Raw genomic sequence first — 69,566 nt, 5'->3', positions numbered from 1 at the left:
TTTGCACTTCAGCATGCCAGCTCTCTGTAACAACTCCAAGGAGTACTTCTTCTGCGTAAGGACAAGACCAGTAGCACGAGAAGTGACCTCAACTCCAAGAAAGTAGTGAAGCTTCCCAAGATCTTTGACCGCAAAATCAGCACCAAGAGAGCAGACAAGAGCATCAGCAGCATACTGAGAAGAGCTGACAAGGATAATATCATCGACATATACCAAAAGATACATAGTGACTTCTGGCTTCTGTAGAAGAAATAACGAAGTGTCAGCAGTAGACGGCACAAACCCATGAGCACGAAGGGCAGAGGCAAGGCGGGCATGCCAGGCACGAGGAGCTTGCTTCAAACCATATAGTGCTTTGGAAAGACGACAGATATAGTCAGGACGATCAGGATCAGAGAAACCAGGCGGCTGTTTCATATAAACCTCTTCCTCCAAAAATCCATGTAGAAAAGCATTCTGCACATCAAGTTGACGAAGTGACCAACCACGAGAAACAGCAATGGAGAGAAGAAGCCGAATAGTGGTAGGCTTGACGACAGGACTGAAGGTGTCCTCATAGTCAAGACCATGACGCTGCCGAAAACCGCGAGCAACAAGTCGCGCTTTGTAACGCTCAATAGATCCATCTGAATGCTTCTTCACTTTGAATACCCATTTTGAGTCAATAACATTTACCCGTGGTGGTGGAGGAACGAGAGTCCATGTCTTGTTACGAAGAAGAGCATGAAACTCCTGCTCCATAGCCTCTCGCCAATGTGGAATGCGCAGGGCAGCCTGATATGAGCGAGGCTCAGAAGATGGATCCGCAACAGCAGCAGCCAAACAAGCAGCCAACCAAGCAACCGTACCATCCTTACGTTCCTTAGGTTTGAAAATGCCACTGCGACTGCGTGTATGTGGTCGGGACACAGGAACCACCGAGGTCGACGGAGCAGCCTGCAACGGGCTGGAGGACGGCGACGTTGACGAGTCAGCCGGTGACGAGGAGCCAGTCACGGTAGCCTCGGACTCGGTTGGCGAAGAAGGCCGACCCACCGGCGAAACCGGCAGAGCAGACGAAGCAGCTGGCGACTCCGGCATCACAGACCGGGCCGATGGCGAGCTCGGCATAGTGGGCCGTGGCGCGGCCGGTGTCGCGGGCCGATCCGCTGATGAAGGCGACGTGAGGACCCGAGCCGCGGGCGAAGACGGCGTGACGGGCCGAGCCGCAGGCGAAGACGGCGTGACGGGCCGAGCCGCGGGCGACTCGGCGGCCGCTGGCGAAACGGACCGAGCAGTGGAGATGCTCGGCGCGACGGGCTCGTCGGGTGACCATGCATGGGCACGCGAATCGATGCCATGCAACATAGGGCGATCGACGTGCCCACCAGAAGACGACGATGATGATGGTGAATCCTCCAACAGCTCCAAACGAGCTCCACGTCCGGTTCCTGCACCATGGTTAGGTAACAGCAAAGGAGAGTATGCAACATCATCAAATTGGTCAGAAGCAACAGAGGATGAATGCAGGGATGGTGGTTCGACAGTGGACACAGGAAGGTTGGCAAAGGGAAAAACATGCTCATCAAACACGACGTCCCGAGATATATAGACACGATTAGTGGGAACATGAAGACATTTGTAACCTTTATGAAGAGAGCTATAGCCAAGAAAAACACACTTCTTAGAACGAAACTCAAGCTTGCGCTTGTTATATGGACGAAGATGCGGCCAGCAAGCACACCCAAATACCTTGAGAAAGGTATAATCAGGTTGTTCATTAAGGAGAACCTCAATGGGAGTCTTCATGTTTAAAACACGAGTAGGAGTACGGTTGATGAGAAAGCATGCAGTGGTGAAAGCATCACTCCAAAACCGAAACGGAACAGATGCATGGGCCAAAAGAGTAAGACCAGCTTCAACAATATGACGATGCTTACGTTCGACTGAACCATTCTGCTGATGTGTATGTGGACATGCTAAACGATGAGCTATCCCAAGCGACTGAAAGAAAGAGTTGAGGTTGCGATACTCGCCCCCCCCAGTCTGACTGGACATGAACAATTTTGTGCTTGAGAAGACGTTCAACATGTTTTTGAAACTGAACAAAAATATCAAACACATCAGATTTGCGTTTAATAAGGTAAAGCCAGGTAAAGCGACTATAAGCATCAACGAAACTGATATAGTAATTATGACCACTGACAGAAGTCTGAGCAGGACCCCATACATCTGAAAACACAAGTTCTAAAGGATGTTTCACCTCACGACTGGACTCCGAAAAAGGAAGTTGATGACTCTTCCCCTGCTGACAAGCATCACACACTGCTACATCTTTATGACTAGACAAACTAGGAAGCTCATGACGACGCAAAATATGACGGACAATAGGTGTGGCCGGGTGACCAAGACGAGCATGCCACTGTGACGGAGAGACCCGAACTCCACTGAAAACACGAGCGACACCAGGATGCTCCAGACGGTAGAGGCCCTGGCACAACCGCCCACTAAGAAGAATGTCCCTCGTGCCCCGATCCTTAATAAAAAGATCAAAAGGGTGAAATTCACAAAGCACATTATTATCACGTGTGAGTTTAGGAACTGAAAGAAGATTACGGGTCACAGATGGAACTCGAAGAACATTGCGAAGCTGAAGACTCCTATTGGCATGTCTAGTGAGAAGAGATGCTTGACCAATATGAGAGATGTGCATACCTGCTCCATTGGCGGTGTGGATCTTGTCGGAGCCATGATAGGGTTCACGAGTGTGAAGCTTCCCCATCTCGCTGGTTAGATGCTCTGTCGCCCCAGAGTCCATGTACCAGTGTGGATCGATGGAGTAGGACTGAGTGTGTCCCTGTTGCTTCTGCGGCGCGGGACGATCAGCCATGGCGACCTGACGGGCATTGTTGCGTGTATCTTTGCCGTCATTGCCAAGACCAAGGAAGCTTCGCTGGAAGCGCTTATGACACTTGGAGGCCCAGTGCCCATCGCGGCCACAAAGCTGACACACACGTGGACCGCCAGCCCCCGGTAAGGTCGCAGTAGGTGGGGGGGCCGAGGCGGGCGACGGTGGCAGCCCCAAGGGAGACCGGGGTGATGAAGAAGAGCGGCCACCCTTGGTGGCGGCGTTGGCCGAGAGGGAGCCAGTGCCCCTGGTGCGGCGAGTCTCGACCCGTTGCTCAGTGAGAAGGAGCCGAGAGAAAACCTCGTGTGCCAGCATGGGTGTCGAGTTGCCCCGCTCGTTGATGATCTCGACTAAGGCATCATACTCCTCATCAAGACCATTGACAATAAACGAGTTGAACTCGGAGTCGGTGAGGGGCTGTCCAATGGAGGCCAATGTGTCGGCGAGGCCCTTGACCTTGTTGTAGAACTCAGTGGCAGTGGAGTCAAGCTTCTGACACTCTCCAAGCTGACGACGGAGTGCAGAGACACGAGCCTGGGACTGCGCTGCAAAGGTGCGCTCAAGGATGGTCCAGGCCTCATGAGACGTCTTCGCGAAGACAACAAGGCCGGCAACTGCCGGCGAGAGCGACCCCTGGATGGAGGAGAGGTTCGCCTGGTCCTGCCCCGTCCAGACGCGATGGGCCGGATTGTAGACCGGACCGTGCACGCTGTCTACCAGCGCGGGTGGGCAGGGAAGCGATCCGTCGACGTAGCCTAGCAGGTAGTGACTCCCCAAGAGCGGGAGAACCTGCGCACGCCAGAAGATGTAGTTGTCGGCGGAGAGCTTGATGGTGATGAGATGACCGAAGTGAAACGGCGGCGGCGAAGACAATCCCATCGAGGAGGCTGCCTGGGGTGCAAACACCATGGAGGCAGCCGGAGGCACCGAAGCCGATGCGGGAGGAGGCGGGACCGCAGCCAGGGCGGGCGCCGCAAAGCTCGCGGCCGGTGCGGACGCCGCAAGGCCCGCGGCCGGGGCGGACGCCGCCAACCCCGCCAGCGGGGCAGTGTGATCCGCTTGCGGCAGGAGCGGCGGGACGACGCCTGCGGAGTCCGCAGCGGACGGCGGCGCCGCGGTGTGGACCACGAGGTCACGCCCAAGCGAGGGCGCCGGCGGCGTGGAGAAGACGGAGCCGATGCTCCTTGTCCCGATCGGAGCCGGAACAGAGACGGCATCGAGCGGGAGGTTGAGCAGAGCCGCAAGAGAGGCCGGGAGGAAGCCCGCAGCAGTGGAACCGGTGGTGGCGGCGCTCGACATGGCGGCGGCGCGATCGGTGGCGCGGCGGCGGCGGTGAAGGCGGCGGCGGCTGCGGCGGCGGTGCGGGTATTAGGGTTTAGAAGCGGAAGCGATCGTAACCTAGCGTGATACCATGTAAGACAATAAGTTTTGGGGAACCAGCACAACCCTCTAGGGGTGGCTTATCTCATTATATATAATGGTTGTGTTACAATATGTACCATATACGTACATAGGTACAGAAGCTATACATAGTCTAACAATTGTCAACACGGATCCTAATCAGCACTCCAAACTACTAGTAATACTTTAATACTGCTACCACTTGAGATGAACCCGCAAACACTATCATCATGCAGTCCAACACTTTCTTCCAGGGATCACTAGCCGCATGCAGAACATCAGCACAAGTTTTTGTCCTCTCGTCACATCACACATGACGGCGCAGAGGAGTTGGCGTCGTCGTCGAACATGTCGGTAAGCTGGTCGTCCTGCCTGCTGACTTGGCCAGACACGTTGCCGTAGCCAGGCTCCTGGCTGCTGACGTAGCCGGCCGGGGCCCGCTTGTCGTAGGTGCCGGCGACGTAGGGCTGGCTGACCTGGCTGTAGGGCACGTAGGGCCATATCTCGGCCTTTTTGCCCGTGGACTGACTCGGCCGGACTGAGAGCTCCTCCCCAGCGCCTTATGCGCCCGTTGACGCAACTGGCGCCCACTGCACCATGCTAGTGGCCGGCCCATGAGAATGCAAGGCAGTGCAAAAAATGTATTAATGCGCAGAAAAACTACCGGAGAAACTAAATCTTGATAGATCCTGCGCCAGTTAGCTCCAAAGCTTGGTGGCCAACCAATAGACCTATTAAGCTCTTGTTGATAGATTGCAACACGAAACCTCTAAGAACTAACTTTATACGCACTTTTTAGAAAAACGGGATTTCTTTTGAAAAGAAATATGAACAAATTTTGAATGTCCACATATTTAAAAAAATCACGAATTAGAAAAAAAATCATGTATTAAAAAACATTCACAGATTCAAAATTTCATAAAACTGAAAAAGTTCATCGGTTTTCAAAAAAATTTCATCGATTTTCAAAAAAAGTTCATCGACGCTGAAAAACTTTCACCGATTTTCAAAAAAAGTTCAACGATTTTCCAAAAAAGTTCATCGACTTTGAAAAAAGTTCACTAATTTTCAAAAAAAGTTCATCAAATTTCATGAAAAGTTCATCGAGATTGAAAAAAGTTCATCAACTTTGAGAAAAAAAGTTCATCAATTTGAAAAAAGGTTCATCACATTTGAAAAAAGTTCATCGAATTTGAGAAAAGTTCATTGAACTTGAAAAAAATTCACCGGTTTTGTGAAAATTTGGTCACCTTTAAAAAAGTTCACTCATTTTAATAAGAAAGAGAAAAGAAACAAAGATAGAAAATGAAACAGGGAAAACAACTGCCTTTTCTGGGTTAATATATAAAGAAAATAAAAAGAACCACCGTAGCACATGTAGTTATCTGGTTCAACTGGTTGTTGTGATGGCTACCTAAATGAACGGGCGTGGTTCGAGTCGCGGCTGGAGCACCTTTTTTGGGGAATTTTTAAGAAACAGGAAAGCAAGATGGGCCGGCCCGCTATAAAACCAAGTGTACAGGGGGGTGTGCGCCCTGTACCAAATGGCCTGTATTTGGCGCTTAAGGCGCCGAATAGGATTTGGCGGCCGGACTTGTGGCGCCTGGATCGAGAATCGAAGGGGAACGGGCCCAGTTGGGCCTCAACTGAGTTTTCCAGGATGGCCGACGCGGGACGTGAAATTCACCGAGCAAATCGCTGCGCAGATTAGTATCGTACCGGGAGATTAATCAAGACCTGACCAGTTTATTAGACCGAATTCCACGGATTGCATCGCCAACACAGGGATATGCACGGCTGTCACAACTGTGAAAGATGCCAAAGTGCACAAATAAAAGAGGCCACTGAGCCTAACCCGTGACCCAGCATCAAAAAGTGCGCACGGACGAAAAGATGGCCTCCGAGCCCAGCCGTGACCCAGCATCGATAAGTGCGCACGGATCAAAAACAAATGCAGTGAAAAGATCCCCTATGAGGGTACAGTCGTAAAAAAAAGCGCAATTGCATACCTTGGGTTGCATGTACTAGACATTAACATCTGGCTTTTTGTTCAAATTCTTTTTTTTAATGTTCTATCCTCCGCTCTGTTGCATGGGCATCGGGGGCGACCTGGCGCTGAGGGTCATGTTCTTGGCGGGCTTCTACGGCCTCCAGGAGAGCAGGTTCGGCGCTGGCCGCGCCATGTTGCCCAAGTGGTTCATGGAGGACATGGTTGTGGAAGCATTAGAGGTGATGAGAGGCGCCCGTAGGATGGTGATTGTGTAGTCTATTTTGATCGAGATCGATGGGGTCCTTTGCAGCATATGGTCACCATCGTTGTCGGAGGGTGACTGTGTGATCTTTTTTAATCGAAATTAAAAGAAGTTGATTATGTGCTCTCTACCGTTGCCGACGTGGTCACCATTGGCGGCTAGCCATAGAGGCGCATAACAAGTGTTCCACGAAATGTTTGAACCTAATACAAGTTTTACTTTGGCTAGGCCTGCCAAAAATCGTTTGGTCGTTCAAGAGATAATAACCAGGGTTCAAAAACCATGAAAGTGATTTTGCTGACGCACTAGAATCCACGGATGAGAAAACCACAGATGTGAATGTTCCCCGTCGTCATTTCACACAAAGAAAGAGGTGAAAAAGTCCTCCGTCCAACGAGAATAATCCAGATGCAAAGGACGCGGTGTAGGAGCGGAGGTAGCAGCCAGCGTCTCGATAGAGACGGGGAAGTTTCTTCGATGGGAGGAGGCGATGGTTTCAACTAGTGTCGGAGGCAGGGGGTGCTGGCAGGGGCCAAGCCCTCCCCCCCCCCCCCCCCCTATCCTCTCACAAACACACCTGTATGTACTCCTAATCTTTCATTTGTCAGATAAAATTAGATAGGTTTAGATGATTTGGTCCCCTCTAACATTATATGACATGTTTTGGCCCCTTCTATATTCAGTTTCTGACTCTGACACTGGTTTTAACCCAAGGAATTGGAGTGCATTGGGGACACGAGTGCCACTCCCAGTTGTCACCAAATGGGCATGCGAGAAAACCAGGCCGAAATAAACTCATGGTTTACTCACTCAGGGAAACGACGGGATTCTCCAGGGATCCCTCGCAATCAAACGAGGCCTAAGTTTTATTTTAATTTTTAGAAGATCGGCTAGAGATGCTTTAATAAACTGAGGCGCGAAGACAGAGGATCAGGCCATTGAGATGTCTTTCTCTCTCTCTCTTTTTGCGAAACATTGAGATGTCTTTCTGCACGACCAAGTTACCCAAACGATCCATGGGTTTCTCGACTCATACCCGTGACAGTCCGAGGGTTGGATCGTCAACACTGATCCTAATCAGCACTCCAAACTACTACTAGTAGTAACATTCATACTTCAGCACTACTACTGCATAGTAGTTTCGCTACTACTACTTGAGATGAACTCACAAACATTGTCCAACACTTCCTTCCAGGGATCACCAGCCGCATGCAGAACATCAGCACAGGTTATTATTTTTTTTCCTCTCATCACATCACATGACGGCGCAGGAGTTGGCGTTGTCGTCGTTGAACATGTCGGTGAGCTGGTCGTCCTGCCTGCTGACCTGGCCGGACACGTTGCCGTAGCCGGGCTCCTGGCTCCTGACGTAGCCGGCGGGGGCCCGCTTGTCGTAGGTGCCGGCGACGTAGGGCTGGCTGACCTGGCTGTAGGGCACGTAGGGCCATATCTCGGCCTTCTTCCCCGTGGACTGCGCCTTCCTCAGCACCTTGCTGGCATCCGCGTACCCCGCCACCGTCACCTTCTGCTGCTTCCTGTTGATGTTCACTGATCGGACCCCTGAAATTACAAACCTCATTGTTATCTCCTCCTGATCAATGAATTTGGCAAGCTTTGCAAACATTCAAAAAAAAATTAAAAAAAATACAAAGCTCATAGTTAATCCAATTGCTAATCCACTAGTCTGAAGTCGACGTTATTGATTTATACGCCTATTAGCTTATGGTTCAGAATCAGATGTGCCGACAAGAACGAAAGTCTTACTCCAGATGATGTTGTAAATGTTTCAGAAAGTAAAGAGGCAAAATTATCGGAGTCCATCTGATGCAGCTTCTGCATGTAGAGACATCATTGATGTGTGTGTGTTTTATGTTCAGTAAACTAAACCCTCCATGTGGAAAATTGATATCATCGTCCTACATGCAGATGTAGTACACTTTTGAATATATTCTTGTGTTCATAGCCGTTTTGGTTTGTGTCACACACACAAAAATCTTCGTCAGAGAACTCCTACTCATACTCGCAAGAAAAATCTCCTACTCATCTGGTAAACAGATGGTCTCTGCAAAAGATGTAGGGAGCAAAACTGTGTTATAGAGCATTTGTGCTTCAAGGAGCATGCTGCTGGATGTGAATAATGAATACAGTTAAATGTGCTGCAGCAAGATTCATCATGTTTCTGTTTTAACTAGCTGTGCAGTCGAGCAGAGGAGCAGAGCAGAGATAGAAGTAGAACCTTTCAAGGAGCTGAAAACGCAGCTCATGACAAATTGAACTTATACTAAAACCTGCATTCGGAAAATCAGCTAGGGATTTATTGGCCTCCATTTTGTTCAGTGAGGGGTTTTAGCAAACTAAAACCTACTGTGCATTCTTGGGTAAACAGCATTCTTGTGAGGACGTGACAACTGCAACTCTAGTAAGGCGCTAATCATATCATACCTGCTTTGTGGGAACCTCTTTCGGATCAAGGCGCGTGTAGAACAACAGATCAAAGCATTTATAGATAGAAGAAGAGTTCTTTGTGGTTTAAACAGTTGATACTTAACGAGGACATGAAACTGTGTTACTGTACGGAGCATGCATGCCTCCTAATGTGAATACTGAACTGAGTGGATAGATTAAAATGTGGATGTGCTGTAACAAGATGCACTATGAAGCGTGCGAACGCCTTGTCTGTTCTTTCTAAGAAGATCTAAGAAGATGAGCAGAGGAGCAGAGGAGCAAAGGAGCAGAGAGAGACAGAGACCGAACCTTTCATGGAGGAGAGCGCGTTCTTGACCTTGCGCTCGCACCCCTCGCAGTCCATGCTGACCTTGAGCTCCACCGTCTGCATCTGCTTCCTCCTCCTCCTGTTGCCGTGGCCGTGGCCATGGCCATGGCCTCCGCCGCCCCCCAGCAGCCCGGACAGGTACTCCAAGGTGCCCCCCACTCCCATCGCAATCCCTCACAACCTCTCAGCAGCAGCAAGAACAAGAGGAAGAAGAAGCTTTCAAGTACCAACCAAGAAGGCTCCTGACCAAAGATGGTTCTCTCAATGTCACTGACCAAAGATGTGAGATATGAATGGGAGGAAGCAAGGCGGTCATTTATACACACGCAGCGCAGTGCAGCTGCGTGTGCTGCGCCTTGCGCAGTGACAGACAGCAGACGACGGGGGAGGAGAGAGGCTTGCAAAAGGACCATGTGAGACCTTTTTCTCTCGCGCGGCAGTGGTTGCGTTGATGTTGATAAGAAGAGATGGAATCAATGGTGCGAGGAAAGGGATAGGACGGGAGCTAGCTGCGTAAATGTCGAAGGGTGGTGAGAGGGTTCTTGGAAGTTGGAAGCCACAGTGGCCTAGGGTGGCTATGCCTCTGTCTATCTATGGCCTGCCTGTCTTGACAGCCATGTGTGCATCAGTGCATGCATGCATGCGCTCTCCTGACCCTGTAGGCCTTTGGAAAAGCGCATAGCCACAGCCAGGACTGGCCCTGCACAAAAGGTAAAGAAGAAGAAGAAGAAAAAGGCTCTCTGGACTTCTGAAAGAGCAGATTCAGAAAGGTTTTCAGAGATGGTAGTAATAAATAAAGATAGAAGGGGAAATAATACAGTAGAACCAAGAAACAAATAATGGCAATGTACTTGGATGATAATGGCAGTGTACTTGGCCCCAAGATATTTCTTGCAAAGCTTCCAAGAGCGTACTACCTGCTCTCTCACCAGCTGTGTTTTGTTCAAGTGCTGATATACGTTTCTTGTGCAGCGACGGGCGGGTCTGGGCGCCGGGCACGCCACCGAGACGTGGAGCTAAAATGGGGAGGCGCGTCGCTGTCGAACCTAGCGTTGCGCGCAGCATGTAGCCGACTGGTTGGTGAATGGTGACGAGACGCCCCATCCCATGTCCTGCTGGCTGGTTCCAGTGGTGGACGGTTGCGTGCTCGGTGCCATGGACACCGCGCCGTCCATGACGACGAGGGAGCGGCACGGCACGGCACGGCGCTGACGCTGCTGCTCCGCCTCTGCTCTTTGCTCCACTCCGGCGCCCCAGCCCGGGTTTCTGATTCTTTTCCGTGGGTTCAAAATGCACGAGAGACAGATACTCTTTTCCCGTGTGCTCAAAAATGCGTGCAAGATACATTCGTGATCTGTGGCCTTTGGCCCCCTCTAGCTTCTAATGGTAGGGCGCTGTCGCGATGGATCCGCCTGCAGTAGGCCGGTTTGTAGTACCAAATGATCGGTCGGTTGTTCGCAACCAATTATTGGCATTTGGCAACAACAATGTCGGGCGTGAACTGAACTGAGAGATTCAGCCGTAGTGCATGGTATTGGTACGTACGTCGATTATTGCAACATCATTGACGCGACGGGGCAAGCGGCCGGGAGAAGCATTGCATCGCCACCTTTGGTCGCACTGCAGGCCAAAAGAGAGAGACACGGACTAAAAAACACAAGGGGGCTTCACGGCCATGTGTCGACATAAAATTCCAAGGAGCGGAGCGCAACAGCGCGCCAGGGATGGTAGATAGGTCTGGGGACGAATTGACTCCGCACCAACCGTGACGCAAATGCGCCCGAAACCGAAACCCACACGGACACGGTACACCACACCACACCACACAACTCGCTCTGCGGTTGCATCGCATGCACCTTTCTGCAAAGGATCAGATCAGATCAGATCGGCGCGGTGCGTCCACGAGGAGACGCAGCGACTGGCGAGATATCACACCGCGTCGCATTTCGATGCGATGCAGCAACTGGTGAGTGAATGCACACACCTAGGATGGACACAGCAATAATATCCGAGGGGCGCCCAACATACCACACCAGTACCAAACGTATGCACGATGACAGAAAGCTGAGAGAGGCAATGGAGAGAGAACAGACAGGTGATGAGGGAAGCGACAGCCTATTTGAACACTATCATCAGCCTAAAAGGGGCAGTAGAGGCTTGAGGCTGTCACGCACTCATGTGCAATGATATCTGTTATTTTATTATATTCTGAATTCCATACAAGTGTTATACTTCAGATGGAGTCCTACTGGACTAGAGCATGCCAACAGTGCTAGACGTAGCATGATTACAACTCTATTTCGTGTCCACCAAAAAGAGAGTTGTTTGCCACTTTATATAGTACCAGCTAGTCATGAATAGATGAGAGAGAGATCTCCACCAGATTAGCACGTAGAGGGTTTGTCCTCTCATGTAATGTAATACTCCTCCCAATTATAGTGATACGCCGCTGTGCGTTTCGTGCTTTTCTCCATCAAGGATTTCCACGTAAAAATCCATGTCTCTGTCTTGTTTATTTCTTTTTAGAGAAGGACTTCGGTACAAACCCCCCCCCCCAATAAACGTATAAGGGGTAATATTGTCCATACTAAATTATGTATTAGTGCACCCGCCGTCCGTCGTAGGGCCGGCCGCCCGTGTACGCCGCGCCCCGTACTCCCGCGTCGTACGCGTGCGGTTCGGTAGTGCGATCGGGAAAGGAAAAAAAAGGTACGCCCCACCCCGACACCACATCTCCGCGTACGAAACCCTAGCGGCATCAACGCCGCCGTGGTCCACCGCCGTCACGACGTCGGGCGGCGTCCGTAGTCACCCACGCGCCGTGAAACCGACACCCCATCCCCGCCTAGGAAACCCTAGCGGCATCAACGCCGCCGTGGTCCACCGCCGTCACGACGTCGACCCCGACGTGCCCGTCTAGTCGCGAGCACCGACGGCGCCCGTAGTCACCCACACGCCGTGTCGCCGGTGAAACGCTCAGCGCTCCCGTGAACGTTCTGTCCTGGTACGTGCCCTCCACGACGTGGGTGGCAGCAACGCATCGGCGTCGACCCCAGGCAAGGACCCCTCGACGGCGCACAGTAGGTTAGGATGGCTCTTTTTGTTCTTTTTTTGATTTGTCCATTGCATTTTTGTGCATTTTTTATGCAAAATGATTCCCTACTTAGGTAAATAAGAGAGGAGAGTAGTGACCTCTTAATGACCTCATAATGATTTTGTATGTTCAAATTTGTATGCATGCCACATAGTCATGTCACTGCTGACGAATTTACTGTATTCGCGATGATGTTTTGTGGAATGTTGGCATTGATCTCACACCTTATTTGTATGTGCATAGATGGAGCAAGTAACCGGATACGCCAGTGATGATTCCGGTAGCGATAATGGATCCTCGTCATTGAATGCGAACCAACCTCTCGGAGACAACTATATGAGTCAGGATGAATCGTACAATGGTAATGTAAGTGCCTTCAATGTTGACCAAAACATATTGAATACAAACTAGTTATTTGACACTAACATGTCCTTTTAAATTTGTACAGCTACATGGCAATGCTGACGATGAGGAATATGATATAGATGAACAATTTTATGCAGATAGTGTGAGCCAGGTATGTTGAAAAAATTGTAGAGAAATGATTGACATTAAAATTGTATGACCACTTATGTTACTTTACATGTGCACAGATAAATGCTAATGGTGACAATGAGCGTAATAATATAGATGATGACAATGCCGAGAGCGAGGTCGATGCATCTCGTAGTGTGAGCGGTAGCCAAGTAAGTTCTTTACATTATTTATGGTTAGTAACAATACAAGAACAGATTGACATGCAAGGTTATATGTCATATTTTGCAGGGAGGTGTTGATGGTCCTAGCGGGAATGATGAGCACAGCGATGATGATCAGTTTGACCTTGACATGTGCTATGATGAATATCAGCAAGAGTCACTTGATAGGCATTGGGCAGTGATGGTAAAGACATTCAGGTCATTAGACGAGGTGTACACGTTCTACAACAAGCACGCGAGAGAACGTGGGTTCAGCATCAGGAAGGACTCGCTAAAATTTTCGAAGGATCGCGCAAGGACTCCGCGCTTGAGGAGGTATCTCTGTTCCGCCGCAGGAAAACGACAGGCCAAGTTCTGTACCATGGAAGGCCGGACCCGCAGGCTTAGACCGGAGAGTCGATTCTTATGCGAAGCCCATTTGACAGTTAAGCTTGATAAAAAGCTCAATCTTTGGTATGTCAGCAGTTTCTCCGATGATCACAGCCACACTCTTGCACGACCGGACGAAGTCCCTTTCCTCCGATCTCATAATCAGATCAAAGCATTTGAGAGAGCTGAGATCTTAGCTATGGCTGGAGCTGGGATAAGAAAACATATCATTTTTGACAACATCGTTAGCAGGTATGGGTCGTATGCAAAGTCACCATTTCAGAGGACAAAGCTGTATAACATGTGCTATAGGGAGAAGATGAAATTGCTTGCACAAGGTGATGCTGATACTGCCGTAGGAATCATGTTGACCAGAAAGGACAGAGATCCAGACTTCTTCTTTGAGCACACGGTTGACGCTGAAGGCAGGCTCCAAAACCTCTTCTGGTGTGATTCGCAGTCACGCCGGGATTATCTAGACTATGGTGATGTTGTTGTGTTCGATAGCACATACAAGATGAACAGGTATGGAATGCCGTTCATCCCTTTTGTGGGTCTGAACAACCACCGTTGCACTACGGTATTCGCCTGCGCCATTGTTTCAGACGAGACTGAGGCTACATATGTTTGGTTGCTTAACACGTTCTTGAAAGCTAACTGTCAGAAGAGGCCCAAATCTGTAATTACAGATGGAGATGCAGCGATGATAAGGGCTATTAGGAAGGTGCTTTCTGACGTGTGGCATCGTCTATGTTCATGGCATATTGAAAAGAATATGCAGAAACACCTCAACCACAAGTCATTGAAGGAGTTTAGGGCATTATTGTACTATGCCACTACACATAAGGTTTTTGAGGAGAGATGGGCCGCGTTTGTGCGCAAATGGCAGACGGAGAAAACGAAAACATGGCTCCATAGGATGTACAGGAAGAGGACGCTTTGGGCTGCATCATATTTGTCTGGTGGGTTTTTCCTTGGTATGCGCAGTAATCAGAGGAGTGAGAGTCTGAACTCCAGCCTGCACCTTCATCTTGACTATGGTATGACGATCGTTGACATGATTGTACACTACGAGAATTGTATTGTTCGCCTCCGTGAGAATGAAGCTTATGATGACTACACGGCCTCACAGACTCTTCCAGTAACAGTGACTGAGTGTCAGGCCATTGAGTCGTATGCTGCGAAAGCATTCACGCAGGCAAACTTTTATATGTTGCAACAAGATATGAAGAAGGTACAGGAGCTTGAGGTAATTGATAGACTGACAGGGACCGATAGTCAGAGATTTGTGGTTGCGTGGAAGAATAACAGGGATCACAGATTTAATGTGGACTATACGCCAGGTAACTCGGCAGAAACTATAAAGTGCAGTTGTCGAAGTATGACTCGCAAAGGGCTTCCTTGCAAGCATATTATTCATGTTTTGAATGCACTGAACTTACCTGTGATACCCAAGTGTTGTGTCCTGCGAAGATTCTCAAAAAAAGCACGAGCTGGACTGCCCGTGAAGCGCACCAGCGATTTGTTTGCGTGGGGTTGGTCGAGTGGTGAGGACAGAGCTAGATATAGTGAGTTGACCATCAAATCTTCAGAAGCATGTCATGTCGCATGCAGTAATCCTTTCTTATTCGACAAGTTGATGGCAGCTCTGGCTGATATTATAGTGAATAAGGACATTCAGGGAAATGAAGATGATATTCAGCGAAGCTTCGTGAACAATAATCCATTTGAGCCTAACCGAGATCATATTCTGGTTCGTGATCCAGTAAAGGTTTCCATCAAGGGCGCACCTAAGCAGAACAGTAGAGGTCACGGTAAGGGTGGCCCAGATGTGACAAAAAATGAGAGGCCTAAAGCATTTGACGAGAAATCTGGACGAAAATATAGCATATGCAGCGGCTCAGGTCATAACAGGAGCACATGCAGCAAAAATAAAGAGTATGTCTATTATTTGCTTATGTCAGTTTTGTTGTTTCATTAACGGTGCATTGATTCTCATATTTTTTTGTATGCAGCAACTGGGCTTGAACACAGAAGGTGAGGACGGTGCATCTGTTTTACTACTTCCATTTGTACGTAATTGTACGTCTTTTTGTTTTGTTTATGTTAGTTCCGTTGATTCATCTACCGTACATTGATTCTCATAATTTTTTATTTATTCTATGCAGTAGCTGGGCTTGAAGACTCAAGTGAAGACGATGCAAGTGTTTTACCTCTTCCATTTATATGAAAAACATTTGTTAAATTTATGTTCGTGTTGAGTATTTTATATGTGTGAAACAAGATTATTGCCTACAGAAGACCGTTGTCATTTGAGACTTGTTATTTTCTGTCCACTACAATAAAATTACTGTGGTGACAATTGTTATGTTGAGACATCATTGTTGTTGATATAAATATTCACTATTCATTGTTTATATTATGAATTCTGCATGTATTTACTACAGTCCCGTCGGCTGTCAAATATATTAAAATAAGAGAAGTACTCTGCGAACTGTTGTTGAAAAAAATTTGAAAAAAATGCCCGCCAGTTTACACAGCGTGTCTTAGTAAGCCCGTCGTTATCAAGCCCAACGGGCGACTACAACAGGCGTTTCGGAGCACGTAGTGGAAACTAGGCCCAACAGGGCAGCATCGACGCGACACATCGACGGGGTAGTAATCAGAGGAGTTCAATGTGCCGACGGGAGCTGAGTATATAAACTGGTCGTCGTCGCCTTCGGCCGGCGAGGTGGGACTAAACTAGTTAGTTTCCCTGGCGCGACGTCTCAGCGGGGGTAACTGGGCTGGCCCACGGCGCGTCGAGCCGTCGAGAAGACCGCGCCGTCCATTGCCTTTTTGGGCCGGCCCACGTCGCGTGTGGCTGTGTCCACGTCGCCCCGCGGCCGACGCAAGTTTAGTCCCACCTCGCCGGCCGAAGGGGACGACGACCAGCTTATATACCCAGCTCCCGTCGGCACATTGAACTCCTCTGATTACTACCCGTCGATGTGCCGCGTGGATGCTGTCCTGTTGGGCCTGGTTTCCACGGCGTGCTCCGAAACGTCTTTCGTAATCGCCCGGTGGGCTTGATAACGACGGGCTTACTAAGACACGCTGTGGACGGGCAGGCAATTTTTTTATGTAAAATATTTTTTACGCTTTTCTAAACTAGACTAACACCCAGTGTGCTGTAAACCAAGTTTTTGCTAACAAAGTAACACGCAGTGTGCTGTCATAGTTTAGTGTACAAAAACTTAACGATGACACGATTACATGATTACATATAACTATTCGGCAACAAAAAAATCATGTAAACAAAAAAAAGACTGATTATATAAAATATTTTTTTATGTAAAATATTCTTTATGCTTTTCTAAACTAGACTAACACCCAGTGTGCTGTAAACCAAGTTTTTGCTAACAAAGTAACACGCAGTGTGCTGCAATAGTTTAGTGTACAAAAACTTAACGACGACACAATTACATGATTACATATAACTATTCGGCAACAAAAAAATCATGTAAACAAAAAAAAGACTGATTATATAATATTTATGAAACAAAATATCATGTGGACATAAAAAACATTTGGAAAAGTGCCGAGTCTATTACATATAACTATTCGGAAGCAGAGTCTATTACATAAAATTTATAAGCAAGTGCGCAAAGCGTTTGGAAAATATAGTCCTCCGGTACCACCCAATCACATGCAAAACTCCTCCGTGCCGCATCTATTTCTTCTTCTTTGATATCCGAATAACTTTGTTTTTCACTTCATCAAGCTTGTTTCTTTTCGAAAAGATAAGTTGCGCAATTATTAACTCTCTCGAATCATCAATTGAGCTCTGAAAAAAAATGGTGTTAGCACAATGTTCATTGTACATCGTAGACCAAACATGACTTGCGTACCTGTGAAAATAAGCCTGTCCATTTGTCACCATCCCAATACTGAAAGCATCGAAGGAGAAATATTCCACACGAATTCCTAGTGCATACAATTTACGAAGATTAAATATCTGTTGTACATACAAGACCGACATTCTGTCAGAGTAAGAACTCACCCATCATGTTGTTTTGGCATGTCATACGTTTTAATAGGCCAATTGGAAACATCCGGATAATTCACAATTCCGGTTGCATTTGCTTCTTGGATATCTTCTGCTAGTTGTTTTCTCTAAAGATATAATAAACATGATGGAAAGAATGTCATTCAGTGTACTAAAGAAAACGAATGTTACCAAATGCACATTTGAAAGTTAAACCTACCAGGTCCTCAACGAGTTCTCTAGACGGCGACGGGTCAGGGGACGGATTGCACCTGAGCGGTTTGACGGATTGCACCCAACTTTTGCCAGCGCGTGTGGGGCCCCACCCGGGCACCCCACGGCCAAAATGAACGAAATCCGACAACGAACGCACGTTGCGTCACGTCCGGGCAGTATTTTCTGGGTTTTCGGCCCGGAAAATCGTAGAAAATCCATACGGACTCGAAACGGGACAAATTTTTGCGTGCATGCCCTGCTAGGGCACAGTAGCACGTGGAAAAAAATTGGGCACGTTTGGCGGATGCGAAGCGGAGACGTGCGACCGAGGGTCCCCTCCGGCCATACCGAAACCACCCCCTTCCACAGCAAGTACCTGAGCGGTTTGACGGATTGCACCCAACTTTTGCCAGCGCATGTGGGGCCCCACCCGGGCACCCCACGGCCAAAATGAACGAAATCCGACAATGAACGCACGTTGCGTCACGTCCGGGCAGTATTTTCTGGGTTTTCGGCCCGGAAAATTGTAGAAAATCCATACGGACTCGAAACGGGACAAATTTTTGCGCGCGTGCCCTGCTAGGGCACAGTAGCACGTGGAAAAAAATTGGGCACATTTGGCAGATGCGAAGCGGAGACGTGCGACCGAGGGTCCCCTCCGCCCATACCGAAACCACCCCCTTCCACAGCAAGTACCTGAGCGGTTTGATGGATTGCATCCAACCTTTGCCAGCGTGCGTGGGGCCCCACCCGGGCACCCCACGGCAAAAATGAACGAAATCTGACAACGAACGCACGTTGCGTCACGTCCGGGCAGTATTTTCTGGGTTTTTGGCCCGGAAAATCGTACAAAATCCATACGGACTCGAAACGGGACAAATTTTTGTGTGCATGCCCTGCTAGGGCACATTAGCACGTGGAAAAAAATTGGGCATGTTTGGCGGATGCGAAGCGGAGACGTGCGACCGAGGGTCCCCTCCGGCCATACTGAAACCACCCCCTTCCACAGCAAGTACCTGAGCGGTTTGACGGATTGCACCCAACTTTTGCCAGCGCGTGTGGGGCCCCACCCGGGCACCCCACGGCCAAAATGAACGAAATCCGACAACGAACGCACGTTGCGTCACGTCCGGGCAGTATTTTCTGGGTTTTCGGCCTGGAAAATCGTAGAAAATCCATACGGACTCGAAACGGGACAAATTTTTGCGTGCGTGCCCTGCTAGGGCACAGTAGCACGTGGAAAAAAATAGGGCACGTTTGGCGGATCCAAAGCGGAGACGTGTGACCGAGGGTCCCATCCGGCCATACCAAAGCCACCCCCTTCCACAACAAGTACCTGACGGTTTGACGGATTGCACCCAACTTTTGCCAGCGCGTGTGGGGCCCCACCCGGGCACCCCACGGCCAAAATGAATGAAATGCGACAACGAACGCACGTTGCGTCACGTCCGGGCAGTATTTTCTGGGTTTTTGGCCTGGAAAATCGTAGAAAATCCATACGGACTCGAAACGGGACAAATTTTTGCGTGCATGCCCTGCTAGGGCACAGTAGCACGTGGAAAAAAATTGGGCACGTTTGGCGGATGCGAAGCGGAGACGTGCGACCGAGGGTCCCCTCCGGCCATACCGAAACCACCCCCTTCCACAGCAAGTACCTGAGCGGTTTGACGGATTGCACCCAACTTTTGCCAGCGCGTGTGGGGCCCCACCCGGGCACCCCACGGCCAAAATGAACGAAATCCGACAACGAACGCATGTTGCGTCACGTCCGGGCAGTATTTTCTGGGTTTTCCGCCCGGAAAATCGTAGAAAATCCATACGGACTCGAAACGGGACAAATTTTTACGCGCGTGCCCTGCTAGGGCACAGTAGCACATGGAAAAAAATTGGGCACGTTTGGCAGATGCGAAGCGGAGATGTGCGACCGAGGGTCCCCTCCGCCCATACCGAAACCACCCCCTTCCACAGCAAGTACCTGAGCGGTTTGACGGATTGCATCCAACTTTTGCCAGCGCGTGTGGGGCCCCACCCGGGCACCCCACGGCAAAAATGAATGAAATCTGACAACGAACGCACGTTGCGTCACGTCCGGGCAGTATTTTCTGGGTTTTCGGCCCGGAAAATCGTAGAAAATCCATACGGACTCGAAACGGGACAAATTTTTGCGTGCGTGCCCTGCTAGGGCACAGTAGCACGTGGAAAAAAATTGAACCTGTTTGGCTAAGTTAAAAAAGAGCCTATTTGATTAAGTTAATAAAATTGGGCACGTTTGGCTAAGTTAAAAAAATTGGTTAAGGTAAAAAATTTTGATACAGTTAAAAAAATGTGCCTATTTTATTTAGTTAAAAAAATGAGGCCCTGCACAAAAAAAACGCCGGCCGTCTCGCTAACCGACGCGCATGCGTGCATGGGGCCGTCCCACTAACAACGACGCCGCAATCAGCGCTCGGGCGACGTCGTTAGCCGACGTGCATGCAAATTTTCCTTCTACGTCAGCCCGTCTCGCCGCCGCCGCGATCTGCACGTGCTGCCAGCGTATGACGCCCGTCGCCCCATACTCCAAAACGGCGCCGGTGCGGCCGCGCCGGCCTGCCCTGACCTGACCCGTCGCCCTCTATACGCTGCCGGTGCCTCTCCCACCGTCGCCCCACCGTACAAACGTCGTCGGTGCGCCCACGCCGGCTTGCGTCCCCTGACCCGTCGCCGTCTAGAGAACTCGTTGAGGACCTGGTAGGTTTAACTTTCAAATGTGCATTTGGTAACATTCGTTTTCTTTAGTACACTGAATGACATTCTTTCCACCATGTTTATTATATCTTTAGACAAAACAACTAGCAGAAGATATCCAAGAAGCAAATGCAACTGGAATTGTGAATTATCCGGATGTTTCCAATTGGCCTATTAAAACGTATGACATGCCAAAACAACATGATGGGTGAATTCTTACTCTGACAGAATGTCGGTCTTGTATGTACAGTAGATATTTAATCTTCGTAAATTGTATGCACTAGGAATTCGTGTGGAATATTTCTCCTTCGATGCTTTCAGTATTGGGATGGTGACAAATGGACAGGCTTATTTTCACAGGTACGCAAGTCATGTTTGGACTACGATGTACAATGAACGTTGTGCTAACACCATTTTTTTTTCAGAGCTCAATTGATGATTCGAGAGAGTTAATGATTGCGCAACTTATCTTTTCGGAAAGAAACAAGCTTGATGAAGTGAAAAACAAAGTTATTCGGATATCAAAGAAGAAGAAATAGATGCGGCACGGAGAAGTTTTGCATGTGATTGGGTGGTACTGGAGGACTATATTTTCCAAACGCTTTGCGCACTTGCTTATAAATTTTATGTAATAGACTCTGCTTCCGAATAGAGTCCGTATGGATTTTCTACGATTTTCCAAGCCGAAAACCCAGAAAATACTGCCCGGACGTGACGCAACGTGCGTTCGTTGTCGTATTTCGTTCATTTTGGCCGTGGGGTGCCCGGGTGGGGCCCCACACGCGCTGGCAAAAGTTGGGTGCAATCCGTCAAACTGCTCAGGTACTTGCTGTGGAAGGGGGTGGTTTCGGTATGGCCGGAGGGGACCCTCGGTCGCACGTCTCCACTTTGCATCCGCCAAACGTGCCCATTTTTTTCCACGTGCTACTGTGCCCTAGCAGGGCACGCACGCAAAAATTTGTCCCGTTTCGAGTTCGTATAGATTTTCTACGATTTTCCAGGCCGAAAACCCAAAAAATACTGCCCGGACGTGACGCAACGTGCGTCCGTTGTCGGATTTCGTTCATTTTGGCCATGGGGTGCCCGGGTGGGGCCCCACACGCGCTGGCAAAAGTTGGATGCAATCCGTCAAACCGCTCAGGTACTTGCTGTGGAAGGGGGTGGTTTCGGTATGGCCGGAGGGGACCCTCGGTCGCACGTCTCCGCTTCGCATCCACCAAACGTGCCCAATTTTTTTCCACGTGCTACTGTGCCCTAGCAGGGTACGCACGCAAAAATTTGTCCCGTTTCGAGTCCGTATGGATTTTCCACGATTTTCTGGGCCGAAAACCCATAAAATACTGCCCGGACGTGACGCAACGTGTGTTCGTTGTCGGATTTCATTCATTTTGGCCGTGGGGTGCCCGGGTGGGGCCCCACACGTGCTGGCAAAAGTTGGATGCAATCCGTCAAACCGCTCAAGTATTTATGAATCTTTTTAATTTAACAAATTCTTGTATTCATATATAACAAATTCATATATGTTAACAAATTCTTGTATTCATATATGTTAATGAATTCTTGTATTTTATTTGTTATATCTCACCTTTTTAATTCTTGTATTTTATTCATATATGTGAAAAAAATAAAAAATAAATTCTTGTATTCATATATTTTAATTTTGTTATTCATATATAAAACAAAAAATATAACAAATTATTGTATTCATATATGTTAATGAATTTAAAAATATTCTCTGATTTATAAATGTTAATGAATTTAATAATATTTTAGAAAATGTTAATGAATTAAAATATCTCACCTTTTTAATTTTTTTGTTTTTTATTTGTTGTATTTTTTATTTCAAAATTTCAATTTTTTCATCCACCGGCTTTACTATATGGACATATTTAAACAAAATCTGAACATTTCTAAAACACTTTATAAACATTTAGATACACTTTTTATTTTTTATTTTATGTGTTTTCATGATTTTTTTTATTCTACAATTTTTCGATAATTGCATACCTTATTCTGTGCTATGTATATTCGATGCAAATTTTTTAAATATATTGTGAACATTTTTATGCATGGGTTGGAAAATTTTCAATTTTTCTCAAAATAAGCGTTCAATATTTAGCTAATTTTGTTAACAAACTTTGAAGACAAATTTAAAGAAGACTCGAACAAACTAGATTGAACATAGAGATATTTTACATAGTCCATTCAACAATACCGAAACCAAATGAGTTTTTTCAACCTAAGCTATACATAGTTCATACTTAGAATATTTAAAAAAAACTACTACTCCTCGTCGCTAGCCAACAGATCGACGACCTCCGTGCCGTCACCGCTGTCACCCCTGCCGTCGTTGTCATCGTCGTCGCTGACCTGGGCTAACCACTCCCAGTCGATGACTTCGTCGTCCGACGACTCCGACGCCTCCGCCTCCGCCTGCGGGACCACTGGCGGAATCGCCGCCGCCGCCTGGATCGCTGCCGCCTGCTCGGCGGCCTCCCTTGCAGCCGCCGCTGTAGCCGCCGACGCGCGCAGGGCGACGAGGTAACCCGGCGTATCGTCGGGATCGCCGTCCTCCTGAAGAACCAACTGCTCCGGCGGCAGTTCCACCTCCGGCGGGGCGGGGGGATCGGCGGGCGCCGGCGCAGGTGGTGGAGGAGCCCGACGGCCGTGCGCTGCTGGACGGGGGCGCGGGACAAGAAGGCGGCGACGGTCGCCGATGAGGTCAGGCGTGACGCCGGACTCCGCCAGCCGGTACGCGCCGATGACGGCGGCGTAGTCTTTGCCGTCCCAGAACGCATGACGGCCGGCGATGTTGTTGCGGCCGCCGGTCCGCTTCTCCTCCGCGGTGGCGCCGGGCCCGCGCGTCGTGTAGCCGTCCTTGTCGAGTTTCCAGTCGTGCGGAAGACGGCAACCCGGCGGCACGAGGATCCCGAATCGGTAAAGCTCCTCCGTCTCCGGCGTGCTCAGGCTCGACGGCCACGCGCTGGGTCCGTCGTCGCCGCCGGTGCCAGAGCTGCTGCCGCCGTGGAACGACATGTCGTCGGCGGCCTTTTGGGAGGTGGAGACGGGAGAGGAGCGGTGTTTGCGGCGACGGGCGGGGAGGAGCGGTGTTTGCGGCGACGGGCGGACGGGGGTGAGATTTATAGGGAGACGGCGGGGCAGCGGGCGGACGGGTGGTTGGGCTATCAATTCGACGGCAGTCGAGGGCGGCGGCGCGGCAGACGAGGGGACGGGGCGGCGGGGCGGCAGACGAGGGGACGGACGGGACGGGGCGGCGGGCCGCAGTTCACGCGCCACGACGCGCTTTCACCGGGCGACGCGCGGTTTGACCACCTACGCGCTTGACCACCGACGCGGTAAAAATAACGTACGTCGCCACAGGAAAAAAAAGCGTACACGTACGTACGTCGACGGGCCGCGCGGGTACGTCGCGGGGGCGGGACTGGGGGAGGGGCAGGGGCAATGACCATCCTACCATTTTTTAAGTTTTCAGACAAAGGGGTATAGAACGATATGGACCGTTGATGTTTCCAGGGATTATACTGAAGAAGAAGTGTTCTTTTTATTATCTAACAAGTGGTATACAGAGTCAAGTTCGTAGACTGAAAAGCGAGAGGATTAGGGTTGCACGTCTGTGCGCCACCGCCAGTCGCCGAGATCGACTGGTTTTTTCGCTGCAGCCTTTGCTTATCCGAGACCGACAGGAGTTCAAGAGGATTCGCTGGCGATCCGTCCGACCACAAGTCCCGCCATGTTGCCGTTGCTGTCAAATCGCAAGTCGCCGAGTTCCAGTGCTGCTCCACGTATTGCATCAGCTCCGAGGCAGCCGCTGTTCCGCTACTGGTGTTCCATCGCGGCCACCTCTTCCTGTCCACGTACGGGATCAAGTCCCGACCAGGTTACGTTGTTGCTGCCGTTGCTTCACATCAATTGATCCAAGCAGTACCATTACTTCTCACGTGAAGACAGGAAGACAAAAGTTAATTTATCTGCGATTTTGTTTTGTCTACTGCTCCACGTCCAAGCCTACGCTGCTACTAGTACATCAACCAAAGTTGCTTTTGCTCACAAAGGTTGCTGTTGCTACTACTCCACGTGGGATCACCAGGCTCAAGTCTTGAGGTGCAAACCTAATTTGATCTAATCTGCTACTTCCTCTGTAAATTAATATAAAAGCGTTTAGATTACTATTTTAGTATTCTAAACACTCTTATATTAGTTTACGGAGGGAGTACTAGTATTACTTTACGTGAGGCTAGTACTGCTAGTTTTGTTCTTCGTTCATCTACTACGTCCACTGTCTAATACTATCAGGTGCTATTTACTCTGATCTTTGCTCCGCAAATTAAATCCTGTCAGGAATTTTTCTTCGGCTTGTACTACTTGTGTTCATCGATTTACTACCCTTTTCGCTGTTGGATCATGACACAAAGTTTACCCTATGACAAGTCGAGATGTGAGCGTTGTTGGCACACGCCGATTATCAAGATGCACTCAGTATTTTTCTTCAAGGTGAAGTTTTGGGGATTATGGTCCGTCGGGATAATGGATGCAATACTGCTGCAGTTATTTGAAGAACACAATTCAGTTATCAAGAAAAAAAAGGGTATGAAGGAGGTAATTATCAAGCCTGTTGGTAGCCATCATATACTCTATTCTCTTCATTGTATTTTGCTGTTATGCATGTGAAGGTTTTATTTGATATTCATGTTCGTGACGAGAATCAGTTGAGGTGCAAGAAGGAGATTGATTTGTTTCTGCTAGATACTACAACATTTAGCACTGTTAAGTTTCAAGTGCAATTCAGTTGTCTTTGCTCTTTCAAGAGGGGTCTATTGCAGAGTTGAAACTCCGTTGTATGTTAAGATGGTTCCTTCATCCAACAGTTGTTCTACAAGGGCAGTTTATGACCATGTCATGGATTTTTCATTAACCACTACAAGTCGGCAGTTTTTGGGTGCACGCGATGTTGTCCGTACCATATGCTCTTGCATGAGTATTGTTTGCCGAGGTGTGTGGTTTCAGTTTTGAAGCACGTTCAAATTCCATGAGATGAGTTCTTCACAATGCGATGTGCATCAAGATGTTGCACTAGCTATGCGCTCGTTCAGGCACCACTGGAGATATGATGACTTATGTCATTTGATGATTGAGCAGTTTCAGTTTTTTGAGGTCAGTGGCACAGAGTCAGACTTTTATTGGGAGACCAAGTTTTGTTAGTCTGTTTTGTTGATAGCTGTGCTATTTTCTGGACGACCTACCGATTGATTTGCTTAATATGACTTCATGAGAAGTTTATTAGTCCTAAATGGACGTTTCCAGGCACAAGGTTTACTTGTGATGACTTTAATTGAGGAGTTGATGCTATCTATGATTATTGTAAGGGATTTCGTCTCAAGGTGGAGTGTTATTTTATTGTGTTCCGAATCCCATACAAGTGTTGTACTACAGATGGAGTCTTACCGGACTATGGCATGCCAACCGTGCTAGACGTAGCATGACTATAACTCTATTTCGTGTCCACCAAGAAGAGAGTTGTTTGCCACTTTATATAGTACCAGCTAGTCATAGAATAGATGAGAGAAAGATCTCCACCAGATTAGCACGTAGAGGGTTTGTCCTCTCATGTAATGTAATACTCCTCCCAATTATCGTGATACGCCGCTGTGCGTTCCATGGTTTTCTCCCGCAAGGGTTTTCACGTAAAAATCCGTGTCTCTGTCTTGTTTATTTCTCTTTATTATCTAACAATATCAAACTACTGAAGCAACAGTACAAGCGACGAAATGAAACGTCTCTGAACTTCAACGCTACTTGGAAACAAAATGTCTTTTATTCCAACAATTGGTTAAGTTAGAATTGCAAAACCTCTCACCAGCAGCCAACAAGATGGCACTCACCAACCGAACGCTAGCATAGTTGCAAATTTAACGATAGAGTACTCAAATGTGGTTCCTCTCCTTCAAAAATTATTACTCACCAGCAACATTGTTTGCCAGCGAAAAGAGTAAACTGCATTTTTGTTTGGTGCCTCGAGCTTTTCCAACTCAGAACAAGAACAATCAGCACTACAACCGTTCTCAGCCAACTTGCTAAAAGGGGGAGCTGATTTTACGAATGTCGTACACATTAGATACACATCACCAAACAAAATGGGGCAAGAAGCAGGGAGACTGGCTGTCAGTATTTAAAACTAGAGAAACAACTTATGGAAAATTGCCTGCATAGTTTGTCGAGCGGTCAGCCTTGGAACATTTAGGTTCTTCCATTCCGAACGGCAACGCACCAGTGGAATGAAGAAAGAGCAAAGTGCTACTCTATATAAGGGCCTTAACACCAAGTTGATGCATCTCACGCAACCGCCAAACTGCGTAGTAGGATTCTTCTTCTGGCAACTCATCGCTGTCCATGAGTTGCATTGCCCATTGATAGTAGACGGTTCGAATTGAATCCTGGCATAATTCAAGACAAAAACGGGTGCATCACTTCATCTATCAACAGAAACGGACTAGGCTGTCGCCACATATTAAGACTTAAGAGAAACTAATAAGAGCACTTCATATGCCTTGAACACTTTGAATTGTTTGAGTGCAGCCCGATCATGTGTGACTTGTGCTAATATAGACTTCCGAGCATCCACATATTAGAATAAATGAAAACTTAAGCCTACCACATACTCAACAAATTGCTTGCGCCTATAAAGCTAGCACTAGCTCGAAAATTGAAAGAAACGTCTATGAAATGAAGTACTAGTCAGGTCCAAGTTCAAGTTATGGAGACATCATGAAACTATTTCACCTAGACAACTCTAGTGACACGATTTGCTCTCTAGCCTTGTTAATAATAGTTAGTTGCACATACTCAGGCATTACAGGAGATATTCAACAAACTGCTAGCGACTATAACATCAAATTCTAATCAGGTCAAAGTTCAAGTTTTGGAGCTAACATGAAGCTATTTCACCTAGACAACTCTAGTTACATGGCATGATTTACTCTGTAAGCTTGACAATAATACTAGTTAAAAAGATTGTACACACTCAGGCATTCCAGGAGATGTTGCCTCTGTCATATACTTAAATGCAATAAAAGGTCGCTAACCACTAACTGAGAAAAAAAAATCCATGCACAAGTAAATTCAATCAAGCATGTTAGTTAGCATAATACGAATGCTAAAGGGCGGCGTCTTCTGAGTTAGCAATGGTGTTACCTTCTATGAGCTTACCACACATAAAAAATACATACAAACAAAGTGCACAGCTACATATGGCCCTAGTAAATAGCCTACCTGTCCTCCTTCTGTTACTTGTCCTTCTTTATCACGAATACAATGAATCTCCTGTGTTCGGAACTGAAATGGAGTTTGGAAACAAGGATACACTGTAAGCAGAACACATAACAAGAATGAAAAAAACAATGAATCAATATGCCACTAGGCACTAACCATCACGAGAATGATGGGTGCTGATCCCAACATCTTTGTTTCCCTTACGTCAGCATCAGATATGTGAAGAATCTGCAAAGGCAGTAGAAATTCAGAAGAAAAAAATGTTATTTTTATTTTACAAAGAGAGGAGCTATTTTGCAGTTTTTTCTTAATATATTCCAGCTTAGGAGCATCAAACTATAGTGTTGTGAAGAACATAGTTTGTACAAGTGAACTAAAATCTACAGAGGGGCTGACAACATTTACAAAGGAATCAAAGAAAAATATAGATAAACGTTGACCTACCTTGTGATCAAAAAACATGCCTTGTGATGCATATCCTTTCCTCTCTCCTTCGCATCGTTCAAGTATTTCCTTGGTGCAGTACTTTTTTAAAGTCTTCAGATCACCCTGAAATTATAACAAGTAACTTTGAGATAATAAAATCGCTATATATTTACCAATGTGCGCATTATTTCGTATGTAAATTAGACAACATGTAATGAATAGTTTGGCACCACTTTCTTCCATGCTTATACACATAATTAAAAAAACAGCTAACATGCTCCATCAATGGTTGGTGGAATCAAAATCTAAACAAGATTGCAAGCAGCAAAAAAGAGGCTTCCGTAGCATTCTCATCAACTCGTTTATGTGATTGGGGTGTGTGGAAAGATATAAATCAAAAGATTTTCCAGAGCAAGGCAAAGAGCACCAAGGGGGTTGCCATGCTCATCCAGGGGAAAACTGGGCATAAATCATTCATTTGTTCAAACATTTGTGAGATTATCGCCATGAGGTAAGACTTGTTCTGGTAAATGTTTGTGACTTTCTTTCCAAGCTATATGAATAACAGAGCACCTAATTCTTTTCTCAAGAAAATGATGAGAGATTGTTTTTCCTTGGCTAGATGAAGGTTACCTTTGAATATGCGGTAAGAACAGGCTTGATCATTTCTTGAACATCACCAATAAAATCGGATAATGAAAAGGATCTGTGGACAAAATGGTGGAATACAGTTCAGCAACATTCTGAAACTTCTCAAAGTAGAGTTGCATGTCTTACGGGTCACGTCGCCGAATTTCCCTGAAAGATGCTGCAGTAGCGGTCTCTTCAAAAATAGTTTCATTAATACTGCATGGAAGGAGCAAAGACAAATCAATCAGATAATCAATAGATGCATTAAATATTACAAATGAAGAGAAAAGATATCAAGTGCTTTGCAACAACAGGAATAGATAATCACATTAGGTTTCAAGCCCTATTTATGCTACAAGTGGAAGCACGGAGTTTAAAAAAAAAGAAATGGGATAAAACAAATAGCATACAGTCAAGGTTGAACAAATAAAAGTTTATAATGGAGTGCAATCATACTCTTGAATTTTCTGAACTACTGGATGGTCACTTGTCTCCCATCGTTCTCGGACATCCTCAGCTACCTGCATTTGTAAGTACACAACATAAAAGTGAATACACATGACCCACAGTTTTAATTAAAAAAAACTGTGGTTTTCTGATGGTACCTCTTGTCCCTTTGTTACGACAGGTTTGGTGTACTCGTTCACCTTTGTTACGACAGGTTTGGTGTACTCGTTCACCCTCTTATAGACTGGATGACCTCGCATCTTTACACAGAGAAAATGTTTTAGATGGAAGACCGGTGTGAAAAAATAAGGAGGCGGAGTCTCCACTTATGATACCTTATTCTTGATTGCTTCCCATTTTTCACCCACCACTGACTTCTTTGTTGGTACAATAACTATATCAGTTCTTGTACTCTTCTCTACAGCTGCAGAATAAGCTTGCCTAATATGGTTTTTCTTTTTTCTGCTAGAGCTAGAGCTTAGTTCATCTTTGACAATTTCATATCCCTGCTTAGCTAAAGTTGAGACTCTTGTGTCCTTCAATTTTGCAAATGCACCAGACACAACTGGTGAAGCTGATGAAAATGTTGACCTTAATTTATCAAACAACATATAGGCACTTGTGGCATCTTGGGACTTGTCATCTGAGTGTGAGGACGCCTCAGTTTTCCCGTGATTTGAAGTTCCATGTGAACCATCTCTGAAGCTTGAAGTTTCTTCCTTTCCTAGTCCAAAGCTTTCCTTCACCTGTAATGATTTCCACTAAATAAATAAAAACTTCTCTGATGGAAAGCAAGATCCATATTGGATTACTGATATTCACTTAACACTACCTCTTCTGTAGCAGCAGACATTTTTTCTTTAACATTTGCAGTAACCTGCAAGAGAACAAAACAAAATTCTGAACATTGAAAAGAGAAAGAAATGAAAACATGTTTTGCAAGATCAAATGATTGTCTTTGAAGGCAATTGTGGCTGACAAGGTGGCAATGGGGATTACCCAGGCGGGTATTGGACTCACATCCCTGTCCCCGCGACAGCCCTCCCATGCCCATTCCCGTCCCCATACCCGCATGCGGGGATGAAAATCTTCCCATCCCCATCACCGTCCGGTTTTTTATCCCCATGGGGAAACCCATACACGCAATCAACAACAACCTTCGCTAGTATTTCAATATAAAAAACAACATTTCAGCATAATAAACAATATGTTGTGGCTAGGTTAGGGATTTCTTAGGGCTTTTGGGGCCAAAGGGACGGGATGGGTGGAAATTTGGGTGGGTAAGGGCGGGAATTACCTTGGGTCTACTAATTTCAGAGCCCGCATATAAGGCCTTCACGGGTAAGGCGGGTAATATCCCATCCCTGTCTTGCGCGCTGGGTAAGGTATTTGACCCACCAGCTTCCCCGTGGGCATTAAAGCTAACACATCCCCGTCCACTAATAGAATAATTAACCACGGGGACGTGGGTAACAGTTAACCATTGCCAGATCCGCTTACCTTTTTGGATGTTGCCTCAGCTTCAGTCATAACATCTTCAACACTCTTGGAAATTGTCTCGGCTGTTTTCTGAGTTCTGCATAGGGCATTTTATAATATGTTCAAAGAAGCCTCTAAAATATATAGAACTTATTACATACAAAGGTTTCAATGAAGTGCTATATGTATACGACTTAAAATGAAAGAAGTGCAGTCTTTTTATCAACTTATACCTTACTTTGAGATCTTCCTTTACCACACCAAGTTTCTCACTGAACTCCTTCATAGATTTCTGGAATTCAGGATTACTGCAGTTGAAACATTGAAGTAATAAAGAAAAATGCAAAGAAAAGAGCAGTGTTGACAAGCATAATGGCTCATCATGGTTGTACATAACCAAAGGCGCAAGTACAGTAAGTACATACCATGCTAGCCACAAGTACAGTATGTGTTAAGCATGCTGCTAAAATAATTAAATTTTCCTTTTAATTTTGGTGGCGGTGAAGACCATAGAGAGTAAAGCATACCTCTTAGCCTCACCCTTCAGCTGCTTTGAGAACTCGTTGAACACACTTAGATTCCGATTATTCAGATGCCTATATCCAGTAACGGCTTGCACATTGGCAGTCGTTGCCTATACCACGTTAAAGAATAGATGGCAGTCAGTTAACCACATGCAATAATATAGAGCGATGAATACAGTATGAAATAGAGTGTGCAGGAAACAGAATCCAGAAACATTCTATATTGACTACATTTCATATTGGAGAACAAAGACACGGAACTATTTTCAGACTTCTACATCAGATTAATTACTTATTCCTTTGCTACCGCACCATAGAAAATACTCTGGTATGAAGCCTTAATCAAATGAGATTCCACACACAGGTACTATTTAACTATGCACATATGAATGTGACATGAACAACAAGAAACAAGGTTCCTCTGTTTCCCTTTTCGTTTTTGTTGAAACCATAAATAAATAATCGTAAGTCTTTTGCCTCCCTGACAACTTTAGTCCGTAGTGGTAACTATAACCCTTGATGATCCTATAGACACATCAGGCTATACTCCATCAGTTCTGAACTAACAATGCCAAGAATCGCAAGCTGGAGGTTGGAAGGACATGTGCTTCATCTAAAAGCAGCATCCTTGTTGATCATCCCAGCGTTCTCTATTCAGCGATCACATAAAGAATATTGCACACAGCTCAACACTACCTTCTGATGTGTACAACATCAACTGAAAGATCACAATCAATTAGAATGAATACTGGCAACAAATATGCACTAAAACCACAACCTCGATCTCATCCAAACACTCTCCCATATATTTCTCCAATACACTGAGGCTACAATTTTTGCCCCACTCCAGCACTCCCCCTCCCATGCCTCCACCACGGACATGCAATTAGAACGGAACAAACCGAGCATATTATGCGAAAAACCTTCGCTAGAACCCCAATCTACTTTCCCCTCGCTCAATCCAATGCCCCTAGGAGAATCGAACTCACCAATCGCAGCGCGGCCACCGACGAGGGCCGCCTCAGAGCACGCAGCAGCGTCGAGGTCGCCATCCCTGAAGCAATCAGCGGGTCACCGCGACGGAGTGGTAGGATCCCGGCGGCCTCTTGGAACGGCGGCGGCGGCGGCTCGCCGGAGGTGGAGGGGGCAGGGAGGGGGGATACGAGGAAGTGGGGCCAGAGGCTGGAGGCGGAGAGGCGCGCCGGGGAGGTGGAGGAGCGGCGCTGCTGGCTGCTGGCCCCGGCCGCCGCCAGTGGCGTAGCTAGCCCAACATGCCAGGGTGGTCCACCAATGCAAAATATTCACATAAATATATTTATTTATTATAAAAATATATTTTCTCTATGCTATATAGATTATGGGGAAATTCCAGGGTGGTCCATGGACCACCCTGTCCACCCCCTAGATACGCCACTGGCCGCCGCGGCTGCTAGGGTCTGGGGAGAGGCGGAAGAGAGAGGGAGAAGGTTTGAAGGAAGGAGAAAAGAAGTCGAGGCTGTGGACCGGATTGTAAATAATGAAAGTTGCGCGTTTCCTCGTAACGCCACGAGGTAAATTGCTCACCGGACGAGAGGGGGTTAATCGTACTAACGGATTGTTAATTAACACGTCGGATTGTATTGCTAGGGAGCAGGATGATATTTTCTTGGGGCAAAAGAAAGCCCTCGTCCACGGCTTTGAATTTACTCTCCTGATATTAGTTGTTTGCTCACGGGAAATAAAATAAGAATAAATGACCCCTCAAAAAAAGAATAAATGACTTGTTCCACAAGTATTTTTTTTTCATTTACAAACATTTATTAAAAGAGGACCCGGCCGAGCAAGTACAAGGGAGTACAAGGAAGAGATGATTACGACATATCACATCAAGAACAACACAAGATCTACAAGGATAGAATGATCATAGGTTGTTATCGCAGATCCCGCTCGCCCAATCAACATGAGGGAGAACTACAACTTTCATGTTCGACTGACCAAGCAAGGCAAGAGTGCTTTGAGCTTGGGTGTCTCATTGCCATCGGACAACACCCCTCAAAGAGGGGGGGGGGGGGGGTGTCGAAAGGCAGGTGGGCAATCAAGATATTGAATGAATCGTGCCATCACATAACAGAAAAAAAGTTGCGACAAAATTGACATGGTGGACACCCTCTGAAGCTTCTAGGAGTCAGTTGGCACTCTTCATTGTGATACTTTGGGAGTTAAAAAGAGTTTAGGTCATGCCACTAATTGAAAAAGATCACCAACAAAGCTTAAGTTGTGGAAAGAAAAGCTTATGAACAAAATTAGAAGACTAGTGCTCATCGATATGGTGCTGACCTTCTCGACAACTTACTTCCTGACTAGTTTGGTCCTCAACGCGTGGGCGGGCGAAAAGGTTGATAGATTCATGTGAGGATTCCTCGAGGCCGGAGATGAAGAAGCTCACGTGAAAAAATGCATGATCAACTCGAGGCGTATGTGTTCATCGAAAACTATGGGACAAGTTAAGATCAAAGATCTGTCATGCTTTGTAAGAGCTTCACGACTAAGGTGGCTCTAGTCTGAATGGAAGACTCAACCAGACCTTGGAGAGGTTCCCCGGTTCCTTGTGATCACACGAGCAGAGTCATGTTTGCTACCTGCACAAGTATCACGATCGGTGATGGTAACAAGGCCGAGTTCTGGCAAGATGATTAGGTGGATGGCCTCTCTCCGGCCTAGGTGGTGTGCTTGCTTTTCAATCTATCAAAGAAGAAACCCATTTTTCTATCAAGGATGCTATGGACAATGGCTTCTGGATGAGGGGTGACAGGGCGAAGGTGTCCCGATCTTTCGATGAGAAGATAACTATTGATTCAGTGGAGTCGACTTTGACGACTTGACTACAAGCGTGCAATGATGTTGCACCTTAGCAATTGCTAAACCAATCTCCTAAAGGTTACTAACGATGCTAGAAGCACGAATAGATTGATCATGAAGGTCAGAGTCTACTTCCATTTGTGACGGATGGCGGACAAACTGCATACGAGGGACTGGCCTACTGGACCCATGTGCAAATTCTGCAATCAACACCACGAGTTGCCGGTCCATCTACTGCTCCTTTGCCTGTTTGCCCCACATTTTGTTTTTTTTTCCCAAGTTCTTGCCATGAGGTGGCAACAATTGGAGCCTCGACCATGACCATAGGGGAGTGGCGGAGAGGACTGCGGCGGCTAACGCCCAAAGCCAAGAGAAAATATCATCTTGTCGATAGTGTGCTATGCTGCATGGCACCCCTAGAAAGAGTGAAACCTAAGAACCTTTGGTAGAAAACCATCCTTGGCGATTACGGTGGTAAAGTTGATTGTAGATGACTTACGCCTCTAGAAGGAGATGAGCGAGATATATACTACCTTGGAGGGCAGGGTCTGCCCTTCCTTATTTATGTTTTCTCCCTTCCTTTTATTTCTATCCCTAGCTATCCTTAGCCATCGTACATTTTTCTCCTACTATCGATGAAGGCTCTTGCCCGCTTTATAAATAAAGCAAACACCACCACAAAACAAATCTCTTTCAGAAAACTAGAAGTTCACAACAACGAATATAAAAGAAAGCACAAAAAGAAAAAGAGCTAGTTCCTACATGACGACGAAACAAAATAAAAGATACCGATTGAGGGTAACAACAACACAAGAAAGACACGTCTCAAAGAGAATAAGTAACCATAAAAAGGCGTGTAATAAGCTCCTTGTGCTTGATCGTCAAGGGCTCCATGGCCGTCCATGCTCACGGGCTTCCATGGCGGAAAAAAGAACCCCACATAATTTGAATATAGCACCAATGGCACCTGTGAGGTGAGTATGCTCCTCCTGGCTACATAAAAAAAAGATAAGATGATACTCCTTTCGTCTCAAAATAAGTGGGACTGGGAGAGAAAGGAAAATTGCTCCACACACGACAGAGTGTGGGCGACCTATGCATGATAAACAATCCAACGGACGTTGCTCGGCTGTGGAGGAGATCCCCAGCTGGAATTTATCGTCGTGCACTGGTCGTCCAATTTACGTCGTCCACATAGCACCGCTCAAGAGAAATATATCCATGTCAAGAAAAGCATGTACGCATTCACCAAAGACAACTATTTTACTTCTAAAACTTTGTCACTTTTGAGTTGGTATCCCGACTAAAAAATCACCCCTAAAAAGTTCTATAATTTTCATAGACAGAATATCCATCCACCATGGCATATAGAAATCAAATTTTATTTCGATCTAAAGCAGTAGCTAGAAACAAAAATAAGATAAATTTAGTGTTCATGGTAGTGTTATGGACCGTATTCCTAGCCCAGTGTGAATTTGGTACTGTTCAATCACAACAAATCTTGTATTCAACTTTTTAAATCTGAAATTTTGTGTCATAATATAACTTTACCCTCATGGTAGAACATTTTTTGCGGATTCTTTTTATAACTACAATGGTATGATTTTTTTGGGTCGTGAGTACTGGGAGCATCCCGGTGACAAGTACAGGCCTAACTGATCACCTACTGGACCGCCTGTTTTCGATGAAATTCCAACATTTCAAACATACTGAAATCTCATACTTACAGTACATTATACAGACCATAATCCATCACCATTTTGTGCTTATTATATCCCATAACAAGTTTGTTTAACAAGGAACGCATGGCATTGGGATGTCAGAATCTTTTGCACTGCGATTTCACAAAGACAACAATACTTGATCATACTTGTAGATGTTCATGCCGTAGATATAAGACAGGTTGCATGCTGTTCCCCTGTTGGCTCCATCAGAGATATTTGATTTTGCAGCCCTGAAATCAGAGATGTTCGATTTTGCAACTCTGAATTTCAGTACGAAGGATACTATCGGATCACTATGTCTCAAAAACACATCTCTGATTCAGTATAGAGAATAGGAGCCGCAGGCAGCACCACGAAAAGAGAAAATCAAGTACAGCAGCACCACGAAAAGAGAAAATCAAGTACAGCAGCACCAACTAAAAAACTAGCCACCTAGAGATTTTTCATTCCAAACTGGCAAAAAAAATCCAACACAGATGAACAGCTACAGGTAGGCAATATTACCTAACATGATAAAAGCACAATGTCTAACCAGTTTCAATAGATTCTCAGTGAAAAGGAGCAAAAGCACAATGCTGCAAAAATAGCTGACCAGTTTTAATAGATTCCCAGTGAAAGGAGACCTCAAACGACGGCAGATTAGCTTGTAAAAGCCGGTGTCATGGATCAAACATAGCTGGCACACACGCTCTCAGGATTAACATAGCAAACCTTTGGGCTTAGCGCCATGCTCACATGATAATGTTGATGCTAAGTGATCTAAGACAAGCAAACTTTTGCTAATTTCCAAGGTTTGACATCCAGAAATTACTTTACATCAACAGATTGGCAGCTCAATTTTTGCTGCCGAGATTATGTAACTTAAAAGTACCCACACACTAGCCCCTACTTAAGCATAAGCAATGATATGCCACTGAGATAATCATTGTAGTAATATAAGAAGTTTGAACAGCAAAAATTCTAATCTCATTAAACGCTCTTAATTTAGAGGTTTCATAAAGCACACTATGAATTTACAAAACATGCCACAAGGCCTAGTTCTCCATGCTGTTCATACAAGTTAGTCGACAGTTGATTCCCATACATATCGACATACAAAAAGTATGTCCGTGTCTATGGAATCAACTGTAACAAAATCACCTTTGAAGATTGAACTAGTGGACGGCTGAATCTACGAATTCTTTTGTTTTGTAAAAAAAAACCTGATAGGCTGTCTAGCTTCTAGACCCAATAGTTATCATCCAGCATCAAAATGATGCAAATACTTAAAATACTCACCTTGTAGCAGAATAATAATACAACTAAAACTCTTACAAGGCCATGTCAATGCTAAGTGGTCTAAAACATGCAATTTTTTTGCTAATTTCCAAGACCATGTAGCTTAAATAATCACCCACCAGGCCCCTACTTTGAGCATAGACATGCCATTGAAATAACCATTCTACCAATAGAACGTTTGAACAGCAGAAGGCCTAATCTCATTCAACATTCTTAATTTCGAGCTTTTATAAAGCACACTATGGGATTTACAAGAAATGGCACAAGGTTTGGTTCTCCATGTTCATACAACTTATTCAAGAAACTTGATTTCCCTAGATAACGACACACAAAAACTATGTTCGTTTCTACGAAACCAACTGTAAGAAAATCAGATTTGAAGGTTCAACTAGTGAATGCTTGAAGGTATCAACTATTTTGCTTTGTATAAGCTCCCTGATATGCTGATACATACACCATGAAATATGGTCCGCATACCAGCTTCTAGACCTGACAGTGTATCATCCTGCACCAAAATGATGCAGATGCTTCAAATACTTGCCTTGTAGCAGAATAAGAACACAACCAAACTCTTACGAAGGAAAACTTCATATATCTACATTCTAGGGAAACATTTTCAGTTAGCCATTACTAACTACTAAATCCCTTGCCTTTCAGGTTAATTCAATAAGACAACGGCTAATGACTTAGCATTCGATCTTTAACTTCTTCCACGCCGATACTCTATAGCGCGTCAACACCTATAAAGTGGCAAACACATATAAAGGGATAAACATTTCAAGATCAAAATAAGTGGTCAACAAGACCTTTATCAATTATATATCATCTTCATGATTACAATCTCTTGCTTTATTGTGTCACAGTAGAACCGTCATATAAGCCATGGGTCTTTGGACTGATTATTCAAACAGTTCACAAATGCTAAATTTCAGATACTGGCCATGGCATCAGATGTCTTAGATTCAAGTGCGCTACTACAAAACTTCGCTACCCATACCTCCATCTCCAATCAAAGCCCATCCGTTAAACAAACAACACATCTCAGTTTCATGGGAAAATAATCATGCAAAGTATATGAACTTCACCTTCACAAACATCAATTTCAAGCAAGTGAGCACATCTTGTCCATCCAGACGAATCTATGCTTCGTCCTCACCAATGTGCTCATGATAATGTTTCATGTACTTCGACATAGAATCGATGCCATCTCATATTGGCATCATTCCAGATCAACAAATAACTGAAACTAGCATATTCTAACCACCAGATACAGTAATGCCAACAAGAATGGCATCCCAGCTACGGTAATGGCAACAAGAATGACATCCCAGTTACAGTAATGCCAACAAGAATGGCATCCCAGCTACAGTAATGCCAGCATCTTTGTATACTTTCACACTAGCCAATGTAGCTATTGAAATGTTTAATCCAGACCAGTAGGATAGAGCACACCACACCAACACCTTATTGCGTGATCCAGGAAGATATATCAGTGATTATGCTTGGAGGCTAGTCATAAGCTACAACAATGCAAGCAAACCCTACATCTTCTTATACCCCTACCTAATTGCTCCAATCCCAACAAACTCCAATTCAAAACAAATTAACGCACACATAAGAGTTGCATCCTCTAGGAACGGTAGGAATCGAAAATGGGGACACCTTACGGCTCTGGATCACTCGAGCGCAACGGCAGCTCCGGCGGCCTTGAGCTTGGCGGCGAGCGCCTCGGCCTCCTCCTTGGGCAGGCCCGCGCGCACGACGACCGGCGCCTTCTCCACCAGCTCCTTGGCCTCCTTGAGCCCCAGGTCCGTCATCGCGCGCACCTCCTTGATGATCTTGATCTTGGCCGCCGCGTCGTACTTCTCGATCTTGACGTCGAACGCCGTCTTCACCGCCGCGGCCTCCTCGGCCCCCGCCGACCCGGAGGCCGCGTCCCCGGCCGTGCCAGGACCTAATCCGGCAGCTGGGTTGGAGGTGAGCGAGAGGCGTAGCTTGAGGCGCATGAGGGCCGAGTAGTCATCCAGCTCGGCCGAGGAGAGCGCCAGGAGCTCGTCCGCGATGCGCGACAGCTTCGGGTCCTCGCCGCCGGCGGTCGCCGCCGCCGTGGAGAGGCGGCGGAGGCGGGGGATCAGCGGTGCGAATTTAGAGGAGAAGAGTGGCATTTCGGTAAATTTCGGGAATCGCGGGGTGGGCGGTAGGGTTTTGCCTCTTCCACGAGAGCATTATAGATAGATCACGAAAACGTAAAGGAAAAGTTCGTCCATTCACAACGAAAGCGTATTTTTGTAAAGGATGTGAGAGGCGTTTTCACCCATTCGCAACCCCACTTGTCAGCGACCATCGAGCATCCGCTGGCCGCTGCTCTTCCCGGATAGCAGCTGACCATATGACCCCACCAACAGCAAGGAGACACTCTGCAGCGCCAACACCATTCTCTTCCGTCTCCTCGCTGGCCGCGGCGCGACGGGGCAAAAGCAAAGCCCTCGTCGAATCGGCGCCGCGGCGGGTAGAATCACGGGTCCCGATCACGCGAAACTCGATTCCTCGCCCCGCCTCCTCCTCCCCCTCCCATGGAGTCGTAGTCTGCTAGATTCTCCCGCCCGCTCCCTTTTGCTGCGGTTTTTTGGGACTTTTTTTGCGAGGTTTTCGGCGCTCCTTTTTTTTGGGTTGTTTCCTTCCGGGGGGCGCGCGGTCTCCGCGGGTCCGCGGCGGCCGGTCCGTGCAGTCGCCGTCCCGTCGCGTGCTCTGCAAAATTCCAGTAGGGTTTTGTGGCTTGGGTTTTTGATCTGGTGCGCCTGCATGCCTGCAGGTTTCTGAATTTCGAGGCTCGCTGAAGGGCGATCTGCGGCCGGCACCGTTTGGGGATCTCGCTGCGCGGCCGTCGCGAGGTGAGCTCACGCGCCCGTCCACGCCTCCTAGGGTTTTGATGCGCCCGTGCGATTTGGACATTGCTCAGATGGTTAGGCATTAGCACGCTGGATTTGAGGGGGGTTTATGAAGGGTTTAGGCGTAGGTCTGTTCGGTGAGAGGAAATTATAGTGGCCATTGTCGTTTTTCGGTTCGGGTGTTTTTTGGGGTTTCGGTATGCTCTGGAGTAAATAAATTCTGTGGTTTCGGTATGCCGGCTGTGTGCATGAATGGCCTATGCAATTTTGTTTTATGGTGCATGAATGACCTATCCAGAATTTTCAGTTTTGAGGACTGCAATTGACAGTTTTTCACACTTATGACTTATCACACAGATGCACAGTGTGAAACCTTTTGTTTCTACATGGAGCACTTCACCTGACTATAATTTTACCCACCAATCGTCTGGTAGCTATATGTCTCTGAAGAATATCTTTGTTTAGCATGTAAACTGCTATTCTATCAGAGTTCCTACTCCCTAAAATGCAAAAACATATGCATTCATGTCTTCTGACAGTTTGCATAATTTGGTAACTGCAACTTAAGAAGGAAGCAGTTTCACTTGATAAATTGAAATTTGTTTACATTTTTGTTTCGTGATGCTGGTAAAAATTCATGTTTAATGGTGTAGCTGATTTCATGAGACTGCAGGATTTTTCCAGCCACAATGACGACGTATCCTGTGCTGAATGACCAGCCAATTGATCAGTGGAACTTTGCAGAACTGAAGGATGAGCTCTCTAGGAGGAACTTACCTACCGATGGCTTGAAGGATGATCTTGTGAAAAGGCTCTTTGAGGAACTTCAGGGTGATATACTTGGTGGAGAAGGGCCAGTTGGTGGATCTCCTCCCGATGATGATCTCAAAGAGGACGAAACCCCTGGTTCGGCTGATGCATCTGTTTGCCAGGCTGCGGTGGAACAAAATGTTGATGAAGGTCCTTCTCAGGTTGCAACCCTGGAAGGATATCCTGTTGGTTCTGTTACAGAGGCTAGTGAGAAAGGTGCCGATGCTACTACAGAGGTTATTCAGGATGCTCTAGTTAGTACCGAAGAAGTTAGTCAGACAACTCTTGTTGCGGAGGTTAGTGAGAAAAGTGCCGATGCTACTACAGAAGTTAGTCAGAATGCTGTAGTTAGTACCGAAGAAGATAGTCAGACAACTCTTGTTGCAGAGGCTAGTGAGAAAAGTGCCGATGCTACTACAGAAGTTAGTCAGGATGCTGTAGTTAGTAACGAAGAAGTTAGTCAGACAACTCTTGTTGCTGCTACTGAAGTTAGTGATGCTCCTCTTGTTGATATGGCAAAAGCTGATGAAATTTCTCCAAGTGACGCAGTGGCAACCAACGGAGATCACCTAGAATCAGCTCCAAGTGGCAGTAATATAGTGAAGGAAGCATCTCCACAAGCTGATCGTCATAGTGAGATTATTGCAGAGAAGGCTCCAGAAGAAGGCACCATCAAGAAAGTGATTGCTAATTATCTACCATGTGATGTTGCCAGTACTGATGTCAAGTTAGATGCAACTTCTGCTAAAGACAAGTTAGATGCTGATATTGTAGAGCAAGATGCAGTATCATCACCTCCAGATGCTAGTGCGTCACATGTTGATCCATTGGATGTTGATGCTGTTGCAGCTGCACCAGGACAAAATGCTGAGACCCTGATTCCTGTGATAGATTTGAGTGATAATGCTTTGATGAATGGCAAGGACCTCGAAGATTCTGGGCGCACAAACAGTACCTGCAAACCAACCGTGGCAGGGACAAATGACCAGGTAACTGAGGTCAATCCTGTTCTAGGTTCTCAAATCAAGTGTGTTCCGATTCCGCATGACAATATATCAACTAATGTAAAAGGTGACCTGAATGCTGACAATTCTGATTTGGAAATAGAGGTTAAGAGGGATATGGTCAAACCACCATGCAACATTCCCTCCGTAGGTGATGATTTGCAGGCATTGGACGATGACAAAGAGTTGTCTAAGAACGGGACCCCATTGCAAGAAATAGAATCTAAATCCAATATGATCTTGGACAAGAAAGAGGACAGTCCTGATGGCGCTTTTCCTGAAAAACTAAATTTAGACAGGAGCTCGATAGAGGAGGATGTGATGGAAAGTAAGCATGTTGATACCATTATCAGATCTGATGATCTTGGAGGAAAGACTGCGGTTACCTCAGACCATGAAGAGGTAAAAGAGGTGATCCTCTTTAATACTGTTGCCAATGATTCATCTGTGGAGACAATGGATATTGTTCATGAAGAGAAGCTAGTAACTTCATCTGAAAAGAGGAAACTTGAAGGTTTGTCTTCACCCCCCTACGCATACAGTGTTGGATCATTTCTTGTATACCTTTCCTATATGAATATCTTGAGCGTTTTTGTTTTCTTCATTAAAGTATATCATTTTCTGTGGCATTTTTTTATGTATCAGTATGTGTGTGCATGTGTAAAGTTCATTGTCCGCATTGCGTAATCTTTGTCATTGTGGATTTTCTGTCTTTGGTAAATCTTGCATGAAACAGTTGTACCTCATATATTCTGCTCTTGTACGGTTTTGGGAAATAGGACAATTTTTTTTTGCAGTCCTTTAGTAAGATTTGTGGCCTTTGTTTTCACATTGTACATTCCTCAAATAAATTTGGTAACAATTTATCAATAGTTTAAATGGAGAAATCATGTCATGTTTTTGTTCTAACTCACTGTTAAATGCAGACCAAGAAGTTGTCGCGGATGAGCCCATCAAACGTCAGCGCCATGTGGATACTCTCAAAATTCCTAAGCAACAAACATCCAAACTAAGTAGCTCTGATTCTCCAAAGGTTGTGGTTCGGCCTGCTCTAAAACATTTTGTTGGCAGGTCTAATTCAACAGCAAGTGGAGGTTCTCACAAAGAGCGGATAGGTGAGGTTTCTCGGCTCTTTTAGTAAAGTAGATTCACTATTGCACTGTACATCATATCTAATTTTTCCCCTTCTGTATTCATTGTTCAGTGCCACTTCCTCAGAAGCCTGCAACAACTTCCTTGAGAGTTGACCGATTTGTGCGCCCATTTACTTTGAAAGCTGTGCAAGAGCTTCTTGGTAGAACTGGATCTGTTTGCAGCTTCTGGATGGATGATATCAAGACCCACTGCTATGTTACAGTATGTCGCTAACTTCATTGTCTTATTTTACCTGTGCGGAATATTGTTAGAGGTGCATTTCAGCATTTGTTTGCGCCTTCTATGACCTTTTCAGGCCTTCCCAAGTTTTGCCTTTCATGTGTTACAGCTAAAATTTGCTAAATGTTAACAACAATAGTTTGTGCTTTAGCCTGTCGTTGCTAACAAATATTCTGGTGCTTTTTTACGTGGCCCTGGTAGGGGTTAATTTTTGTTCTTGGTATTCCTCTGTATGAAGGATGCAAACCTGAGATGTTAGCATTGTCGTGCCTTATTATTGGTTCAAAGAATCTCGTGATGCATTATTTGATAACGTCATGGTGTTGACTTGCCTGCTTGTCCTATTTCTGATACACAGTACTCTTCAGTGGATGAAGCTATCGCTACCAGGAATGCTGTTTACAACCTCCAATGGCCCCTAAACAATGGCAGTTACTTAGCTGCCGAATTTGTTGATCCACTTGAGGTGAAGCTTAAAATCGAACACCCTCCCCCACTGCCACTGCCTACCAGCCTCGGCAAGGATACAACGCCAAATGCAGCAGCCATCCAACAAGCGGAGGCTAACCAAACCATGCTTCACCGTGGCGCTGGTGCCGCATGGGGTCTGTCACCTACTCCACAGCCTCATACAAAGTTGTATACCACATCTAACCCCAGGTCGGAAAGGGAGGTGCTTCCACCTTCTCCAAAGCAACCGGAAACAACTATCAAGACACTTGATGATCTCTTCAGGAGGACACAGGCCTCTCCGATGATCTACTACTTGCCCTTATCGGAGGAGGAGGTGGCAGCCAAGCTCGCAGCACGCCGCAGGCGAAATTGGAGACGGTAGGGGACTCAAACCTGCTGCTCGTGCCCGGTATGTTGGTGCCTTGCTCATCTCTTATTCAGGCACAACCGGCATGGCCAGCGGATTCTCTTCCCAATATCCGACCGTTGGTGTTGCAGCAGTTAACATGAAGGCTGTCGTTACTGCTTGTAATGGTTGGTGATATTTTGCGAAGCTTTGCACGGTCTTGGTCTTGGAACTCTTTTTTTTTTTTTGAAATTCTGGTCTTGGAACTCTTGATAACTGAGTAGTCGTATTGTAAATTGAGCTAGCTCTATTTTCGCTTGTCTGCCTAGCTGTTAACACGCACACGTGAATTTCCATCACCGACCCAGTCATCCTTTGGATCAGTTGGGCAATGTGCTGCGTGTATGTTCATAACCGTTGATGCTTACTATTCCTGCTGGTTGCTCTTGTTGCGGTATCAAGTTAGCATTTCTCATGTAATCGTGAGTTTCAGTCATGTATGGTTCTGAAATTTCTTTTTGAGGGAACTTGGTCTCTTTATTAACTACTCCCTCCGGAGGGAGTATAATGCTCAAATGTACAATGGCAGTGTCCCACGGCTGTAATAGCCACACATATCGACCACGATCGAGGGATATGACTACTGTAGCACTAGGTTTTTTTAGGGGGTATAAGCTAAATTGTATTGATCAAAAGTAGCATCGAGAGGAATACAAATTCGATCGTGGAGGGTGAACCAAACATGGCGCCCCTCTCCAAAGAATTCGCAAATTTAGCTAAACTATCTACATTTGTGTTCACAGCTCGCCCTTCAAAGTTGAATATATAGTTGTAGTTTGTTGCTTGGTGCTATATTTCCTTAATGATATGTCCATCTTTGAGTACTATGCAACAATGAAATTTTGAAGCAGCATCATTGGCGAGGCACAAGGGTTCACGACAGGTTATCGCTTCCGGCGCTGCAACCTTGTTAATTCCATGGATGGTAAGGGCCGAACAGCCAAGGAAAATGCCAGTTGCATCCCTGACATTGCTGCTGCAGAGCGCGCTATGCCATTGCGAGCTAGATTGGCGTTTGCATGGATCTTCGCATATCCTGGCGGAGGTGCCTTTGGTCTTTCAGCAGCAGCGACCCTAAGTGTAACTGGGTTTCTTACCACCTTTTGCAAGATTAACTTGAGGTCTGCTATGAACCAGTTGATGAAAAAGTGTGGCCGAAGGGTGTTGATAAACTTCCTCGTGGATAATCTGTCGTTTTGCCCACCAAATAGCCCATAGTGTCACCGAGAGCCTGACGAAGGATCCATTTGATAGTGTCTCAAACTCTCAATCATTGGAAACAACCATTGCCTCGCACTAGGCTCCGTTGTTTCATACAAGTGTTCCGCTAGCTCCCCATCGACGAGTGCCCAAACACACCTTGCCATTGTACATTCAAGAAGAGAATGCCTCAAAGAATACACAGCTCCACATAAATGCACATGTTCCGATGAGCTCTAACATCCTCCGTTGGCAGTGACTTCTTTGCTAGTCTCCAAAGAAACTTACGTATCTTCCCTGGGACTAGTGTTTTCCATAGCAACTTCCATGATGCCGCATCTCGGTCATTATTGGACGATCCAGAAGAACCATCTAGCCAAGCTTCTCTTCTTAACTTTGTTGCGTCTTGGTCATTACTATAGCACTAGGTAAGGGCTCGTCAACTGGCGGTCCTACGTGGGTTGCGGTCCACTAAGCACCCTTGTCGCTTTTTCGTAACCTGGAGCTATTCACGTCCAGAACCAGGAACAGTTCTGGGAATCTTCCCGAAAGTTTTTATCTTCTCTTTTTTTCCGCCTTTTCTCATTTTCTTGATTTTTGAGATTAATTCATGAACAATTTTTCAAAATACTTTTTCATATATGTGTTTTTATTAATTCAAAGATATTTTTAAAATTCGTGAATTGTCTTGAATTTGTGCACTTTCTAAATTTTGAGAATTGTTTTTGAATCCACAAATATTTTTCTGGATTCAATAAAGTTTTTCATATTTGTGAATTTTTTTCTTCTGAATTTGTGTTTTTCTTGAATTCAAGAACAAATTTTATATTCTTGAACATTATTATTCACAACTTTTTTGAATTCACGAGCAAAATTTTAAGTCGTGACTATTTTCTAATTCATAGACAATATTCTATTATGCAAACAATTTTTCCAATTCATGAACAAATTTTAAATCCACGAACATTTTTTTGTTTCATGAACTTCTTTAATAATTAGAAGTATAAACACAACTTATTTTGTTTTTTAGAGCAATCCACAAAAATAGAGAAAGCACAAATTAATATGTGAAAAAGAAATGAAAGAAAAAGATGTCCCTGTCGGACACCCAACACGTGACTCGTTGGGATTGAGAGGGTGCCGTGTTCCTAACCAGGCCCATGAACGGGTCGATGTCCTGCAATAGGGGTGTTGCGCTCCTATGACGACCTGCTCCTGGGCCTGGACAAGGATTTTAAGAATAATGTTCCTTATTTTTAAAAAAATTCTCATGAATTTTAAAATAAAAAGACAAAAAAGGTAAAGAAAATATGAAAGGAATAGAGAAAGAAAGAACTGAAAGATAACTTGTAAGTCGACAAAGAAAAGCAGAAAAAACATAAGTGGGAGAAAGTTCGTTTTCCAGCAACCCACACGTGAAATAGAATACTGTTTCCCACTTCCCTCATCGATCTCTCTCATACACACACATCTCTGGCATTTCTCTCTCTCATCCCCACCATCACGCCACAAGTCCATTCATGTCCAGCTCTCGCATGCATAAAAGATAGGAGAGAGAAGGACTACATGTATCAGCTATAGCTATAGAGAGGGAGGCGACTAGAGACGATGTTTAGGAGAAGCATGATGCGGGGATACTGAGATCAACAATATCCAAGATACTGATCAGCCAGGTAAAGCAAAATGTTTGGTGTGCGAAAGGTTATATCATTGACAGATAGAGTTTGAAAAGGTACTATAGTGCCTAGGGAAAGGAGCACATGCTCGATGCCGCTGTACCAGCACTGCCAAGTGAGCACTCCCACAACGCCACGTCGCGGCCACACGTCGCCTCCTGCTCATCGACCCACACGCCAACACCAGCATGAGCCGACCAGGGGTTGACAAAACACATGGAGTAGATACCTTGCTGTCACACGGGCTTTGGCCCCGACAGCAGCAAGGAGGAGGTGGTTTCCCAGTGCAGGGTAGGGTAGGATTCGCCACTCGTGTCGCTTGCGCGGAGCGAAACAGAGTCGGTTAATTTTAGCAAGTAAGGTTGACGAACGCCTTTTAGGTGATTTACCAACTTCATTACAAGTGAGTTTGCAACCTGCAAAAGGGATTGTCCTCTCACTCAAAAAGCAAATCTTTTATTTTTTATAGGGGAGCAAATCTGTTATTTTAGTTTTTTTTTGCGAAAAATCTGTTATTTTAGTGGCAAAAACTTCACGAGTCATGTTGGGCCAAGAAAAGTACTCATTCACGGGCCACGGTGGGTCAGCCCAATAATAGTCGTAACAGGAAAAGGCTCGTCCACTTCGCCGACTCTTTCTCTGTACACCCACGACGCAAGTTAGCTCTCTCCCCCTCTCCTCTCCACCCCGCATCCCCTTCCCCACGCACGCAAACGGCTTACCCCCGCCACGACCTCGCCGTCGCCTCGCCGCCACCGCGCACCGGGCAGCCAGGAATCCGCGACCGCCGCCCTTCGAATCGCCGCGATATGATGACCTCCCGGCGGGCCAGCGGCGGCAGCACCAGCAGCAGCTGCGCGCTCTGCGAGGGATCCAACCTCCCCTCCTGCTGCGCCGCGTGCGTCAACACGAGGTACGCCCCTCCGCCCCGCCCCGCCGCCCGTCCGTCCCCGATTCGATCGAAGCTCGCCCTCTCCCCTGCCTGACCCTCGCCCGCCCCCCGCCCCGGCGTCGGATTTTTTTTTGTCTGCGCAGGCTGTTCGAGTACCACGCGACGCTGCGCCTGAGGAGGAACCTCCGCGACACCCTCCAGTCCCGCATCGCCGCGCGCCTCGAGGCAAAGGTTGGTCCGTCGCTCTCGCTGTGCCCGACTCGCCAGTCCTCCAATTCAGTGCTAACTAGTTTGGGTTTCCATCTCTCAGTCTGGCAATTTCCATGTGTTTGTGCCTCGGGTCTGGAATCTATTGCCCGGCACATGCCTGAACCTAGAGTGATTTGTAGCTCACATTTAATCATTTTACAATTGGATACAATTGGTGCTGGAGAACTATACAGAAATATTATATGTTTCGAATGAAAAGTTGTACAGACAGAGTATAACTTTGGCCTGTTTCGCCTATTTCTGGCAGAGGAAAGCGGAGGAGCAGAGGATGTGGAAACTGAGCAAAGCTCACGACATCAAGGAGCTGAGGGATCGGCTCAGCGAGTTGAAGAGTCGAACTGCGTTAGGTTAATCTCTTTTACTCTTGCGGATTGTATCTTGTTACCAGTTGCCAGTTTGCGGTACTGAGTTGTGGTAATTAATGTGTTTGCAGAGAAGATGAAGATCAAGCAGGCATCAAGTGATCTCAAGGTGAAAAGTGGTACATTGAATGTGGCTTTTATCACGGTAAAATTGTTTCTTTCTCTGTGTTTCTCTTTGATGAAATGTGAAATTCACTACTCCGTCTGATCCATATTTGTTGTCGCTCAAGCGGATGTATCTAGACGTATTTCAGCGCTAGATACCTCCGTTTGAGCGACAAGTAATACGGATCTGAGGGAGTACTAAGAAATTACTGATCCTGAATATATCTTTTCCACCATCTTCAGCTAAAAACGAAGCAAACCGATTCATCAACGATGCACACCAATGCCATGAAAGCAGCACAGATGGGTCTTGTAAGTCCTAACATGCCTCTTCATTTCTTACTTATTATCCAATATCCATCATTTATGCGATTATGTCTGTCGGTTTTGGTATTCTCTGGAATTGAAATACACTTTTGTGGCAGATGGCAACAACCTCCGAACGTCTGAAACGTCAGTCCAAAGCTGTAAAGCAGCTTTGCAGGTTGTTCCCAATGAGGCGAGTAAGTATTATGGTCTTGTCTGTTTTAGTGGCTTTGTGTTTTCTTCCTATATATGTATATTTTGGGATTCCTAGTGAGAACTTCAGTTGCATTCAACTTTGCTCATATTTAGAGCATGTGACTGTAACTAATTTACTTCTACATATTTCACACACCAGCTTTATATGTTAATAATTTAATTGTTGCATATTCACCTACTAAATTTTTTCACATAAAAAATGATTAATTTGATATTAATGCTACCTGAATTACCATGCATAGACAAAGATTTATATACACAATTTTCAATTTGTAGGCTATTATAGATGGAGAAAAGAAGGATGGTCACAGTGATCCGTACGATGTTATATGTGGTATTCGTCTACCTCGTGGTCTCGATCCACATTCAGTTCCATCAGAGGAGTTATCAGCTTCCTTGGGGTTATACTTCTTTCCTCAAACTACCACTTATTAGTTGTTCTGATATTATGCTCTTGATTACCAGAATGATTAAATGAATGTCCATTCTTTTATGATTCATGGTCGTAAGTAAATTGCACCCTTCCTCATTCTGTCTAATCATGTAAATACCTTATATAAGATTGTTTGTTTCTAAAAAAAATCAGAGCGTAGAACATAGAGAAATGCATTTGATTTTCATTAGTTTATGCAAGTGAAAAATCAGGGCAAGGAGTTACATATGGAGTCTAACAGTCCTATTTGTGAGTTGTGACCAACAAGACTAACATGTTTTGTGTTATTGTAATATTATTTTATTGGGCTAGACAGATTGTTTGAGAACAGTTTGCATTTAGTACTGTGTGCATTTGGTTCTGAATGTTGGGTAACATAATTTTCTTTTTGTGACAGGTACATGTTGCAAGTCCTCAGCATTGCAATTCATATCCTATCCGCACCAGCCCTTCATGTAGCCGGTTTTGGGGTAAGATCCAACTATGTGCTCTTAATCTGTTGTCATAAGCTTACTCTTGAAGTTAGCATGCTAGTACATCTGAAGATACAATCATTCAATCCTGTCGGTCAAACAATATAAACTTCTAAGTAGTATGAATAACAACGGTCATTCTTGTCCTGTAAATGTAGTTATTTTGTCGTGAATATCTCTGTGGATATATAACTTGTATAAGCCGAGCGTAGAACCTTATACATAGTCAGCGCGATCCTTCATGTGTCATTTGTATGTATGCAAAGTATGTACATATTCTGTAAGTTCAGCCTGGTTAGATTTCTAATAGCATGAGTAGCAACATGAGCTTTCTATTGGTTATCCAGTAACTTTGTGCGGCTAATATATTATATATGTTTTGTATTAGGCTTCTTGTTCACGTGTATGGCAGCGGAGTAGCTACTGGAGCACACGACAATCCCAGAGGTACTCTGTCAAGAAAAAGGCGACATATCTCTGTCTCTTTAATAATATTTAAAATCTTTATTGACGTGAGACTGTTCTCTTTTTTTCCAGCAAGGTTTACCCACTTTTTGTGCCAAGGCAAAATAATTGTTCTGTTGGAGAGGAAAATTCATGGACAGAAAGTGGTTCGGGTAACTTTGGTGTTGATTCTGTGGACTCGGATCAGAAATCCCTTTTTGACTCCAAGAGAAGCAATAGCTTCAACTTCTCAGCCGCATCTTCTCACTCCATTGAGAGGCATCAAGACTTGCAAAGAGGGATATCTTTGCTAAAGACAAGTGTTTCTGCCATCACTGCCTACTACTATAACTCATTGGGCTTGGATGTGCCACCCAATCTTTCTACTTTTGACGCATTTGCAAAGATGCTCCATATGTTATCATCTTCAAAGACCCTTCGAGCTGCTCTTGAATCAAATATCGCCTCAAGGTACAATTCATACTGTTCTTAGAGAATGACAAGCATATATTCTGGCTCTTCCATAATCTGCGCAAATTTGCAAATTGTATCTATCTATTTTCCTTAAAACTGCCGAAAGTGTACAACTAAAGATGTTGTAGCACTATTTTGCAAATAATAAAAGGCCGTTTTAAGGGGGTGCATGAGTAAAAAAATGGTTAAATGATCCTTACAATTCTGCTTGCAGATCAGAAAAGCAGGCACAACAGCTAAACAGATCAATATGGAAGGCAAGCTCGGCCATCTCATCTAACAGCAGTATGTTGGACAGCACGCACACAGCTATCATGGTAAACTCCCACTTAGTTCTTTTTTGCTCGCATAGGATCTACTTTCAGTGCATCGCATTGCCTAATACAATCTCTGTTTTAACCAGCCGAGCTCTCTAGATAACCTCCTCCTGAACTCGAACACGAGTTTCTTGTACACCGGTAAGCCGCCGAAGCACGGCGGAGCACCCGACAGCATTGTGGACGGCTGGGACATGGTAGAGCGTGAGATCCTGCCGCCCCCGCCGTCCCAGATAGAAGACATCGCGCAGTGGGAAAGAGCGCACACCTACGCTCGCAGTGGTTCTAAAAAGAAATGACTTGCATAACCTAAGCTTTTAGAACACCGCAAGAAGCTTCAGCTAGATGGATAGATGGATGGATGTGGATGGATGTCTGATCATATGGTTTTGGTTTGTGTATGTATAGAAGAAAGCTAACCATGGCCTATGAGTTATGCAGAAGAGAAGGGCATTGTAGGGTAGAACTGATCAGCTCTGCCCCCCTGTACAGCACCTGTAATTTGTAAATATACCTGTATGGCTGTATACATAGCATTTACTGGCAATGAATAAATATAGTACCAGCTGAAATGCTGCTGCTCTTTCCTGTATCAGAAATTGAAGACTCTATGTTGCTGCACCTCTCTACAAAAGCATCTTCTGCAAAGTAAAGTACTGTAATTATTTGCTTGAGAGATGACTCGGAAGATTTGGAAGATGGATTGTTTGTGTTTTAGCAACATATAAGTGTCACTGACGAAAAAGATACTCCACTGGCAGTGTACAAATTTTTGAGACGAGAATTTATCAACGTGTCACCGTCGGGAGGCGTTCCCTCCCTTCCAGCTCCCACCACACAACCGCCCGCCGCTCCGAGCTCCGGCTCGTCCCCCTCCCCTAACCCCTGCGCCCCAGGTCGCCGGCGATGAGCAGCCTCCGAGCCACCTCCGCCCTCCTCCACACCTACTACTCTTCCGCCGCCGCCGGCCGAGGCGGCGCCAGGCGGCTCGGGTTCGCGCCGCGGCTCCGCGTGGGCTTCCGCGTCCCGTCCAAGGCGTCGTCCGCCTTCGTGCTCGACGAGGTCGCGAGGGCGGCCGGGGGCGTGCGGAGGAGGGCGGCCACGCGCGCGGCCAGCTGGGATTCCGAGAAGTCCCCGTACGAGACGCTCGGTACGACGAAGCTATGGCCTATGATGCTAGTGAGAGAAGCGCATGCATGGATTTGCAATTATGATTTAGCATATCTGTTTTTTGCTTTTTCATGAGTTGCTGATCAGTTCAGCTGCCAAATCCTTCAATACTGCCGGGCTTCGATTATTCAAAATTTGGGAATTTGTTGCTAGATTTGGTCGTTCGAGGAGCTTGCTGCTGTGGTGGTTCTGTAGTTCGGTCCAAAACTGTGTGTTTCTCATAGTAGTAGCACTATAATGTGTCCTTGTGAGATGGCTATAGTGGTCTTAGAATTTTCTGTGTGAAGCTAATGTGTGTTGTTGTGGTTTGTAGAGCTGGAAAGGGATGCCGACGAGGAGACCATAAAGGTCGCGTACAGGAGATTGGCCAAGTTCTATCACCCTGATGGTTTGCTTCTTTACCCTTTTATGTATCCGCACAATGTGGTCGTTCTATTAACTGCGTTCCACACATTAACTTTTGTAGGCAGTATTTCTGTACTTACAATTTCACACGATTCCGACGAATATGTTGTTTGTTACTCCCTACTAAAAGAAATATAAGAGTGTTTAGATCACTAAGTAATTCATCCGCCCTTACTATTCAGACTTGGTAACTACTCCCTCTGTCCCAAAATATAAGAACGTTTTTAACACTACACTAATGTCAAAAACGTTCTTATATTATGGGACGGAGGGAGTAGTAAGTGTCGTGTTATTAAGTAAAATGTGGGTTTACGCACAAAAAAGTAGGATGTGGGCATATGCTTGTTTTTGAATGAATTCTGTTTGCCATAGTGTAAGCTTTACACATAGGTGCACGTTGATGACTATTTATTAGTTTACAGTATTGACTCAGTAATTTAATTATATTGTTGTATGATGTGGATTCAGCCATAAAACATCAATTACACCGTGTATAGATCACGTTGATACTATAAATAGACTTCCAATTTTTTTTTTGAATATAAGGACTTCCAGATTTTGGTGGACCAACAGTCTGATTCCTCAACTCATAGCTATTGACTGGGAAATGTGTACGAAACTGCATAAACAGAAGTTGTGATAGGCCACAGCTAACAATGAACCATGGAGGAAATTCTTGCCGTCAGAATATACTGGGCACCGTTTTTTAAAATTCATGCTATTTTGCATGCATAACCAAATAATAAGCTAATTTATTCTATCTGATTATTTTGTTGTCTCAAAGTTTATGATGGTAAGGGAACCCTTGAGGAAGGAGAGACCGCTGAAGCCCGTTTCATCAAAATCCAAGCAGCATATGAGCTGTTGATCGATGACGAAAGGAGAAAGACATACGATAAAGAGCATTTTGTGAATCCAATGAAGGTCTGAATTTCTATGGTCAACTACTTATTGTGATGATTGGCAGGAAGTTGCATGTTTGTTAATTGATTTTTGCTAATTGTCTTAAATTCATGTAGGTCTACTAGTGTTAACCGCATAATGTGAATTACATAGAGCATTTTCTTCTTCTAAGACGATTCTAAAAAAAACCGAATTTATTAAAGCTAGCACTTCTTCATCTTTGTGAGCTAACTCCTTTACCCTTGGAGCGGGGATTATCATCCAATGTATTGTTCCTAAACTGGGCCAGTGATAATGGCATTCAGGAATAACTAATGGATGTCAATAAAAGTCTGTAACTGGAATCATGTACCATATTGAAATAATTAAACATCCTACTGTCTATTGTGTAACTAGGAGAACACAAAGAAGGATTCAAAATTCTTATATCACTATGATAATTTGAAATTGAGAGCACTGAGGTGAAAAGAAAAGAGGTATTCTTGAATGCTAAAAAATATGTTTTTCGTCAATCAGGCTTCTCAGGCATGGATGGAGTGGGTGATGAAAAAACGAAAAGCTTTCGATAAACGTGGAGACATGGCGGTAGCTGCTTGGGCCGAGCAACAACAACGAGAATTGACGCTTCGGGCGCGGCGTCTCTCTAGGTCGAAGGTAATTATAAGACAATTATCCTGCATGGTGTACTATGGTTTACTTAGAACCACTGGATCCAGGTTGACCCAGAGGAGGAAAGGAGATTACTCGCCAAGGAAAGGAAGGCTTCTATGGAGTTCTACAGCACAACTCTAAAAAGACATACCCTCGTATTACGGAAGAGGGACATCATGCGCAAGAGAGAAGAGGAAGACAAGATGAGTGAGATCAGTAGGCTTCTAGCTGCCGAGGGGCTTGAGTTAGATACAGACGAAGATGATGATGACACAACTTTCTTGAAGTAATTCTATCCAGTATTTACCCGCCAATTATATCCACCCCCCGTCCCAGAAGCCCTGGAAGGTTTCCTTGAAGTTGCTTCCATCGCACTGAAGTATATAAGGCAAGAAAATTCGGCCTTGTTGAGCATGATGAGTTGTATATTGATAACTGTTGGATCGGAAAATCCTATCTGCGCAGATGTAGGATTGTCCCATGGAGCAGAAAGAGGAGGAATGTGAAGTGATTCTTCAGTGCTGATTGCCGCAGGCCAGCAGTGTAATCGGCGAAGGCTGGATTCAAGACTTGCAAGAGCTACGACTATCAGGTGTGTATACTTGTTACATGCAAGATGTAATTATGTTAAGGTGGTATCCAGGCGCTGTTACCAGCTGCTTGTAACCGTGGCCCTGTGCTATACTACTGTAGAAGGCAGATGAAGCAGCCAGGTTTGTGTTTCAGCCTAGATTCTTCCCGTGGCCGGGCACTGTTTCATTACCTGTTATAGTACTACAATGCATGATTCGCTTGTCGTCCTTGTTAAAATCTGAAGGCTTCTGAATGATGATGAATACTACCAAGTGATTGCTAGTAACGTGAATATACACATTGTCGCATGCCTGTCTGATGGTGAAACCTCCTGCTGCTTCTTCCAATTCCTCTCAAATTTTCTGATTGATTTTATTTTGACACAAAAGAGAATATATTTATATCACGGAGCCACTACGACAAAGCAATGTCCTAAAAACATTACAGATGCACACGACCTAAAAAGAAGAAAAAGCGGACGATCCTGCTACAGTGATCAATTCTTTGTAACAGTAGCACAAAACACCATGAAGACAACACCTGAAGTCCAAATTCTTCACAAGACAACACCTGAAGTCCAAATTCTCCACAAGCGACACCTCCAGAAAAGAAACAGTGCACAAGCGCCGCCGCCGCCCGATCATAGGTCTTAGGTTTTCACCTTGGAGAAACTCCGCGCTCTAAAAAATAATGCCTTCAACAAGGTCAACACCTGAAGTCCAAATTCTCCACAAGCGAAGCCTCCAAGAAAGAAATAGTGCACAAGCGCCGTTGCCGCCCGATCATAGGTATTAGGTTTCCACCCTGAAAAAAATCCACGCTCTAAAAAACAATGCCTTCAACAAGGTCACTGCCAGGCTCATCCAATTAAGGCAGTACTTGGGTTTTCACCTTGAAAGCTAAGACTTTCTGCACTCCTCCTGTTTTGTCGGCCTCACTTACCGATGCCACTTCTACAAGTCACGAAACACCAAGAAAAGTCGTCATCGCCTGGAAGATTCGATCCACCATTACTAGGCCTCAAACCTTAGCCACCATGATCTTCTCCGCTACTGTCTTCACCATGGAAATTGACACACCGACATGTCCCATAATGTCAACAGACAACTAAGCTTCGTGTCACGCCCTCTCGAAGCCACACAGGCTGAAATAGGGGCGGGCACGACCAAATCCCATCCGATCCAGCAATCTACAGGCGTCAAGCACCCAAAGGAGATCTCCCACAGAGCCTTCCGGAACTCATCAACGACCAGATCAAAGAGGGCCGACATCAAGCAGAACACCGTCTTGGCGCAAGAAGAACCCTAGGTCTACCTCCATTGTTGAAGCAAAACCAGTAGGCTCCCACGCCGCCGGTCGGAACAGCGGAGGAGAACGCAACCGCGACGCCGCCTGCGGGAAAGCACTACTCGCCCATGCCTCGCTGCTCCGGCTCGCGCCAGGCCACAACAACTGACAACCATCGCCACGATCTTTAGGTGGCAGCCGAAAAGTAGCGGTGAGCCATAACCTAGGGTTTTCGAAAGATCCCCCAAATCTACACACCTCCGCCGCCAAATCGTCGCCACGAGGACCTCCTGTGATGAACCTGGGTTCGGGATCCCGTGATCCACCGCTCCTAGGCGCCGCCACAAGGAGCCTCCTCCGGATCCATCATCCCCGGTGGAGGGGGCGGAATCACCGCCATGTTCGGAGCCGCCGCTCCAGGATCCTTGCACCGCAGATCGGACGCCCCCCTTGCCGAAGCCACCCTCCACGTTGCGCCAACAAGCAATGCCACGCCGCCAGGAGAAGCACCCGAAGGAAGAGGGCGTGCAGCCGATCCGATCCGCCGCCATGCGCTGGCCCTCCCAACTACGCCATGGTCGGAGGCGCCAGGGCCCCGCTGTCCCCCTCACTGGCGGTGCACGGGAATTCCCGGCAGCCTCATCTGGGGATGACGAGGGGAGGGAGAGGATGGAGGAGGTGGTGGCGGGTGGTGGCTAGGGTTTCTCCCCCGGTAGCCCCACGGGAGGCGACGCGAGGGGGGATGAGAAGGAGATAGATAATTTTCTGATTGATTGGTTGGTTTATTTGTTAAGTACTCCCTCGGTAACTCAATATATATATATATATATATATATATATATATATATATATATAAGACAATTTTTGATAGTATGACAGGCAAATAATTTTGTTCGGAAATATTTCAGTTCTGCGAGATTTCCACGCGAATGCATTGGCTGTCATTGGTGAGGTGCATGGATCTTAAACTAGACTTGAAGCACATGAGACGAGACATGTAAAGCTGTGAGCTCGTTCGCTAAAACAGAGCAGTGACGCGAACACTCTCTTGTCCGCACTTGCTCTTGTCCCCGCCGCATGTCTCTCTGCTATTCAGACTTTGCTCTTACGTCCTTCCCGCTGCTTTATGGTGTACAGATGCTAATAAAAACATAATGTGACAAAACAATTAAAAAGAGGAGAGAGTATTATGATGCCCTAGGAAGAAAAGATGCTAAGAGCAACTCTAGCAGAACCGCTATATCCACCCGACCTACAAAATAACCGCCCATATACATTACCAGGACGGAAAAAACATCCCGAACAGATACCGTATATTCGGTCGGTCGCAACACCGCATTCTCTTTTATGCGGAGCTCTAAAAAAATCGCCCACAACCCTCAAATCTCCAGTTTTCCCCTTCTTTACGGTTTTCTCTATCCCACGCGCGACTTGGCGGGAGGGAAAACGCGCCCGCCGTTCCGCCCCGCCTTCTACCCAAATCTTCGATGACTTTTGCTTCCTACAGCCACCTCGCGCCATGGAGAGCTTCGTCTGTCCTCACCTGTGATACGTCTTCATTGTATCTACTTTTTCGAACATTTTTCTCTTGTTGGACTCTGATTTGCATGATTTGAACGAAACTAACCCGAATTAACGTTGCTTTTAGCAGAACTACCTTGATGTTATTTTTGTGGAGAAATAAAAGCTTTCAGAATTGGATGAAACTTTACGAGGATATTTATGGAATATATAAAAAATACTGGAGCAAAGAACTGCCGGAGGGGGCCACATGTAAGCCACAAGCTCAGGGGGCGCCCCACCCTCCAGTGCATGCCTTGTGAACTTGTGGGCCCCACGGGTCCTCTTCTAACCTAATTTTAAGCCTAAAAGTATTGTCTTCCCGAGAAAAAAAATCAAAAAGAAAGCTTTATCATGTTTTAAAATACAGAGCCGCCGCCACTTCCCGTTCTTCGTTTGAAGCCCTAATCTGGAGTCCGTTCGGGGCTCGAGAGTGAGGGATTCGTCGCCTTCGTCATCACCAACCTTTCTCCATCAACTATTTCATGATGCTCACCGCTGGGAGTAAGTAATTCCTTTGTAGGCTTGCTGGACAATGATGTAGATGGATGCGAGTCAATTTGTTAGGGCATGTTCCCTAATATCCACTATGTTCCGAGATTGATGTTGCTATGACTTTGCCATGCTTAATGCTTGTCACTAAGGCCCGAGTGCCATGATTTCCGATCTGAACACTTAGCTTTTCAGGATTATTTATATGAGATGTTGATCTTACCTGCAAGTTATATGCACATACTATTTTTTGAACCCCAGACTCCAAAATGACAATAATTGTGATACTCTTCAGGGATGACTGTAATTTGAGAAGTTTATGTATTTACTATTTGCTAATGCTTTGTTTTGGTTCTCCGTTAGACGGAGTGCCTTAATTACCCTTACTTTCCAATAGGACCCCGCTGCCATGGGAGGGTAGGACAAAAGTTGTCATGCAACTTCTTATTGCAAGCACGTATGACTATATATGGAATGCATGCCTACACATGATTGATGAATTGGAGCTATTGTATATCGCTCTAGGTTGTGACTGTTACATATTGAATTTCATCCAAATATCCATCTCTGCTCCACGGCCTACGCTTTAGTACTACTGTTGTTACTCAAGTTACTATTACTGCTGCTTCTACAAATCTGCTACCACTGCTACTACAGTACTACTGTTACTGTTACTCTACTATTACTACTATCATATTACCGTGTTACTAATAAAATTGCTACAGGGAATTAATTCTCAGGTGTGGTTGAATTGACAACTCAACTACTAAGGCTTATACATATTCTTTCACTTCCCTTGTGTTGAATCAATAAATTTGGGTGAAATACTACCCTCGAAGACCGTTCTGACCCCCTACACTTGTGGGTGATCAACCCGCATCTCCTGCACCAAGATTAGAGCTTGGGGCACCATTTATTGCCGCTGGCGGGCTGCAACCGCCATCGCCCTGGATCCTGCTGGGAGCTTTGATTGGTGCTTCGTTATAACTTGTTCCTCTCTTCGTGTCTCCTCGTGAATCAAGAATGATATCCCACCACATCAAAAGATAAAGGAGAGAGAATTTGCACTTCAGAATGCAAGATGAAAACTGCTTGAACTCTGAAAACAACACATGTGTTCAACATCATGTATCTTTAGGAGTATAGCTTGCCGAATCTTAACTTCGAGAAAGAATCTTGAAGAACACTTCAAGAATGAAAGAAAAATTTGACTACCACCATGACGAGCCTTGATACATCCATTTTGCATCATGCTTTTATATCGATATTTATTGCATTATGGGCTGTTATTACACATTATGTCACAATACTTATGCCTTTTCTCTCTTGTTTTACAAGGTTTACATGAAGAGGGAGAATGCCGGCAGCTGGAATCCTGAGCTAGAAAAATAGGAAATATTAGAGACCTATTCTGCACAACTCCAAAAGTCCTGAAACTCCAGAAAGTCAGTTTTGGAATATATTAAAAATATCGGGCGAAGAAAGCACTAGAGGGGGTGAAGGAAATATGCCCTAGAGGCAATAATAAAGTTGTTATTTATATTTCCTTATATCATGATAAATGTTTATTATTCATGCTAGAATTGTATTAACCGGAAACTTAGTACATGTGTGAATAGATAGACAAACAGAGTGTCACTAGTATGCCTCTACTTGACTAGCTCGTTAATCAAAGATGGTTAAGTTTCCTAGCCATGGACAAGAGTTGTCATTTGATGAACGTGATCACATCATTAGAGAATGATATGATTGACTTGACCCATCCGTTAGCTTAGCACTATGATCGTTTAGTTTATTGCTATTGCTTTCTCCATAACCTATACATGTTCCTATGACTATGAGATTATGCGATTCCCAAATACCGGAGGAACACTTAGTGTGCTATCAAACGTCACAACGTAACCGTGTGACTATAAAGATGCTCTACAGGTGTCTCCGATGGTGTTTGTTGAGTTGGCATAGATCGAGATTAGGATTTGTCACTCCGTGTATTGGAGAGGTATCTCTGGGCCCTCTCGGTAATGCACATCACTATAAGCCTTGCAAGCAATGTGACTAATGAGTTAATTACGGGATGATGTATTACAGAACGAGTAAAGAGACTTGCCGGTAACGAGATTGAACTAGGTATTGAGGTACCGATGATCGAATCTCGGGCAAGTAACATACCGATGACAAAGGGAACAATGTATGTTGTTATGCGGTTTGACCGATAAAGATCTTCGTAGAATATGTAGGAACCAATATGAGCATCTAGGTTCCGCTATTGGTTATTGACCGGAAGTGAGTCTCGGTCATGTCTACATAGTTATCAAACCCGTAGGGTCCGCACGCTTAACGTTCATGACGATCGGTATTATGAGTTTATGTGTTTTGATGTACCGAAGGTAGTTCGGAGTCCCGGATGTGATCACGGACATGACGAGGAGTCTCGAAATGGTCGAGACATAAAGATCGATATATTGGAAGGCTATGTTTGGACATCAGAATGGTTTCGGGTGAGTTCGGGCATTTACCGAAGTACCGGGGGGTTACCGGAACCCCCCGGGGAGTGTATGTGCCTTATTGGACCTTAGTGGGAGTGTGACGCCCCGAGACCGATGTGCCAGGTGTCTTCCAGTTATTCGCTGTTGTTGCCTTGTCATTTGCTTGCGTGTCATGCATTTCATATCATGTCATCATATGCATTGCATCATCATGTTTTTCAAAACTTGCATCTGTCCCGGTCTCCCAGTTCCTTCCGTTGTTCGTTCTGAGTCCAGACACACTTGCACGCGCCCGCGGCATGTCCGAAATAGTATTTTATAAGTGGCCGGAAAAGGTTCTCGGAATGGGATGAGAGTTGGCGTGTGATCTTGTTATGTTGTCAGTAGGCCGCCTGCCAAGTTTCATCGCATTCGGAGTCCGTTTGACGCCCAACGGATAACTATAGCGACATTATAGTCGGTCAAATCGTCGAACGTTTTCGGTCTCTGGAAACAGTCGCCGGGCCTCTATCTCTTCTCTTCTCTCAGCCTGAGGACTTCTGCACAGCCCACTGCCTACCGTCAGGCCCAACCTAGGCTCTCTCGTCAGTCCGCGGACCTCCTCGCGCGCGCGTCCGGAAAGCTGTCCCGGACCCGACCCGGACTGTCGTCACCGTTGTGTCCGGATCATCCCCAAACATCTACAAAACATCTCTGTTTTCTTGTTTGGGCTCCCTAGCCTATTTTTTCCTGACCGTCCGATTACGATCGGAGGGCCGGATTAGCCCCTAAACTCCCCCTCTTTCCTTATATATATATATACTCCCTAGTCTAAATCTAGACCAAACCCTAGAAACTAGGGATCTTGTCCCATCCTCCCCCGCCGCCAACCCACTATGGCTGTGTTTGTTTGGGCTTCAGTTTCAATAGATTCAGTTGTGGACTTGCTGTGCTGGGAAAACTGCTGTGCCACGGAAACAGCTATAGTAAAGGTTAGCTGTTTGGCAATGCAACTGTGGAAACGACTCTGAGCTGATGAAAAGCCTAAAATGCCCTTAGAGTACTGAGATCAGTGTAACTTGTTGATTTAGTGCCAATAGATTGTTTAAATGGTATCTTGACTGACATGGAATGATTTGTTCTATGGTAATGCATAAAATCTTTCATAAAAATATTTTTCTCACTTTCTTGCTCATATATACATAGAATAATAGTGAGTAAAAGAATTATGTTGTCACATCGCTACTCCATGCAAGTCACAATTGCCCGTACAATACAAAAGATAGTCCATATGACTAATAATCCGTACAAAAGAGAGCTAAAGGATTAGACTGTCCATATAATTCATAATCCGTACATACTAGGGCCAACTGGAGGAGGAGGGGCAGGAGCAACCGGAGGAGAAGGGGGAGGATGAGTCTTGCTGGAGCTAGATGCTTCTTTTATACTTTCAGCCGTTACACATATCGCATCACTAGCCTTCTTGTACATCTGAACAAATGGGTTCTTCTCATCTAGAGCAGAAAAATCATCTTTACAGGACTTGGTCTTGCGCTGCTTCTTTGGTTTTGCTTTGATGACTTCATCATCATCCTCTGCACTATCAGAGTCATCGTCAATAGTGACTTCCTCCTTGTCCAATGGTATCTCACCGGGGATAGCGGACTCGGCACCGGTGACATGACGGTCATCAAACATGAGGTCCATTTCAGCCAAGTTGGGTGGTCCTGCATTCCTATACTTTGCATGCTCTGGGTGTTTCTGGAAAATAGCAAAAGAGCAAAAGGTCAGATAAATGGATAATTAAGATAATATAAAACCCAATGTAAATACTATGAGTAACATGAACTTACCATTAGGTGAGTGTTCCACCAATCAGTATCAGCATCAATGGTTCCTAGCTTAGCATTCCATCCAAGTCCAGATGCGTCAATTTGCAATTGTTTCCATTGACAATACATAGTTTTGAGATTTTCCCATCTATTCTTGAATTGCATCCTCACATAACTTTTCTTAGTTATCTGCAACCAGCTCTCCCCCAAATTCTTATATCCTCTAGGACTCAAGAACGTCCCCAGACTATGGCCTGCTTCAACTTCCCTCGCACACAACTCGCAAAATATCCTATTATGGTATGCATCCCAAAGTGCCTTGTCTGTCTTGTCTCCCTTATCCGCCTTCCTAGCTGCCTTCTTCGCTGTCTTCTCCATCTAGTTCATTTTCACCATAATTTATACCAGCATACAAAATATCCAGCATGTATAGCAACCAAGCAACAAGGCTACGCTGATTTATCCTCTAGCACACGGAAGAACTGGTATAGCAAACAAGCATGTGCAGCAAGCAAACAAGCATGTCCAGCAAGCAAACTGAGCATCCGCATGTACATCAAGCAGAGCATCCATAGCAACAGAAAGCTTGAAATCTTTATTTACCCATCAATGTACAATAAGCATGCATCATGTATCAAGCCTCAAGCAAGCAGAGCATCCACATCAAGCATTATGCAGCATGTACAGCAAGCAGAGCATCCACATCAAGCATTATGCATCATATACAGCAAGCAGAGCATCCACAAAGAATAAAATTTTTCGCCAAGAAATGCTCACCACAGCCGATGACATGGGTGCACGAGGGAGTGGGCATCGGAGGCCGGCGGTGGATGAAGGCGAGTGGAGGCGATGGAGGGGACCGGCGAGTAGGGATGACGGCGAGTGGAGGCAGCGGCGGCTCCCGCGGCGGATGACGGCGAGTGGAGGCGGTGGATGACAGCGACGGCAGGGGCTCTTGCGACGGCGAAGAGTGGAGGGCCGGAGGCTCTTGCGGCGGCGGCTCTTGCGGTGGCGGCGGCGGAACCCTAGGCTCTTGCGGCGGTGGCGGCTCTTGCGGTGGCGTGCGTGTGTTAGTGATGAAGGAGACAAGACGGGGATCGACTGAAACAGGGCATCGGGGCATTCCTTTTGTAATTGGGCTGAATTAACAAGGGCATCGGTGGGAATTTCACTGCGGCAAAACAGTTTCCGGGTCGAAGCACGGCTCGGCTCGCTTCAACCAGTACCACGTAAAAACGACTGAAACAGTTTTGGACTGTGAGCCCAAAACAACTTCGTTTTAGCTGTTTGTTACGACTTCAGCTTATTTCTACCAGAAACTAGTCTCTAAAACCCAAACAAACACAGCCTATCTCCTCCGCCTTGGGATCCCCTCCCGATCCAAACCACCAACCGAAGCCGTCAATTTTCTCCATGTTTTCCAGATCGGACCAACCACTTGTCGCCTGCCCAATCCACCACTGCAGTCAGCCCGAGCGCTCGTGGATCGAGCGCTACCTCCAGCTGCAGCCGCGTGGAGCTCCTCTGTACCTGAGCTGCACCAGGCCCCGAGCCGCCTCGAGCTCCCACACCTCCACCTCGTCACTGCCTCGCCTCGCCGGAGCTGCCTTCCCCGCCTGTGAGCACCTTCACCAGACCGCCTCCGGCCAGGTCGCGCCGCCCCTGCCTCGCCTCCTTCCTTTCCCTGCTCTCTCCTGGTCTCTCAATCTTCTCGTTCTTCTCTGTCCCGCAGGTAGCCATGGCTCCAATTGTACCCTGCCGATCTGCTTCGCTGTCGCCGGGAATGGAGCCTCCACAGCGGGATCTGCCCGGATCCGTTCCTCTCCGGTCCTCCTCGTCGCCCTCACCTGCCGGAGTCGCTGCCGCCCTGTCGTTGACTTCGGGCGCAGCCGTCCCTATCTCATGCTCCTGCGCCTGCGCCTGACACAAGGAGGACGAGTGCCTCAACACCCTGCATCGCTAGCACGTTGGACCGGCCTGCGAGGTCCAACACTGCGCAAGGCCCAGCGCGCCAGCACCCCTCTGCGGCCTGCCTTGGCCTCTCCGGCGAACCGGGCCGAAGCCAAGGGGTGAGCTGCTCCCAGCGCCTCTCTGTTGGCCTAAGAACAAATTCGGCCCGATATATATTTTTCTGCTATGAACGAATTTTGCTATTTACAGAAAAACTGCACATTTACAGATTACCCCTTGCTGTTCATGCATTTAATAACTAATTAACCATGCATCGGATTAAAACAAACTTTATATAAAATATGCTTAGTTTTTCATCTAGTTTCATAATATGTCATTTTCATCTATGTTTAAAATGCTTAAAATGATGTTTGTTTAAATTTGCTCATATGACATGCTAAAATGATTTAATTGATAACTAAATAACCGTAGCTCCAAACCTAACAAACTTTATATGTAAATGGGTTAGAAAAATGCATAGTTTAACTTGGTGGCATCACTTTGCATGTTTAACAACTCTAAAATATGGTTTATGGCAGAACAATACCAAATCCTTAAATTGCACATGGGGATTTTTTCGGACTTGTTGTTTGTTGTTCCGGCCTCATTTAAACTTGCCTACATAGGTAGTTTTCTTATGCTTCTCCCTCTTGCCATGTTTAACAACATTTAATATTGTTGGGTACATAAACAAGATCGAACTAAATAAGTCACGTGGTGTTTCGTCAATATGCAACGGAGTTGCATATTGAGCTCCACTTAATTTGTAGGGTTGCTTGTGCACTTTGCCATGCCATGCTTCATTAAACCGGACATGCATCATGCCATGATTATGTGATGGTTGTTTACCATGATTGTTTGCTTCTTTCTGGTGTTGCTTCTTCGGGTTGGTTCCGATAACGTCGTGTTGTGAGGATTCGTTCGACTACGTCCGTTTATCTTCTTCATGGACTCGTTCTTCTTCCTTGCGGGATTTCAGGCAAGATGACCATACCCTCGAAATCACTTCTATCTTTGCTTGCTAGTTGCTTGCTCTTTTGCTATGCCTATGCTATGATACCTACCACTTGCTTTATCATGCCTCCCACATTGCTAAGCCAAGCCTCTAACCCACCTTGTCCTAGCAAACTGTTGTTTGGCCATGTTACCGCTTTGCTCAGCCCCTCTTATAGCGTTGTTAGTTGCAGGTGAAGATTGGAGCTGGTTCCATGTTTGGAACATGGTTATTTTGTTGGGATATCACAATATCTCTTATTTAATTATTGCATCTATATACTTGGTAAAGGGTGGAAGGCTCGGCCTTATGCCTGGTGTTTTGTTCCACTCATGCCGCCCTAGTTTCCGTCATATTGGTGTTATGTTCCCGGATTTTGCGTTCCTTACACGGTTGGGTTATAATGGGAACCCCTTGACAGTTCGCCTTGAATAAAACTCCTCCAGCAAGGCCCAACATTGGTTTTACCATTTGCCACCTAGCCTTTTCTTTCCCTTGGGTAGGCCTGCCCAAGGGTCATCTTTATTTAAACCCCCGGGCCAGTGCTCCTCTGAGTGTTGGTTCAACCTGTCAGCTGCCGGTGGCCACTAGGGGCAACTCTAGGCTGGCCTACCGGAACCTTGGACAATCCGGTGTGCCTTGAGAACGAGATATGTGCAGCTCCTATCGGGATTTGTTGGCACATTTGGATGGCTTTGCTGGTTTAGTTTTACCATTGTCGAAATGTCTTGTAACCAGGATTCCGAGCCTGATCGGGTCTTCCTGGGAGAAGGAATATCCTTCGTTGACCGTGAGAGCTTGTGATGGGCTAAGTTGGGACACCCCTGCAGGGATTTGAACTTTCGAAAGCCGTGCCCGTGGTTATGGGCAGATGGGAATTTGTTAATGTCCGGTTGTAGAAAACCTGAAACCTTAACTTATTTAAAATGCATCAACCGCGTGTGTTACCATGATGATCTCTTTCCGGCGGTGTCCGGGAAGTGAACACGGTGTTGGAGTTATGCTTGACGTAGGTTGTTCTAGGGTCACTTGATCATAGATTTCTCGAACATGCTTTTCCCTCTCTTCTCGCTCTCATTTGCGTATGTTAGCCACCATATATGCTAGTGCTTGCTGCAGCTCCACCTCACATACCTTTTCCCTACCTATAAGCTTAAAAAGTCTTGATCGCGAGGGTTTGAGATTACTGAGTCCCCGTGACTCACAGATACTTCCAAAACCAGTTTGCAGGTGCCGATGAAACCGTGCAGGTGACGCTACCGAGCTCAAGGAGGAGCTCGATGAAGACTGTGTTCGTTATGTTGTTCCGTTTTTCAGTTGTTCAGTAGTGGAGCCCAGTTGGGACGATCGGTGATCTGTGTAGCATTTGGGGTAGTCTTCTTTTATTTTGGTTCCGTAGTCGGACCTTGATTGTTTCTGGATGATGTAATGTTAAATTCATGTATTGTGTGAAGTGGCGACTGTAAGCCAATTATGTATCTCTTTCCCTTATTTATTACATGGGTTGTGTGAAGATTACCTCACTTACGACTTTGCTTTCAATGCGGTTATGCCTCTAAGTCGTGCTTCGACACGTGGGAGATATAGCCGCATCGAGGGCGTTACAGGGAGAGAGGAGGAGGCGGCCAAGGTGGAGGGCGCCCCCCAAGCCCAATCCAAATTGGGTGGGGGCCGCCCCCCTTCCTTCCCTCTCTCTCCCCTTCCTTCCTCTCCTACTCCAACTAGGGAAGGGGGAATCCTACTCCCACCGGGAGTAGGACTCCCCCCCTTGGGCGCGCCATGGGAGGGCCGGCCCTCCCCCTCCTCCACTCGTTTATATACGGGGGAGGGGGCACCCCATAGACACACAAGTTGATTGTTTAGCTGTGTGCAGTGCCCCCTTCATAGATTTCCACCTCGGTCATATCGTTGTAGAGCTTAGGCGAAGCCCTGCGTCGGTAACTTCATCATCACCATCATCACGCTGTCGTGCTGACGAAACTCTCCCTCGACCTCAGCTGGATCTAGAGTTCGTGGGACGTCACCGAGCTGAACGTGTGCAGATCGCGGAGGTGCCGTACCTTCGGTGCTAGGATCGGTCGGATCGTGAAGACGTACGACTACATCAACCGCATTGTCATAATGCTTCTGCTTACGGTCTACGAGGGTACGTGGACAACACTCTCCCCTCTCATTGCTATGCATCACCTAGATGGATCTTGCGTGTGCGTATGATTTTTTTTGAAATTACTGCGTTCCCCAATAGTGGTATCAGAGCCAGGTCTATGCGTAGATGTTATATACACGAGTAGAACACAAATGAGTTGTGGGCGTGAGTATATACATATTGCTTGACGTCACTAGTTGATTCTTGATTGAGAAGTATTGTTGGATGAAGCGTCTCAGACCGACATTACGCGTACGCTTACGCGGGACTGGTTCTACCGACGTGCTTCGCACACATGTGGCTAGTGGGTGTCTGTTTCTCCAACTTTAGTTGAATCGGATTCAATGAACAGGGTTCTTTCTGAAGATCAAAAAGCAACCACTCTACCGCGTTGTGGTTTTTGATGCGTAGGTAAGAACGGTTCTTGCTCAGCCCATAGCAGCCACGTAAAACTTGCAACAACAAAGTAGAGGACATCTAACTTGTTTTTGCAGGGCATGTTGTGATGTGATATGTTCAAGACATGATGCTAAATTTTATTGTATGAAATGATCATGTTTTATAATAGAGTTTCGACAACTAGCAGGAGCCATATGGTTGTCGCTTTATTGTATGAAATGCAATCGCCATGTAATTGCTTTACTTTATCACTAAGCGGTAGCGATAGTCGTAGAAGCAATAGTTGGCGAGACGACAACGATGCTACGATGGAGATCAAGGTGTCAAGCCGGTGACGATGGTGATCATGACGGTGCTTTGGAGATGGAGATCAAAGGCACAAGATGATGATGGCCATGTCATATCACTTATATTGATTGCATGTGATGTTTATCCTTTATGCATCTTACTTTGCTTAGTACGATGGTAGCATTATAAGATGATCTCTCACTAAATTTCAAGGTATAAGTGTTCTCCCTGAGTATGCACCGTTGCTACAGTTCGTCGTGCCGAGACACCACGTGATGATCGGGTGTGATAAGCTCTACATTCACATACAACGGGTGCAAGCCAGTTTTGCACATGCGGAATACTCGGGTTAAACTTGACGAGCCTAGCATATGCAGATATGGCCTCGGAACACTGAGACCGAAAGGTCGAGCGTGAATCATATAGTAGATATGATCAACATAATGATGTTCACCATTGAAAACTACTCCATCTCACGTGATGATCGGACATGGTTTAGTTGATATGGATCACGTGATCACTTAGATGATTAGGGGGATGTCTATCTAAGTGGGAGTTCTTAAGTAATATGATTAATTGAACTTTAATTTATCATGAACTTAGTACTTGATAGTATTTTGCATGTCTATGTTGTTGTAGATAGATGGCCTGTGCTGTTGTTCCGTTGAATTTTAATGCATTCCTAGAGAAAGCTAAGTTGAAAGATAATGGTAGCAACTACACGGACTGGGTCCGTAACTTGAGGATTATCCTCATTGCTGCATAGAAGAATTACGTCCTGGAAGCACCGCTAGGTGCCAAATCCCCTACAGGAGCAACTCCGGATGTTATGAACACCTGACAGAGCAAAGCTTATGACTACTCGATAGTTCAGTGTGCCATGCTTTACGGCTTAGAACCGGAACTTCAACGATGTTTTGAACGTCATGGAGTATATGAGATGTTCCAGGAGTTGAAGTTAATATTTCATAAGAATGCCCGGATTGAGAGACATGAAGTCTCCAATAAGTTCTACAGCTGCAAGATGGAGGAGAATAGTTCTGTCAGTGAGCATATACTCAAGATGTGTGGGTACTGCAATCACTTGACTCAACTGGTCACTGGAAACGAAACTTCCCCAAGTATTTGGCGGATAAGAAGGATGGCAAGGTGAACAAAGGTATATGTGATATACATGTTATTGATGTGTACCTTACTAATGCTCGCAGTAGAACCTGGGTATTTGATACTGGTTCTGTTGCTAATATTTGCAACTCGAAACAGGGGATACG

General features: G+C 45.9%; 6 protein-coding genes across 13 annotated transcripts; 3 read left to right on the top strand and 3 right to left on the bottom strand.

Moving 5' to 3' along the window:
- Nucleotides 1-7,465: 7,465 nt before the first annotated feature.
- LOC123187885 (heavy metal-associated isoprenylated plant protein 23) lies at nt 7,466-9,761 on the bottom strand. The gene is made up of 2 exons (XM_044599866.1): nt 9,295-9,761; nt 7,466-8,100 (listed from the first exon to the last, which is right to left on the bottom strand). The coding sequence occupies exons 1-2, from the start codon at nt 9,476-9,478 to the stop codon at nt 7,796-7,798; spliced, it is 489 nt and encodes a 162-aa protein (XP_044455801.1). The 5' UTR covers nt 9,479-9,761; the 3' UTR covers nt 7,466-7,795.
- A 16,619-nt stretch (nt 9,762-26,380) lies between these two features.
- Nucleotides 26,381-32,794, bottom strand: LOC123187884 (mitochondrial import inner membrane translocase subunit TIM44-2). 2 transcript variants are annotated; one of them, XM_044599864.1, is made up of 15 exons: nt 32,662-32,794; nt 32,227-32,487; nt 31,241-31,347; nt 30,947-31,021; nt 30,735-30,810; nt 30,067-30,111; nt 29,570-29,980; nt 29,393-29,494; nt 29,244-29,308; nt 28,935-29,003; nt 28,791-28,863; nt 28,176-28,280; nt 27,888-27,959; nt 27,732-27,794; nt 26,381-26,896 (listed from the first exon to the last, which is right to left on the bottom strand). In XM_044599864.1, the coding sequence occupies exons 2-15, from the start codon at nt 32,287-32,289 to the stop codon at nt 26,762-26,764; spliced, it is 1,461 nt and encodes a 486-aa protein (XP_044455799.1). In that variant the 5' UTR covers nt 32,290-32,487; nt 32,662-32,794; the 3' UTR covers nt 26,381-26,761. The 2 variants fall into 2 exon arrangements, with proteins under 2 accessions (XP_044455799.1, XP_044455800.1); XM_044599865.1 differs by having other exon boundaries at nt 32,227-32,478; nt 32,653-32,667.
- A 2,257-nt stretch (nt 32,795-35,051) lies between these two features.
- Nucleotides 35,052-39,290, bottom strand: LOC123187883 (50S ribosomal protein L7/L12). 4 transcript variants are annotated; one of them, XM_044599862.1, is made up of 2 exons: nt 38,740-39,290; nt 35,052-35,068 (listed from the first exon to the last, which is right to left on the bottom strand). In XM_044599862.1, the coding sequence occupies exon 1, from the start codon at nt 39,240-39,242 to the stop codon at nt 38,754-38,756; it is 489 nt and encodes a 162-aa protein (XP_044455797.1). In that variant the 5' UTR covers nt 39,243-39,290; the 3' UTR covers nt 35,052-35,068; nt 38,740-38,753. The 4 variants fall into 4 exon arrangements, with proteins under 4 accessions (XP_044455797.1, XP_044455795.1, XP_044455794.1 ...); XM_044599860.1 differs by lacking the exon at nt 35,052-35,068 and adding an exon at nt 35,774-36,029; XM_044599859.1 differs by lacking the exon at nt 35,052-35,068 and adding an exon at nt 37,175-37,582 and having other exon boundaries at nt 38,740-39,289.
- A 185-nt stretch (nt 39,291-39,475) lies between these two features.
- On the top strand, nt 39,476-44,427 carry LOC123187881 (apoptotic chromatin condensation inducer in the nucleus). 3 transcript variants are annotated; one of them, XM_044599857.1, is made up of 6 exons: nt 39,476-39,586; nt 39,890-39,968; nt 40,639-42,293; nt 42,706-42,894; nt 42,984-43,135; nt 43,512-44,427. In XM_044599857.1, exons 3-6 carry the CDS (start codon nt 40,655-40,657, stop codon nt 43,986-43,988), a joined length of 2,457 nt encoding a protein of 818 aa, XP_044455792.1. In that variant the 5' UTR covers nt 39,476-39,586; nt 39,890-39,968; nt 40,639-40,654; the 3' UTR covers nt 43,989-44,427. The 3 variants fall into 3 exon arrangements, with proteins under 3 accessions (XP_044455792.1, XP_044455791.1, XP_044455793.1); XM_044599856.1 differs by having other exon boundaries at nt 39,488-39,722; XM_044599858.1 differs by having other exon boundaries at nt 39,488-39,795.
- Nucleotides 44,428-47,526: 3,099 nt separating this feature from the next.
- Nucleotides 47,527-51,775, top strand: LOC123187879 (uncharacterized). Its single transcript, XM_044599854.1, has 12 exons — nt 47,527-47,801; nt 47,924-48,011; nt 48,298-48,397; nt 48,484-48,557; nt 48,761-48,829; nt 48,943-49,020; nt 49,316-49,440; nt 49,870-49,942; nt 50,334-50,392; nt 50,483-50,860; nt 51,078-51,180; nt 51,267-51,775. The coding sequence occupies exons 1-12, from the start codon at nt 47,698-47,700 to the stop codon at nt 51,477-51,479; spliced, it is 1,464 nt and encodes a 487-aa protein (XP_044455789.1). The 5' UTR covers nt 47,527-47,697; the 3' UTR covers nt 51,480-51,775.
- Nucleotides 51,776-51,961: 186 nt separating this feature from the next.
- LOC123187880 (uncharacterized J domain-containing protein C4H3.01) lies at nt 51,962-55,176 on the top strand. Of its 2 annotated transcripts, XR_006494190.1 has the most exons (6): nt 51,962-52,330; nt 52,664-52,738; nt 53,540-53,679; nt 54,175-54,312; nt 54,375-54,697; nt 54,775-55,176. XR_006494190.1 is itself a non-coding variant. In XM_044599855.1 (5 exons), the coding sequence occupies exons 1-5, from the start codon at nt 52,087-52,089 to the stop codon at nt 54,597-54,599; spliced, it is 822 nt and encodes a 273-aa protein (XP_044455790.1). In that variant the 5' UTR covers nt 51,962-52,086; the 3' UTR covers nt 54,600-55,176. The 2 variants fall into 2 exon arrangements, 1 of the variants encoding a protein (XP_044455790.1); XM_044599855.1 differs by having other exon boundaries at nt 54,375-55,176.
- The last annotated feature ends 14,390 nt before the right edge of the window (nt 55,177-69,566 follow it).

Source organism: Triticum aestivum, chromosome 2A, assembly GCF_018294505.1.
Source record: "Triticum aestivum cultivar Chinese Spring chromosome 2A, IWGSC CS RefSeq v2.1, whole genome shotgun sequence".
Classification (NCBI taxonomy): domain Eukaryota; kingdom Viridiplantae; phylum Streptophyta; class Magnoliopsida; order Poales; family Poaceae; genus Triticum; species Triticum aestivum.
Note: the sequence above shows the minus strand (reverse complement) of the source record. Positions and strands in the feature narration are given on the sequence as shown.

Excerpts from the sequence above, each read along its gene's own strand:
- LOC123187885 (XM_044599866.1), bottom strand. The coding sequence starts at position 9,478 with ATGGGAGTGGGGGGCACCTTGGAGTACCTGTCCGGGCTGCTGGGGGGC. Across the intron at positions 8,101-9,294 it reads CGCGCTCTCCTCCATGAAAG|GGGTCCGATCAGTGAACATC; the intron begins GTTCGGTCTCTG and ends TTGTAATTTCAG.
- LOC123187880 (XM_044599855.1), top strand. The coding sequence starts at position 52,087 with ATGAGCAGCCTCCGAGCCACCTCCGCCCTCCTCCACACCTACTACTCT. Across the intron at positions 52,331-52,663 it reads GTCCCCGTACGAGACGCTCG|AGCTGGAAAGGGATGCCGAC; the intron begins GTACGACGAAGC and ends TGTGGTTTGTAG. Across the intron at positions 52,739-53,539 it reads CAAGTTCTATCACCCTGATG|TTTATGATGGTAAGGGAACC; the intron begins GTTTGCTTCTTT and ends GTTGTCTCAAAG.
- LOC123187879 (XM_044599854.1), top strand. The coding sequence starts at position 47,698 with ATGATGACCTCCCGGCGGGCCAGCGGCGGCAGCACCAGCAGCAGCTGC. Across the intron at positions 49,021-49,315 it reads GGTTGTTCCCAATGAGGCGA|GCTATTATAGATGGAGAAAA; the intron begins GTAAGTATTATG and ends TTCAATTTGTAG. Across the intron at positions 49,943-50,333 it reads TTCATGTAGCCGGTTTTGGG|GCTTCTTGTTCACGTGTATG; the intron begins GTAAGATCCAAC and ends GTTTTGTATTAG.
- LOC123187881 (XM_044599857.1), top strand. The coding sequence starts at position 40,655 with ATGACGACGTATCCTGTGCTGAATGACCAGCCAATTGATCAGTGGAAC. Across the intron at positions 42,294-42,705 it reads TGAAAAGAGGAAACTTGAAG|ACCAAGAAGTTGTCGCGGAT; the intron begins GTTTGTCTTCAC and ends TGTTAAATGCAG. Across the intron at positions 43,136-43,511 it reads AGACCCACTGCTATGTTACA|TACTCTTCAGTGGATGAAGC; the intron begins GTATGTCGCTAA and ends TCTGATACACAG.
- LOC123187884 (XM_044599864.1), bottom strand. The coding sequence starts at position 32,289 with ATGGCGACCTCGACGCTGCTGCGTGCTCTGAGGCGGCCCTCGTCGGTG. Across the intron at positions 30,112-30,734 it reads CTGAGGCAACATCCAAAAAG|GTTACTGCAAATGTTAAAGA; the intron begins GTAAGCGGATCT and ends GTTCTCTTGCAG. Across the intron at positions 29,004-29,243 it reads GTAGTTCAGAAAATTCAAGA|TATTAATGAAACTATTTTTG; the intron begins GTATGATTGCAC and ends CCTTCCATGCAG.
- LOC123187883 (XM_044599862.1), bottom strand. The coding sequence starts at position 39,242 with ATGCCACTCTTCTCCTCTAAATTCGCACCGCTGATCCCCCGCCTCCGC.